The following is a 55,139-nucleotide window of genomic DNA, read 5'->3' as shown; positions in this document are numbered from 1 at the left end:
TGTAACGTAGACAGAGAGAGAGGGGGGAATGTAACGTAGACAGAGAGAGAGGGGGAATGTAACGCAGCTGACAGAGAGAGAGAGAGGGGGGAATGTAACGCAGCTGACAGAGAGAGAGGGGAATGTAACGCAGTAAAGAGCCGCAGGTTGGAGTCAAACGCCCGGCCGCTGCGTCAACAAGTGAACCTCTATATATGGGCGCGCGCTCTACCAACTGAGCTAACCTGGCGCCCCGATACATTTCGTAAACGTGGACACAAACCAGTGAGAGCCATTAAAAACAATTAAATTATAAATCATAATTGTGTTAATAAATGGTGCTGCAGCCTCAGAATGGGATCAGTAGTAGTTTACTTCTTCGCCCACAGGATTACACCTATATGAAGTTATAGGTGTAGCCTACTACCATTCACCAGTAATACTATAGGTTACCTGTGAATATTAAATATTAAATTAATACAGTATATTAGAGCTTATATTGTTATTAATATTACCATTGCACTGAACTGCCTTGCACTATATTTATATGTAAATATTAAATCTCAGACTATACTGATTTTACACGATTCCCTATCTTAAGTTGTGTATTTTCTTTTAAATTCTATTGTATCGTTATACTGCATACTTAACATTATTTATATTTCTTACTGTCCTTTCTGTTTTTATTCTTCATATGTTAAGGGAGTGTTGTACTCTGAGAGCAAAGATTAACCAGAGTCAAATTCCTTGTTTGTTTACGCTAACCATGAAAGCCAGTAGAGCTGATTGGGATTCTTACACACTGACTCGATGGCCAATCCTCTTCTGCTGCAGCAGCCTTTGACCTTTGACCCGAGGACAACAGGTTAAATCTGGATGATCCCATACAAAGTGCATTGCAAGTACAACAAAAGATAGGCTCTCTACTAGCATTTGAAAAAAATATACATTTCAAAACCAGACTAAATGTTGACATTTACCCTTCTGTAATTATCCTTCCTTTAATAATTTCTGCTTTTTTAACTCAAGAATTAGGTATAATTTCCTATAAATGAGTCACTGGACATGACCATGGATTCCAAAAATAAATGTAAAACTGGATATAAGTTGGTGTTAATAAATGGTAGTGAAAACAAGCGTTAAATGTAAAAAAAAGCCAAAAACATTGAAAAAAAGAGACTAAAGTGTCGATAAAAAGAGACAAAGACGTCAGAAAAAGGGTTGATTTTCAGGAAGACAACACAAGGGTTAAATTAAACTTCTTGTAGTGGCTATTCTGTTTCTAAATGATAGCTGCTGCCCCAGCAATAGAATGTGCAACCTTTGTTCCTTTGTTGGTGATCCAGGCGCCATGCAGTCATTTAAAAATAATAATTAAACACAAATATCTGACGTATCTCTCTGTCTCTTTGTGTGTGTGTGTGTGTGTCTCTGTCTCTCTATCTGTGTGTCTCTGTGTGTCTCTGTGTGTGTGTCTCTATCTGTGTGTCTCTGTGTCTCTCTGTGTGTGTCTCTGTGTGTGTGTCTCTGTCTCTGTGTGTGTCTCTCTATCTGTGTGTCTCAGTCTCTGTGTGTGTGTCTCTATCTGTGTGTCTCTGTCTCTCTGTCTGTGTGTCTCTGTGTGTGTCTCTGTCTGTCTCTTTGTCTGTGTGTCTCTGTCTCTGTGTGTCTCTGTCTCTGTGTGTGTGTCTCTATCTGTGTCTCTGTCTCTCTGTCTGTCTGTCTCTGTGTGTCTCTGTCTCTTTGTGTGTGTCTCTATCTGTGTCTCTGTCTCTATCTCTGTGTCTCTGTCTCTCTGTCTGTCTGTCTCTGTGTGTGTGTCTCTATCTGTGTCTCTGTCTCTATCTGTGTGTCTCTGTCTCTCTGTGTGTGTCTCTATCTGTGTGTCTCTGTCTGTCTCTGTGTGTCTCGGTCTCTGTGTGTGTGTGTGTGTGTGTGTGTGTGTGTGTGTGTGGGTCTGTCTGTGTCTGTGTGTGTGTGTGTGTGTATGTGTGTGTAATGTGTGTCTGTATCTCTGTGTGTGTCTGTAATGATTGTGTGTGTGTGTGTGTGTGTGTGTCTCTGTCTCTGTCTGTCTCTGTGTGTGTGTGTGTGTGTGTGTGTGTGTGTGTGTGTGTGTGTGTGTGTCTCTGTGTCTGTCTGTCTGTGTGTGTGTGTGTGTGTGTGTGTGTGTGTGTGTGTGTGTGTGTGCGTGTGTGTCTGTTTGTTTGTCTGTCTGTCTGTCTGTCTGTGTGTGTGTGTGCGTGTGTGTGTGTGTGTGTGTGTTACCTGTTAACGGAGAACACGTCCCGCAGCAGCTGCGGGTTCACCTCCTCGTACCGGGTCTTGGTCCCGAAGAAAGCGGCGATGTGCGGGATGTCCGGGGCCGACAGAGAGGAGCAGGACAGCCGGGTAACCACCAGGCTGAGAGCCGCTACCAGCACGCTGGTTCTGCTCGGTAAACCGGGGAACATGTCGGCAGCTCTCGGAGCCCAACAGAACCGAGTCAACTTCTCTTCCGCCTTCTGTGTTTGCTTTGTTGATGTTCCGGGTTCATCTGCCGGTTACAGCTTTCTGTCGGTCCACAAAAAACATTCCCGGAGTTTGTTTTTTCTTAAAGATGTTTAAGCTGTTTAAAAGACGTTAAAGCTTTTTTAAAGACGTTAAAGCTTTTTTAAAGACGTTAAAGCTTTCTGTCGGTCCACAAAAAAACATTCCCGGAGTTATCATAAAAGCACAACTTATATCCCAAAATTCGAATATTAACACACAAAGATAGTTGTTGTGGTATTTTAAGTGTATATGAGATTGTTATAACGCATCAGTTTGACTTTATTTAGCTTCAAAGGCCAGAAACACTCATGTCAAGTTAACGTTAAATAAATAAAAGCTTCCGGTTATTTGATCCAAAATAAAAGCCTAAAGAAAAAACATTTCCGGTCATTATTTTCACAATAGAAGTTTCAGCACCAAACGCTTCAATTCACCATCTCAAAACATGTATTGTTAGTATTTTTTCAACAGTTTAAGCGGTATAATTTTAACAATATTTTACTTAAACTATCAGTTATATTTAAGGATTTGTATAGGATATGTATAAACTAATATGTTTCAGATTATTCATAAATAGGCCTATATGTATAAACCAACAGCTTATCCGTGTCTTTTCCCGTTGGTTGTCCTGCAGATAAAACAAACACACATATATATTGCTCCTATAACAAACCAGCAGCAGATCTTTAGATATTGTGGCCTCCATGTTTTCACCAGCTGATGCTCTCGGTTATGGCCAACCGTTGGTGCCTGTCAAGCAGTAAGTTGTTCAGCCAAACGCCAATATAACAGAAGAAGAAGAACACGTATCCCGACCATGTGAACGACCCGGGTTCGATTCCCACTGCACATCAACCAATTTGTCCCTGAGCAAGGCACTTAACCCCTAATGGCTCCGGAGGTGTGTGACCTCTGACATATATAGCAGTTGTAAGTCACTTTGGATAAAAGGGTCATCTAAATGACATGTAATGAACACTGCCAGTCGGATAAACAACGTAACCACAGGGGGGTGGTCCCTGATATTCCCAGGTGGCATGAACGCACCATTAGTGTGTGTTAGAGAGAGAGAGAGAGCATCTGAAAAGAATTTGAAAGAGCAAAGTTAAAATAATTTGAAAGATTACATTTAAAAAAAAAAAAAAAAAAAAAAAAAAACACTAAATTTAGTTTAAAGGTTTATTTAAAATTTTACTTTTTCAAATTATTTTAACTTTGCTTTTTGACTTAATTATGAATAAAAAGTATCCTCCATAGAAGACAAAGTGCAGACATCAGATCATCTTAATGCTCAGCTTCTTATTTATTGTCACCATACAGCAGATAAAGATTCACATTAGAGTTTAAACCTCCACCAAACATCAACTGGCTGTCCTGAACTGCAAGATCTTTTTATACTTAATTTTCTTTACTTCTTTCTCTCCTGCTATGGCCATGTGGTCGAAATTAAATGATTGATTAATAATGTATTAACAATGACTTATTTCAGCAGTAAAACAACTAAAACAAGCACCAGATGGGAAAAGGGTAATTTACAATAACATTGAATGCAGCATGAGGCTGGCAAGGAGAGTTTCAGAGTCAGGCACCGAAATTTTCGTTCTATTTGGTCTCATTACTACCGTTTACGTCGGAACCGGTGCCCTATTGGCACAGCGTTTCAGTACCCAACCCTAGTAACAAGATTTACAGACAGTTAGTTTTCTTGTGCTGGTGCCCAGTTTCAGGAAAATAAGACCTGTTGTGAGATTAAATGCTTAATGAGAGAAAGAGAAAGAAATCAGAAGAGATGAGCTGATATTCTGCTGTACGTTGGTCCTGGAGAACTACTGCACAGGACGGATCTTCATGCTGATGGTCTTCAGGGAGTAGTTATCACCTTTCCAAGTGTCCCACTCCACTCCAACAGCAAAGAGAGTGCTGTCAAACCCCCAACGATAAACACCGTTTGGATTTGCTAAGAAACATCTGTTGTACCAGAACGCCCCCAAGAATGTTCTGGCACAGTGCCTTGCTACATCAGAGTCCTGTTCTTTGTCGAAGGTGGAGAACTTCTGTCCGTTGTGAGGACTCAGGGAGTCTCCTACAGGAACACAACAAGTGTATAATCAGAACATTATGATACATCTAACAAGGATATATGTTTTTGGAGTGCATTACTCCAGTAAATACCACAGTCTTCTTCTCTACCTACAGTAAGTATTACTAAATAATACAACTATTGAACTAACACTGGACTGGTGATGTTTATTCAGTGTTGGGGAGTAACGGAATATTACCTATTCAGAATACAAATGATTAATTGTATTCTGTTACAATTGAAATAGTTGGTATTTAGAATACAGTTAAAATCAATGGATTACATGAAGATACTTCTGTTTCACGAGTTTATGTATGACTGAGAGCCCATGGCCAAGTGGGTGTGAGAGAGCTGCGAGGTCTTAGCAAACTATACACCTATATCTAACCTTCCCTTTCTCTCCAAGATCCTGCGAAGGTAGTGCTAATCAGTTATGCAATTTTCTACATAGCAATAGTTTGAGGACTTTCAATCAGGATTTAGAAAGCATCATAGCACAGAGATGGCTCTGGTGAAAATTACTAACAACCTTCTAACTGCTGAAGACAGAGGACTGGTCTCCATACTTGTTTTACTAGATCAAGTATGTAGCATGAACCAATGTCACTCCACAACATTAATGGCTGAAATTCTCATCCTTAATGTGGAAACCTCACCTGCTCCTCCATCAGTGAATCCAGAAACATTCAGTGCATATCCGTCACACTCAGTTTTAATGGAGAATGAGGAGTAACGAGCGAACGCTGCGTTTCCTTCAAAGTCCTCCATGTCGACCAGCAGCTCGTACCTTTTCCTCTGAGTCAGGTGGTAGAGAGACTCGAGACCTGGAAACAAACAAACATTTAGAAACAGTTTCATGAAGTCATGACGGTTAGTTTGGTTTCATTTCTCACCGAGCCAGTACTCTCCAGCAGCGATACCAAAGCCAGTCTTGTATTGATCCCAGCCCCTGTAGAAGTTCACCGTGCCGTCCAGCCTCCTCTGGAACACCTGGGGGAGAAATGGAGGGTTAACTAGCTAAACACACAAGATATCCGACAGCTCATGTTTCCAGACAAGGTTTTTACTGGAATGTAATTTATTGTGAAGGAACTACAGGAAGTGTTGACTTTAGTTAAAATACTCACCATCCACAGTCCTCCTTGTGAATCCATGTCACAGTACACCTACACACAAACACAGGTATTAGTTAATGGGATCCTAAAACTGTATCCAAATGTACTTAAATCAGTTCTACTACTTCACCAGCCCAACCACAGTTACCACATAGGAGAAAATATAGCCTATATTTATGTATTTAGCAGTAACTATTGCCCTGTTCAGCACCAACGCTGTCGCTCTGTGCCGTCTTTGGTACTAAAACATTTTAACTTGACTGGAAAGAGTTTTTTCTTTGTTCTTTAATACAACTTTATCTGAAAATGTGGCTATTCTTTGTATTTTATTTGATATAGGCTAACTTGGTTCAACAAGTGATACATTACAACATGGATTTACAGCTATTTCTTTTAACGGTTTTAATTTTAAAATCACTTTGTAGCAGATTAAGCTCTGCCCCACTTTGCTGAGAGCCTATTTCCGCCCCTGTTAGTCCTGTTCGGTTCAGTATAAGTACTTTAAACAAACTTTTTTTCGGGGTAATTTCTTAATGTAAACATTAACCTGCTACATTATTTAAAAAGTAGCTGAAGGTTGCTTCTTGCTTTCACAATTTACAGCAGGAGTTCTCCGAGAATCCCTTTTATATTAAAGAAACTGGTATTGTGACTGAAATTCCCCTAACTTGACTGATATCACATCAGAAACGTCATTGAATCAAAACCTTGTCAATCACAATTGAATCAAATTGTGAAAGAAGTGATACCAAGCCCTGATCTGAAGGTCAACCTGCGTCCCAGAGAGGATGAAGTGTACCTGGACAGCAGACGTGGCTCCGATGGGATAGATGGTGTACACTCCACTGGGTCGGCTGTTGTCATTTTGGTAAATGTCGCTGCAGTCTACCGGCAGAACGAGCTGCTGGCAGCTGATCAATAGAGGAGCCAGCAGGAGGAGGACGACTGATACCAGCTGGAACAGAAGAGAGGTTTTCATTTAGTTTATTCAGTTGGTATCGCTCTCATTTACAGATAGAATACTCTGTTAAGCAAGCTGAATACTTTTGCTATCCCCGTCCAAAATTTGGGGCCACAAATGATTAAAATGTGTTTGCCAAACCATCAGCTATATAAAGATATAAACTTGCCTTCATGGTCAAATTTCAGCAGAAGTGATCTGATGAAGATCCTGATTTCAGGTTGTCTCGGCGCTCTGATGTCTCTGGTGTCTCTCTCACACTTATTTATACCAAATGCTCAGTTGCCTGAACCCAATGATTGAATCAATCACTCTTTTGGCAAAACCATAAACACATTTCACCTGTTTAGACACAACTTGCCAACACATTTTCATTGTGATGCACCTGTGCTGCATAATGGTGAGCACAGGTGACAAAAGTCAAACACAATTAAAGCACAGGTGTCACCACTTGAACACAACAACTCAAAATTGATCACACTTGTGGCTAATGATGTGAGGGAACATATAAGCCAGTTCAGAGAGCACTGGTTTGTGATGCCCTACAACCCAGAGGAAAAATTGTATTGCTCAATGGTTGCTATTCTACAGCTCAGGAGACAAAACTGTGATTCTCAATTGAGCATTATGTGAGTCATACATTTATATATCTAGAAATACATTTAAAAAAATTAAATAAATCAAGGAAACTTTCAACAAATGGGGCCTTTATTAAATATTAAGAAGGATCTATCTCTGTAGTGATCCTTTCCATAATGTAAGACACTTTCAAAAACAGCACTTTCAGTTTACACTAACTGACGCTGAACATTTGCAGCAAGAACTTCTGAAAATCTGAACTCAACATCTGGTCACCTCTCTGGTGTGCCACTTTCAAGAATGTATATTGTCCATGTCTTTGTGGTCCTCATAAAGCATTTGGTAATCAAGGCTTTTTTGACCTTGGCCTTTTTTGACAAATTAAATTCCCCTTGCATACTATAACCATGGTGTGGAAAATCCTGACTAAGTTGTTACCAGGGAACTAGTCGATGTCCAGTTTTTGACATTTTAACGTATCCTTAATTATTTATTATTGCAAATGCCATTAATCGTTCAGCCTCAGAAAGTACCCATGACTGAAACATTGACAAACTATTTAGAGGTAAAAGGTGTGTGTGGGAATTTTCTCTTTTTGAATGGATCTTTGGGGGATTTAATTCCCTGCACCACAAAGGACACCAAGCAAATGGTTTGTGTTGCTGGCTATTCAATTATTAAATTAATCGGCAACTAGTGCGTGTGGATGTTCTAAAACAAAACATGAAAAAGTCCAACGATGTCAAAATAATAACTAGGTTCAAAGGATTTACTATTCTGCAAATCAAGTAGCTTTTTAACTTGTATTTATAATTAATTTAGGCTTTCAGTGTTGTGGTTTTGGTGTTTTGTCTTATTTTGGTAGTCTGTTTTCTGTGTTGTCTTTTGCTCTGTTTCCTGTTTTATTTTGAAGTCTCTGGTTTTCTGTCTTGTCTTGTCTATTTTACTTCCTGTCTTGTGTTTTCCCTCCTTTTTTGATTGCTCGGCCCAGCCTAATGTGATTCACCTGTTTCCCAGCCCTTGTGTCACCTGTCTTGTGTTATCTCATTACCCACTCTATTTAGTCTCAGTGTTCCCCTAATCCAGTGTCAGATTATTCTGTGTGTCTTGTCGCCAGTTTGGGGGTCTTGTGTGTCTCCTTGTACCTGTCGTGTCTCCTTGTACCTGTCGTGTCTCCCAGAGTCAGTTTGTGTCTGGTTCTTTGCTCCCCGGATTTTCTTTGTTCTCTACCTTCTGGTTTGTTTTCTGCTCTTGTTTTTTGGATTCCCTGTTTTTGTTTTCTACTCTCTGGATTAGTTTTTTGCCTGCCGCTTTCAGGACTCCCTTTTGTTTATTTGTACTTTGTTTTATGGACTAATAAATCTTCCACCTCAAACGTTGCCTGCAGAACTTTGGAACACAATTTATCCCCACTCCAACCTGCATAGTCTAGTTAGGTTTAACTAGGAGCTGTCTTCAAATCTGATTGTGTTATCTAGCCAATTCGGACAAGGTTGCGGGCTTCCCCGCGGCTTTTAATAGGTTCTCTATTGTGGCAGCTACCAAATGGTTAGCTAGCGTTAACATTTACAAGTGCATAGGCATGTGGTCTAATGCTAACGTTAGCTAACCTTTGTAACGTTATGTGTCTTTGGCTGAGGTCGCGGGTTTCCCCGTGTTTTTTTAAGAGGTTCATAGCTACTTATTAGTTAGCTAATGTTAACATTCTCATGTTCATAGCCACGTAGTCTAGCTAGGTTTAAGGCTAACGTTAGCTAACCTTAGTACCGGTATGTGTAGGGTGACAAGACGTCCCGGTTTGACCTTTTATGTGACATTTTTGAGAGCTCTTTTCTAGTTTTCTTTTCCTCTGGGTGAGTGCAACATGAGATGCACGAATAAGACTAGGATGTGAATAGATTGAGTTTATAAAAAGAGCTCTCTGATACTGTATCTCTGCCTGAGATCAAAAAGAGCCAAACAACTTGAGAAAATCTGAGACTTATTTCAGAGTTAAAAAAATTTGAGATTTTGTGATGCTTTTTCTCAGGAGAAATAAGCCATAATCTCGTTCATTGTTGTCTAGGAGAAATGTATGAGACATTTTTGAGAGCTCTTTTCTAGTTTTCTTTTCCTCTGGGAATGGATAGAAATCTGAGAGGAAGAGTTTGTGTGAGAGGAGGTCGAGGTGGTCAGCGAAGACAAAGAACAGTAATATCTGATGAAATCAGAGCTACTGTGATTGATCATGTTCTTGTCCATGGTATGAGCATGAGGGAGGCTGGACAAAGGGTACAACCAAACATCAGTAGATTCACTGTGTCCACCATAATCCGAAGATTTAGAGAAGAGAACAGGTAATTACCTTTTTTTGACATTCTAGTACAGTATGTAAATGTTGACAGCAATTACTGTATGACATACTATATACTGTACCACAGCATACTGTAAGTAAATATGTTTCAGTAAATCACTGTACCAATGCACTGTAGTATTGTAATGGAGGGTTTGTCTAACTGTTTGTAGGCCTAGTATTCCACGTATATTTTTTTGTAACTCCATGTTCTCTTTTTGTAGAATTGAAAAACTGCCACATGGGGGTGGGAGGACAGGTATGTTCTCCCCACACCAAGAGACCCTTATTGTTGATATGGTCCGTGAGAACAATGCCATTAAACTGAGTGAAATTCAGCAGAAGATCATTGAGGACCATGTAAATTTTGAGGGTATCAACAGTGTCAGCCTCTCTACTGTTGATCGTGTCCTCAAGCGCAACAGACTGCGCATGAAACAGCTATACAGAGAGCCCTTTGATCGCAACTCAGACAGTTTAGAGAAAAGGAGAGCAGCTTTCAAGAAATGTGTCTTAGCAATCGAGAAACTGTAATAAGTTACTAAACAGAAATGGAGCAGGGACCCCCTACTTCAAATATTGTATACAAGGAAGATGCATATTAAAGTGGTTCTACAATAACGTGTAGGGCGGCCTAAGGCCTTTATAAATACCTTTTTTATGTTTGTGGGTCTCTGTGGTAAATATACGCATTGTTTTCTTGAGAGAGAGAGAGAGAGAGAGAGAGAGAGAGAGAGGAGAGGAGAGAGAGAGAGATGGAGGGAAAGAGAGACAAATGGAGGCAGGGGGAGAGAGAGAGACAGAGAGAGAGAGAGATGAAGGGAGAGAGAGAGATTGAGGGAGAAATAGAGAGACAAAGAGAGAAAGATTGAGGGAGAGAGAGAAAGAGATGAAAACACCCTAGATACAGAAATAACACTAATAGAAATACAGAGCCAACTACAGGCTCTGAAGGCTGGACAGACTTGTGGAGTGGACAGCATCTGCCCTGAGATACTAAAGCACAGTAGTCCTACACTGCAGGCAACCCTCCACAAGCTGTTCAACCTTGTTTTGGAGTCTGGTTATTTCCCTGAGATCTGGAACCATGGACTCATCACCCCTATATTCAAAAAGGGCGACAGATTGGACCCTAACAAATGCCCTAACGAGGCATTTGTGTGAACAGTAGTCTGGGGAAGGTTTTCTGCAGTATTATTAATGCCAGAATACTGTCCTTCCTTACCAAGCACAATGCCTTGAGTAAAATTCAAATTGGCTTTTTACCGAAATATCGTAAGTCAGACCACATTTACACTCTGCACACCCTTATTAAAAACTACACCAAAATTAAAAATGGGAAAATATTTGCATGTTTTATAGACTTTAAAAAAGCATTTGACTCGATATGGCATGACGGACTTTTTTATAAACTTATTGAAAGCGGTATAGGGGGTAAAGTCTGTGACACTATTAAATCACTGTACACGGAAAATAAATGTGCAGTAAAAATTGGCTCCAAAAGAACAGAATTCTTTAAACAAGGACGTGGAGTGAGACAGGGAGGAAGTTTGAGTCCAACACTGTTTCTGAACATTTACATCAATGAACTAGCAGCGATGTTGGAACAATCTGGAGCCCCAGGTCTCACACTTCACGATTCCAACATGAAGTTCCTGCTCTATGCCGATGATCTGGTTCTGTTGTCCCCAACAGAAGAGTGTTTACAACAGGGCCTGTCTATCCTAGAGCAGTACTGTCAGAAATGGGCACTGACAGTCAATCTGAAAAAGACCAGTGTTATGGTATTTCAGAGGAGAGCCAGATCTCGGGGAAATAGACAGAGTTACAACTTCACTCTGGGCAACACCAGACTAGAAACAAAAGGGTTCAAATAATTACTTAGGGGTTGAAATTAGTGCATCAGGGAGTTTCAACCTGGCCATAAATTCACTATGTAATAAAGCTCTGAGAGCTTTGTATGCAAGGTAATGCAAATTTGGAAAAACACATATTCCTGCAAGAATTTGGCTAAAAATCTACAATTTTCTGATAACACCAATAATGCTTTACGGATGTGAAGTTTGGGGCCCGATTTCAAAACCAGAATTTAAAAACTGGGCTAAAAGTCCCACTGAAAGATTACAACTGGAATCCTGTAAAATGATTCTAAAAGTTCACCCAAACACACCAAACAATGCATGCAGAGCAGAACTCAGTATATTCCCTCTAAAAATTAAAATCCCAAAAGGTCAAAAAAGGTCCAAAAACATTATACACATATGTATTTTTTGTCATGAAAATAAAGCAACATGAAATTGAAAATTTAAATTGAAGGGAGAAATGGAAAGAGTGCAAAACAATTAATTTTCTTATTTTTCTTGAAATAAATTGAAATGTTAGTTATTCACAGTTACAGGTTTTTCATGTTCTTTGACGTAGATTTACAGTCTAGTCTCTATTTTTACAGAAAGCAAGCAGAGAGTTCAGACCTGGCGAGAGGCTCAGAGAACTGGATACTGACCCAGAAGCGTCTGCCTGCTGTGATTGGTCGGCTGGCTGGATGGTTGCTGGATGTAATGGTGGTCTCTGACAACAGTCTGCAGGTTGTAGAGTCTCGGAGGAAGCCCCTGATCTCTGAGCCCGACACGACAGAAGCAGTCCTTTTTAAAGGAAGCTGATTGGCCACACCTTCTGACAGGTGCAGCTGCAGACGCACACATTTGTCATGGAGGGACAACTCTGACACACCGCTGAAAAACAACTCAGCTCTTCTTAGGAAACACTTGTGCAAGACAGATCATATAGATGATATGTGGGTTGAGACATCAGGTCGATGTAAGGACAGGGCAGTTCCCCTTCTCTATTCTTCCCCTTGGGCCAGTACTCTTTGCAGAAATCTCCTAAACTTATATTTTTCCAGTTTATGAACAGCTGTCAATCAACTGCACACCTGCAGGGCCGGATTGGGACTCATTGTCAGCCCTGGATTTTCCTGCCTTAGACCGGCCCACTTTACTTCACGAATGACTATATTAAAAAACCTTAGTATATAAGTCTGCAATTTATTATTATCTAGATTTATTAGAAAAGTTGACATCTTAACAACAACTGAATGATGTTGAACAATATCAGAATATGTTTCTGTGCAAATAAGTAATCACAGATTAAATAAACAACAAGATACATTGTATTGCACTTTCTAATGACATCTATTTTTTCCTTTGAATATTTCATACAACTTTCATAATGGGTCACAAGTAATATTTGGGCATAAAAAGTGATTATATTGTAGCTAATCTGATCATGTTTGCTTGTTTGCACACACTGTGATACAACAGCTTACAGTAGTAGTACTAAATCACATTTTATAAATTGTCATAATTCTCAGCACAAATCTCTCCATTTTACAAAGCTTTCTGATCAAGTCACTGTCATTATGATAGTGCCAAATCATCTGGCATCATTAATTATTCCAGGGCATTTTTCATATACAGCAGGTCAACACCACACTTTTATTAATTCTTATAATATTCAGTCAATGAGCAACCCTAGCTGCCCAAACTGGAGTTCTGGGCTCATATAGCTGCTGCTGCTTGGTAACCTTACTGGCTCTTCATCGTCACTGTTAGCAGCAAACTGGACTAGTAGTAGCTGCTGCTGCGGAGCTACAAGAACAAGTTTGATTCATAAACATAAACGCTGGTTTGCAGTCACTTCTCCTAACTAACTTAGCTTACCCGTCTCAACGTCTTCATTTGGCGTTTTGCTAAAAAAGAAAAAGTTAATCTGTCCGCGTCACTTTCTAGAGCTCTCCTTTTTTAAATTGACGCCTTTTCAGTGCCGTTTTGCGCTTTCTACTACCCGTTTAAAACAGCTTCTTTTTGCTCGCGGTGGCATCCTCCAACAAGCACCAGTGACTTGTGTACGATGAAGTATTTTTTATTTATTTTTTAGCAAGGTGCTGCCGTCGGAAAACTCGGAACATAAATAGGTCATCATTAACCAGGCTGCACTCTGCGAGTGGGCTGTATGAATGTAGAGAACAGTGGGCTGCAAGAAAAAATAAATACTGTAAGTACAAAAAGTGGGCTGTGAGTGCAGGCAGCATAGGGACAGCATCCATAATATTCAACTATGATTTCAACCTGAACACCGGCCCTCACAACCAAAGAACCAGACCGGCCCACCGGGAATTCTCCCGGTGCTCCCGATTAGCCAATCCGGGCCTGCACACCTGTGACTGTTTTCAAATGACTTCCTTTTTGGGGTTTTGGCCTTTCGTTTAAACAGAATAAGCACTACATACTACTCTCTACTGCTGTCTCACTACATACTACTCTCTTCTGCTTGTCTCTCTACATATTACTCTCTACTACTGTCTCTCTACATACTACTCTCTACTGCTGTCTCTCTACATACTACTCTCTCCTGCTTGTCCCTCTACAAACTACTCTCTACTGTTGTCTCTCTACATACTACTCTCTACTGTTGTCTCTCTACATACTACTCTCTACTGCTGTCTCTCTACATACTACTCTCTCCTGCTTGTCTCTCTACAAACTACTCTCTACTGTTGTCTCTCTACATACTACTATCTACTGCTGTCTCACTACATACTACTCTCTTCTGCTTGTCTCTCTACATACTACTCTCTACTACTGTCTCTCTACATACTACTCTCTACTGCTGTCTCTCTACATACTACTCTCTACTGCTGTCTCTCTACATACTACTCTCTCTTGCTTGTCTCTCTACAAACTACTCTCTACTGCTGTCTCTCTACATACTACTCTCTCCTGCTTGTCTCTCTACAAACTACTCTCTACTGCTGTCTCTCTACATACTACTCTCTACTGTTGTCTGTCTACATACTACTCTCTACTGTTGTCTCTCTACATACTACTCTCTACTGTTGTCTCTCTACATACTACTCTCTACTGCTGTCTATCTACATACTACTCTCTCCTGCTTGTCTCTCTAGATACTACTCTCTACTGCTGTCTCTCTACATACTACTCTCTCCTGCTTGTCTCTCTACATACTACTCTCTACTGCTGTCTCTCTACATACTACTCTCTACTGCTGTCTCTCTACATACTACTCTCTCCTGCTTGTCCCTCTACAAACTACTCTCTACTGTTGTCTCTCTACATACTACTCTCTACTGCTGTCTCTCTACATACTACTCTCTCCTGCTGTCTCTCTACATACTACTCTCTACTGCTGTCTCTCTACATACTACTCTCTACTGCTGTCTCTCTACATACTACTCTCTACTGCTGTCTCTCTACATACTACTCTCTCCTGCTTGTCTCTCTAAATACTACTCTCTACTGCTGTTTCTCTACATACTACTCTCTACTGCTGTTTCTCTACATACTACTCTACTGTTTCTCTACATACTACTCTCTACTGCTGTCTCTCTACATACTACTCTCTACTGCTGTTTCTCTACATACTACGCTCTCCTGCTGTCTCTCTACATACAACTCTCTACTGTTGACAGTCTACATATTACTCTCTAGTGTTGTCTCTCTACATACTACTCTCTACCGTTGTCTCTCTTCATACTTCTCTCCACAGTGGTGAAGCTGATGCTCTGCCCAGTGAGTTCCATACAGACGCTAAAGGGGGGATTTTTGCGTCGTATCTGTCTTTTAGACTGACCAAGCTTCTGGATTTTACAAGTTGGAAGTGAGAACGGGTTGGTTTTTCTGCTCATGTTTTTCATAAGTTGCACAAACTGCTGAAAATACTGAGCTCACCCGCATTTTGCATGTGGCCCGGCTTAATCAGCAGTCTTTTTTGAGAGTTCTCCCTACATGGCAAACCTCTGTGTCTCTAGCTGCTTATTGTCGGTGCCCCATTGACAATTCTCTTTATAGACATTTAAAGACGCAAACAATAACATTACCACAGCTGGATGGGGGAAAAGGAATCTCCGTCACTGTTATGTTTATTCCTTATGTACGACAAACTGGGCGCAGCAGCATGCTTACTCATGAAAACTTATCTTAACAGCCTTGTCAACACATGTAGGCTACATGCTCATTGCGCCAAACGCACTCCCCACTTCCTGGGCTTCCGCCATTCTAAGGCTTCTGGGTAACATAGTACAATAAACCTTTAACACAGTCGCGACATTCAGAAACGCGTCTTTCTTCTTGAACTCCAACTCCTGTCTCGTCTCTCGCCAGCTGCTCTCAATCTTCTCTTGATCACTCCAGTGCTTTTTGCACAGAGAATCCATACCCTCCTACCTAGCCTGTTGCCACACACAACAGCCAATAGGAAGGTCACACTGGAACACTAGGTCAAATTGTCATAATATATATTTTCAATGTCCTGTACACAAGGTAATTTTGTCATTTTATGGTATTTTGCATATTTTTTCATACTGGTGTAAAAAGGTATTCTGTATGTATAAAGGGTGGTGGAGGGGATGGATATGTTTCACCTACAGGGGTATAGAGCATTGTGCTTGCCAACTCCGTCAAATACACGCCGCTCAGACTCTGTGGGGTGTCAGTGATGGGTTTATGGGCCAATCACACGGCACAATCAATCAAAGAACACTTGCAGTGAGTGGTTGCAAACAAAACAAAACAATTTTTTTTGTAGATCTAGATACAGTGATAATCAAATGCATGTACCGTTTGACTGGAGGAGTTTTGATTGAGTTATTTCAGTTGATCAGGTAAAGGTATTGCTAAACGATACCAAGCCCTAACGATCAGTATACTGCCTGTGTTGGATTCAAAGAGCTGCTAACACTGGTTGATTGACTGTTACTAACTAGTTCACCTAGCAAAAACATCAGATGACTGTTAACGTTATAACAACTTAGTGAAAGTGCAACACTAATCTATATCGATGACGTTCCCCTTCCGGGATTGCTCCGGTGTCACAAGAAATTCTGCCGGATGTCCCTCATTTCGTCCGGATGTCCGTCCTCTTCCACTTTCTTTGTGTTAACTATGGTTAACTGCTCCTCAGATCTCTGCAGGGTAAATCCAGACAGCTAGCTAGACTATCTGTCCAATCTGAGGTTTCTGTTGCACGACTAAAACTACTTTTGAACGTCCACGTTCCACCAAAACAAGTTCCTTCCCGAAGCTATTTAGCAGAGGCACCATGGCTACATCTGCCGCTTAGCACCGTGATTGGTTAGCACTGGGTTTGGTTTAACGAAATGCCAATAAACCAGAGCACGTTTTTCTCCGATCCACAGCATTTCCTCTGCAGTGCTGTGGAAGAAGGGCTGGACATGAAACTAGTGCAACTGTAATTCAATACTGCAACAAAGACTACTGTACATGATGCTTTTAAAAGCAACAGGCGAAAAAATTATCAACATTCACTTAAATCCCAGCTTGTTAAGTGACAGTATGCGAGTTCACAGCCTGAGCAGCACATATGCCAAGATGCTTTGTTTACCTTGCTGTGTCGCGGGAGAGCAGCAGCCGGCATGAGTAGTGAATATACAGAATGGAGTTTAATTTATATGGACTCTGAGCCAAGTGGAGTGTACCAAGTGATCATACAATGGTTCTGACACCCATGACTATGTGGAGAAGTACTACATTACCTACAATCCAAAGAGTAAAAGCAGTGACTCTGATTGGTGGAGCTTGCCGTTACCATGGAAATGTTTACCGAACCTGCAAACAGCTACAGCTAGCTGCTACCACTTTAGTCTCACAGTCACCTTTTGTCGGCTAAACTCAACTAGCACTGGCCACTGATGCGACCCGACGGCTGACAGAGCTCTGCAGCTGGCGTGTTGCCTGATTTCATTGGATATCATACGAATTGGTGTATTTCGTGCAATATTGTATGAACCAGTTTGTGAGTATGCGTTTAGTTTCAAAGTTGTACTTCTGTAATCTGCCCAGGTAACATACATTTATCACGGTTAGATTGCAATGCATGAAGTATAAGGATTATCTGGTCATTTTAAAGGAAAAACAACTCCATGTATCCTTGGAAACACTTGTGCAAGACGGATCAAATCTGGGTTGAACCAGGACATAAGTTCAGTCTTAGGACAGGTTCCTTTTTTCGGTACCTCCCTATTCAACTGTAATTTATTCTTGGTATGTTTCCATTACACTTTCACCCTTTGACCACTTAAATGCTCGGGTCAGGTCCCTGGCTTCTGTACACTTTGTGTGCAACAATGCATTCTCACGAATTGGTTTGTTTGATTTCTTACGAAATAAGGCGACCACCGGTCACATGATAGTTACATTTACATAATCAAGCACTTTTGTTGCTTAAACCAAAATTAATCAATGTGTCTAAAGGTTGAGACAAACGATTGATGTGGTCGTTTGAAGAAATATGTGTGTGTGTGTGTGTGTGTGTGTGTGTCTGTGTGTGTGTGTCTGAAAAGGATTTTTAAAGAGCAAAGAAAAAGATGAAAAAGTTAAATTTCAAATAAAAAACTAACACTAAATTTAGTTTAAAGGGTTTTTATTTTAAATTTCTCCCTTTTTTATTGTAATTTACTATAGCCGCCCAGCTAGAGACACATCTGACTTTTGTTCCACGTTACAGCGAGCTGCGACTGCTTTAAACCATCACAGATGGTAACAAGATTTACAGACATCAGTTGGTTTTCTTGTGCTTTTCTTGTGGAGAGCTACTGCACAGGACGGATCTTCATGCTGATGGCCTTCAGGGAGTAGTCATAACCTTTAAAACCATACCACTCCACTCCAACACGAGAGAGAGTGCTGTCAGCCCCCCAACGATAAACGCCATTCGGATTGGCATTGTAACATCTGTTGTACCAGAACGCCCCCAGGTGTGATCTGGCACAGTTCCTAGCATCATCAGAGTCCTGGTCTTTGTCAAAGGTGGAGAACTTCTGTCCGTTGTAACCTTTCAGGGAGTCTCCTTCAGAAACACAAGTGTATAATCAGAACATTATGATACAACTAATAATAATATATATTTTTTTTACTCTAAATACACTCAGTCAGCTATAACACATTTTTTGGTACTTCCCCCTTACCATCAATCCATAATAGAATAAACATTTCAGATGTAAAAATAATTCCAAACCTATTCATCCTCTTTACTCTGAACATTTTTTTTATTTATTAAAAACATTTTACAATCCACACAAAATAAACCCCTCTCTCTCCCATCCCTACAACCTATTAAATCAAATATGTATTCATTTCTTAACTACACTGTAAATATATTCTTTGTATCTTATTCTATTTTAGACTTTTTAATATTTATTTTTCATAAAAAAATTTTTTTGTAAAGCTTTTTGAATTGCCTTTTTACTGAAATGTGCTACCCGTATAGAAGCTAGAGCTGTCAGTCTTCCTCTATAATTCCATTCGAATTTCATTTTTTTAATATTCAAATAATATTTGAATATGTAAGATGGACATTTGCTAAGGTTAGCCAACCTATTTACAAAAAAAAATCACATTTGAATAGTATTTATTTTTTTTATATTCAAATTATATTGGACTTTCCAAATTCATTCTAACCCTAATAGAAACTTAAAGTTGCCTTACAACCTCAAGCCTGTCTGTCAGACACTAGGGCATAGAGAACCCTGTTCTGCCTGTCTGTCTCAACTCGTTTAACTCTTTGTTTATTTGTTTAGTGACAAGTGTGTAGCATAAACCAATGTCACACTCCACAACATTAATGGCTGAAATTCTCGTCCTTAATGTGGAAACCTCACCTGCTCCTCCATCAGTGAATCCAGAAACATGCAGTGTGTATCCGGAGGACTCAGCGTCGATGGAGAATGAGGAGTAACGAGCGAAGGCTTTGTTTCCTTCAAAGTCCTCCATGTCGACCAGCAGCTCGTACCTTTTCCTCTGAGTCAGGTGGTAGAGAGACTCGAGACCTGAAAACAAACATTAACATTTAGAAACAGTTTCATGAAGTCATGACTGTCGGTTTGGTTTTATTTCTCACCGAGCCAGTACTCTCCAGCAGCGATACCAAAGCCGGTCTTGTATTGATCCCAGCCCCTGTAGAAGTTCACCATGCCATCCATCCTCCTCTGAAAAACCTGGGGGGGACAGGAAGGGGGCTTAACTAGATAAACACACAATATATCTGCAGTTAGACACCCCTCTTGGCCCTGATTGGTGCATCTGGACAGGGAGTGGTGGATTTTTGCAAATTGCACTACAGGCTGTAGGTGGAGCCAGAGGAGCCGGATTTTGTTTATATTACCTGCTTCATGTAGTTCTACTCGAACATAGGGTCAGTTTCAGCAAATATCACAGAAAGTTAGTTTTATAAGGCTTACCTACTGCATCTTTAAAATACTCACCGTCCACCGTCCTCCTTCTGAATCCATGTCACAGTACACCTACACACAAACACAGGTATTAGTTAATGTGATCTTTTTAAACTGTATTGAAATGTACTTAAATCTCAGAATAAGTTCTAATACTTCACACACCCAACCAGAATGAACACATAGGAGACAACATAGCCTATATTTTTTTATTTAACAGTATTTGTTGGCCTGTTTAGCACCAACACTGTTGCTCCCCGAGCTGTCTTTGGTGCTGAAACATTTTAACTTGACTGGAAAGCTGTTTTCTTTGTTCCTTAATACAAATTGTCTGACAATGTGGCTTTTCTTTGTGTTTTATTGGACTAACTTGGCTCAACAAGTGACACATTAAAAACATAAATTTATTTTAGAAGTTTTTTTAACAAATCACTTGGTGGCAGGGGGCCCCGTGATGAAGCTCTGCCCTCACTGTGCTGAGAGTCTAGCTCCGCCCCTGTTATTAGTCCTGTTCAGTTCAATTACATTAAACAAACTTTTTGAGGGTCATTTCTTAATGTAAAAATTAACCTGGTGCATTAAAAAAAACTGGGTGAGCATTGCTTCTTGCTTTCACAATTTACAGCAGAGGTTCTCTGAGAATCTCTTTTATATAAAAGATAAACTGGTAATTTCCCTAAACTGACTGATATCAAATCAGAATTAAAGCTGCAAGCAGCGATGGATGGGCCCTCGCGCCTTTGCAATCATCGGGGTTCCAGCTGGACGCCGCTCCTTGCGACCGTGCATTTGCGCGGCACTCAGACACCGCAAATCATCACCAATGAACAGGGAACTCCCTGCCGAGTTCAACGATACCTCACACAAGACTCTACGTCATATAGTTCATTAGCTGTGGAAGGGGGCGTGGCCAAAGTATAGGGGGCGGGCCAAACCGCCAGTCAATAAATAAGGAACCGTCAGCTGAGTTCAATGATACCTCACACAAAGGTATACCTTAAATGGTTGAAATGCTATGAAAGGGGGCGTGGCTTAAGCATAGGGGGCGGGCCAAACCATCACCAATGAAGAAGGAACTATCTGCTGAGTTCAATGACACCTCACACAAGACTCTACCTTAAACGGTTGAAATGTTATGAAAGGGGGCGTGGCCTGAGTAAGTGGGCGTGGTTATATTATAGCTGGTTCAGTATCACGTGTAAACCACACATTATAAGTTTCATGTAAATCGGATGATGTTTGTCATATAAGGTAGATTTCTTGTTGCCAGCGGGGAGCGCTGTGACCAAAAGTCAATATTGGCCTATATATGTCCTCAGGCCCTTGTTGAGTCTGTGAAATTTCAAGCAGATACGAAAATGTTTACTGTAGTTACAGCCACTTTCTCGTTCATTGCTAAACACTCAAAATGGCCGCCATGCCACGCCCACACCGTCTGACGAAAAGTTTTTCTTTTAATAACTTTTCATCGTTAAGGTGTTGGGATGGTACAGACCAAGTTTGAAGTCCATCAGATGAAATCTCTAGGAGGAGTTCGTATAGCACCTTGACTTTTAGGCCTACTTCCTGTTGCCACTAGAGGGCGCTATAACTTTAAGTAAATATCGGCCTTTATTTGTCCTCAGCGTTGGACTCTTATGAATCCTGAAAAGTTTCGAGCCAATTGGACAATGTACACTCAAGTTACACCCACTTCCTGTTTTGATAGCGAAATGCACAAAATGGCTGCCCCGCCACGGCCACGCCCTATGACAAAAAGTTTTTCTTTTAACAACTTTTCATCTTTAACATCTTATGATGGCACAGACTGAATTTGACGTTGATCAGATGAAATTTCTAGGAGGAGTTTGTTAAAGTACAACATGTGGAAATGGCCAAAATCGCACAAATTTCGAACTTTGAAATCAAAATGGCGGACTTCCTGTTGGGTTTAGGGTATGGCTCCAATGACGTCTTTTGTACCAAGTTTCGTGAGTCTACGTTAAACGCACTGCAGGGGCTCATTTGTTTTACTTTGTAGGGGGCGCTATTCCCGAAACCCTTAAAATACGTACATTTTCACCAGACTTGATGCGAACGCCAATTTTGGTGAGTTTTTGAATATGTTAAGCCCCTCAAAAAGGTGATTTATTTGCAGAAAATAATAATAATTCCTTCAGTTTTAATAGAGCCTTTGCTGCTGTTGGCCCCCAGGCCCTAAATATAATTGAATCAGGACATTGTAAATCATAATAAAAAATAAAAAAAATGTAATTGTGAAATCATAAGCGATACCAAGCCCTGATTTGAAGTTCAACCTGCGTCCCAGAGAGGATGAAGTGTACCTGGACAGCAGACGTTACTCCGATGGGATAGATGGTGTACACTCCACTGGGTCGGCTGTTGTCATTGTGGTAAATGTCACCGCAGTCTAACGGCAGAACGAGAGGGAAGCAGCTGGTCAACAGTGGAGCCAGCAGGACCAGGACGACTGAAACCAGCTGGAACAGAACAGATGTTTTCATTTAGTTTATTCAGTTGGTATCGCTCTCATGCACAGCTAGAATACTCTGTAAAGCAAGCTGGGGCCATTAATAGGGTTGGGCATTGAGAACCGATTCTTACTTGGAATCATTTCAAAAATTATGATTCCATCGGAATTGTTTTTTTATTGGAATCGTTTGGAATCGTTTTGGTTTCGGATTTGGTTTCAAATCTGATCATGGGTTCCAAATTTAACACGTGCAAGTTTTGGTTTCCGCAGTGGCCAGGCGCTTGTTGTGTTGCAGCCTTGGAGCACAGTAAGTGGCGCTCTAGTGTGGCTTTATTTTACATTGTAAAAGCTGTAAAACTGCAAACCACCATTGAATAAAAATAAAACTTTCCTCTTATTTGTGAAATAAGCATGTTACCTGTTTCAACTCCACCTCTCAAATAATCGGAATCGAGAATTGATGAGAACCGGAATCGAAAGGAAGAATCAGAATTGGAATCAGAATCGTTAATATACAAACGATGCCAGCAGCTGCCCCCCTAACTTTGGTGTTCAAAAAACTTTGCTTGTAAAAACAAACTGCCACTATGTGCACAGGCTTCTTAAAACATTGAAACAAACAATTAATTTATATTAATTCATAATGAATAATAATTGTAGATGTAATCTTAGTCCCCTGCCCCTCAAATACTTAGCTACGTCCCTGCATCAAACGTGCACAGCGGCGTTCGGACATTCTGGCTCGCACACAGCGAGTCTGCTGCGGGGCGGTGGCCCTGCATCCCGGCAAAGACTGGAGCGACCGAGCCGAGCCTCTGAAAGTGAAGTCAGTTTCCCCAGGTGAAGTTAAAACACACGTTTCATGTAAAGTTAAATTTGTAATAAATGTAATGTCTGCTAAAGGCGAGTCAGCATCAACAACAGCGCGTCTGTTAGCCAAAAGTCAAATCGCTCCCTCGTGGTTTGTAAGCGCATTCTGCTGTTTGATTAGTTTGATTTCAGTAAAGACAAGAGCATAATACAAAATATTACAAACTGGCATGTTTGAATTCATAACGTTTACAGAGGGTCGCCGTTTCAGTGGCGTTACGTTACAACACACTACACAGTGGTTGCTGAGACCGATCATATGTATATGATTAGTTATGGAGTATTATAAAATCCACTTCCTCTCACATATCACGGCAATACGGCTGCACAAATTAAACCAGGCGACATCCTTTACTGTCAAACTGGGAAAACAACAAATACAACGGGGTTAAGAAGCCTAGTCTAAACATAACTGATGTGTGCATGTAATAAATCTTGTCTGATGTTATGTTCTTTAGGCTACTTATATTAGCTACAGGGCCATACAGTGTAATGGAATAGAAGAATAACAAGAGCTTTTCACATCTTGACTTTTGCAGGCCAGAGTAGCTGGAGATATTAGCTGAAGACTAAAAGTGGGGATATTGCCAGCCAAGAAAATCCTGAGACGTGCACAGGAGGAAGAGGAGGAGGGAAATGAAGAAGGAGAAGACAGGAAACTGGAGAGAGCAGGCAGGTCAGAGCAGGAGAAGACCAGAGGAGGCTGCAGGTTCAGAGAGAGGGACAGAGGCAGAGAGTGATCAGGAGGAGGCAGATGAAGATGACAGAGAGGAAGGGAGGCTGCAGTTACCCCTGGACCATATGGTTGGTTTATATTCTCCTTACATATCAATTGCAGTACAGTAATATAACATGTCGTGACATGACGTGTTTTCAGTTTTTGGCTATTTCCATTCTGTTGTATATGTTATAGGGTTAGATATGTAAATATTTACATATACAACAACAGTTCACTCTTCTCAAGACACTTTACAGATAGAGTAGGTCTAGACCACACCCTTTAAGTTACAAAGACCCAACAATTCTCCAAAGAGCAAGCATTTGGTGCAACAGTGGCGAGGAAAAACTTCCTTTCGGCTCGGTCGCTCCAGTCTTTGCCGGGATGCAGGGCCACCGCCCCGCAGCAGACTCGCTGTGTGTGTGTGTGTGTGTGTGGTGTATGGAGTTAGAATCATGCCAAAACCTCACACACACACACACACACACACACACACACACACACACACACACACACACACACACACAAAACGTGTTTTACTCACGCCCAACGATTCACAAACAAACTCGGTGTGGTTTGCAAATACAAAACATAATTAACAAACTAATGCATTTTGTTCTGCAAATAAGAAACCTACCTATCAAACAAATAATGTATGTTTTACACATACAAACAAATTTCTTTAATGACAAAAAATATCCTGCAAGTACAAACTAAAATCTTTCAAGTACAAAAAAAAATCTTTCAAGTACAAAAAAAAATCCTTCAAGTACAAAAAAAAATCCTTCAAGTACAAAACAAATTCTAATAGTACGGAAAAAAAAATCCTTCAAGTACAAAAAAAAATCCTTCAAGAACAAAACAAATCCTACAAGTACGGAAAAAAAAATCCTTCAAGTACAAAAAAAATCCTTCAAGTACAAAACAAATTCTACAAGTACAAAACTGTCACGTGACTTTTGGCACTAACTTTCCCCCTTGCTGATCCACACACAAATGCCCTCAGATCCACACACAAATGCAGGTACATTTTCTAACAAATGTCCTGAAAGTCGCACTCCACAACAGCAGGTGGCGCTGTTAAGTAAATTTAAGCCTACCAGGACCATAGATATATACACCCGGATTTCTTTAAAGACCCGCTGATCGTTGTCTGATTCTCTGAAATGAATGCCGGCATTGCATTGTGGGAAATCGGCTTTGCATGCGCCCAACTCTGGTCATATTGTGTTCTGTCTTACAGCCTACTGTAATATTTCACCAGTAATAAGACCAAAATAATATTATTAAAGTAAAGAAATGCATACTATGATAATATCTACATATATGTTGCTAGTTGTAGTATTATAGTTTAAAAAATATCAAAACAACAAAGCAGCTTCCCTGGCCAAAATAGACCTAAATAATAACATTAAAAGAAATACAATTAAACCATGATAAGATCTGGTGAATAAATGTTGATTAAAACAGCGGTTATTGGTCTAAAAATACCAATAACAGCAAAGCTGTATCCAGCTTCTCTGTACAGAAATAAACGTGCTGTGATCAGGGAATCTGTGCGTAGACCACGGATGATGATGTCATTGACCTACATTGAAAAGGAGGTGTAGAGGGCTGTGGGTGGCTGGCGTGAGACCAGTGGAGGTGTCGGTAAGAACAGTTCTTGTCCAATCACTTTCAATTCCACAATTCTTTTATTCCAAGCATTATCAAGAAGACAGGTTACATGTTTGTATGGTTACGTGTTTGGGTGTGTGGTTTATAGAGCCATAACGCACACAAGGCAGGAAACACAGCATGTCCAGCATCAAAGATCCTCCATGTGGTTTTGAACAAACATACATGCATTGCATCCGTGGGCCCGTCACAGAATTTTCGGCGAATCTGTGAAAGTGCCACAGTTTTAGAGTTAAGGGGCCGTGTTCATTTCACAGAACTCTGTGAGACCGGCAGCCTGTAGGCTACTACGAAGCAAGATCACCATGCTGGATGTCTTCAGTTACCCGGCTTCACCTAACCTAACAACCACAATACACTCGCTGCTTCCTAAAACAGGAAGGAAAGCTGGCAAAAAAAGAATAGCGGACGCTGTAGCCTAGATGCGTAGGCCTAAATCACATGGCTTATCAATATCACTTCCCCATCAGTCAGGCACAATATCTGACCATAATTATACTTGTGCTTTTCATAAACTGTCGTTGCTTTCGCCTATTATATGATCAGTTGCAACCCTGGCAGTGGAAGCGATCATGAGAGCAAATAAAATATATAATAACATAATTCAAAACGATGTGCGCATTGGCGACACACGGCTCAACAAGCGGATATGCAATTCCCTCCCATTAAAATCTAGCCTATATATTTAATAAAAATACCCATCAGGGAATGTTAACAGGGTTTTTTGTCTCTAAAGGTTTTAACTTTTATGAGCGCATCTCTCTCTCTCTCTCTCTCTCTCTCTCTCTCTCTCTCTCCCCCCGGGCTCCACCTGATCTTCTAAGAACAGTGACGGCGTTATCAATCGAGTAGTCTATTGACTGGTCAGTAGGCCTATGCGGTGCTTTTACATCGGTTGATCTCTGATCTCCAACTTAACCTGCTCCCGACCAGGTTAGGTGTTCAGAATAAGTTACCACGGTGATTGTACCCGGTAACAACTGATCCACCGTTACCATCACTGTGTCACTATAACCAGCGTCGTGACACAGGTTATGCAGGACCCCGGTTGTTAGGTTAGGTGAAGCCGGGTAACTGAAGACATCCAGCATGGTGATCTTGCTTCGTAGTAGCCTACAGGCTGCCGATCTCACAGAGTTCTGTGAAATGAACACGGCCCCTTAACTCAAAAACTGTGGCACTTTCACAGATTCGCCAAAAATTCTGTGCCGGGCCCACGGATGCGATGCATGTATGTTTGTTCAAAACCACATGGAGGATCTTTGATGCTGGACATGCTGTGTTTCCTGCCTTGTGTGCGTTATGGCTCTATAAACCACACACCCAAACACGTAACCATACAAACATGTAACCTGTCTTCTTGATAATGCTTGGAATAAAAGAATTGTGGAATTGAAAGTGATTGGACAAGAACTGTTCTTACCGACACCTCCACTGGTCTCACGCCAGCCACCCACAGCCCTCTACACCTCCTTTTCAATGTAGGTCAATGACATCATCATCCGTGGTCTACGCACAGATTCCCTGATCACAGCACGTTTATTTCTGTACAGAGAAGCTGTATACAGCTTTGCTGTTATTGGTATTTTTAGCCCAATAAACGCTGTTTTAATCAACATTTATTCACCAGATCTTATCATGGTTTAATTGTATTTCTTTTAATGTTATTATTTCGGTCTATTTTGGCCAGGGAAGCTGCTTTGTTGTTTTGATATTTTTTTAACTATAATACTACAACTAGCAACATATATGTAGATATTATCATAGTATGCATTTCTTTACTTTAATAATATTATTTTGGTTTTGGAGTGCGAATTTCAGGACATTTGTTAGAAAATGTACCTGCATTTGTGTGTGGATCTGAGGGCATTTGTGTGTGGATCAGCAAGGGGGAAAGTTTGTGCCAAAAGTCACGTGACAGTTTTGTACTTGTAGAATTTGTTTTGTACTTGAAGGATTTTTTTTTCCGTACTTGTAGAATTTGTTTTGTACTTGAAGGATTTTTTTTTGTACTTGAAGGATTTCTTTTTCCATACTTGTAGAATTTGTTTTGTACTTGTAGGATTTTTTTTTTGTACTTGAAGGATTTTTTTTTCCGTACTTGTAGAATTTGTTTTGTACTTGAAGGATTTTTTTTTGTACTTGAAGGATTTTTTTTTGTACTTGAAAGATTTTTTTTTGTACTTGAAAGATTTTAGTTTGTACTTGCAGGATAATTTTTGTCATTGAAGAAATACGTTTTTGTATGTGTAAAACATACTGTATTTGTTTGATAGGTAGGTTTCTTATTTGCAGAACAAAATGCATTAGTTTGTGAATGATGTTTTGTATTTGCAAACCACACTGAGTTTGTTTGTGAATCGTTGGGCGTGAGTAAAACACGTTTTGTGTGTGTGTGTGAGGTTTTGGCATGATTCTAACTCCATATTGTGTGTGTGTGTGTGTGTGTGTGTGTGTGTGTGTGTGTGTGTGTGTGTGCGAGCGAGCCAGAATGTGCGAACGCCGCTGTGCACGTTTGATGCAGGGACGTAGCTAAGTATTTGAGGGGCAGGGGACTAAGATTACATCTACAATTATTATTTATTATGAATTAATATAAATTAATTGTTTGTTTCAATGTTTTAAGAAGCCTGTGCACACAGTGGCAGTTTGTTTTTACAAGCAAAGTTTTTTGAACACCAAAGTTAGGGGGGCAGCTGGGGGGGCAAGGCCCTACAGTGGGGGGTCAGCTGCCCCCCCTTGCCCCCCTGTAGATCCGCCACTGCCCACCTATCTACAGCTAGGGGAGACCGGGATAAGCCCTATTTCAACAAACGGTGGCGTATCCCTTCAAAATTTGTTTACCAAACTATCAGATATAAAAAGTTGTAAACTTACCTTCATGATCAGATTTCAGCAGAAGTGATCTGATAAAGAGCCTGATGTCAGTGTGTCTGGACACTCTGGTGTCTCTCTCGCACTTATTTGTACTGTTAAGATTAATAAGTTACTGAGCAGCTGCTGTTTCACACTGATAGAATATGTCCTTGAGAGTGTGTGTCTGCCATTGGCTTACACAATGTTGACACCCAAATTTGACACGCCCAATGGCGATTCTGGGTGGCCTGGGGTGGCCGGGGCCACCCATGAATGCTCATTGGCCACCCCTGTGGCCACCCCAGATCTGATAGGTAGTTGGTCAAGTTTGTCAACACAAGAAACAAGAGAAATGATGTCAATCAATGATGACAGCTGATCAACTGATTTAGGGACAGTTTTACATTATTAACTAACACAGTAATGGTCGTACTGAGGCTCTGAACGTTAGCATTTTCATCCATCCATCCATCTTCGTCCGCTTATCCGTTATCGGGTCGCGGGGGGAGCAGCTCCAGCAGGGGACCCCAAACTTCCCTTTCCCGAGCCACATTAACCAGCTCCGACTGGGGGATCCCGAGGCGTTCCCAGGCCAGGTTGGAGATATAATCCCTCCACCTAGTCCTGGGTCTTCCCCAAGGCCTCCTCCTAGCTGGACGTGCCTGGAACACCTCCCTAGGGAGGCGCCCAGGGGGCATCCTTACCAGATGCCCGAACCACCTCAACTGGCTCCTTTCGACGCGAAGGAGCAGCGGCTCTACTCCGAGCTCCTCACGGATGACTGAGCTTCTCACCCTATCTCTAAGGGAGATGCCAGCCACCCTCCTGAGGAAACCCATTTCTGCCGCTTGTACCCTGGATCTCGTTCTTTCGGTCATGACCCAGCCTTCATGATCATAAGTGAGGGTAGGAACGAAAACTGACCGGTAGATCGAGAGCTTTGCCTTCTGGATCAGCTCTCTTTTCGTCACAACGGTGCGATAGATTGAATGTAATACCGCACCTGCTGCGCCGATTCTCCGACCAATCTCCCGCTCCATTGTCCCCTCACTCGCGAACACAACCCGAAGGTTCTTGAACTCCTTCACTTGGGGTAAGGACTCATTCCCTACCTGGAGAAGGCATTCCATCGGTTTCCTGCTGAGAACCATGGCCTCCGATTTAGAGGTACTGATCCTCATCCCAACTGCTTCACACTCGGCTGCAAACCGATCTAGTGAGTGCTGAAGGTCACAGGCCGATGATGCCATCAGGACCACATCATCTGCAAAGAGCAGCGATGAGATCCCCAGCCCACCGAACTGCAACCCACGCAATGTTGAAGAGTCGTGTCAACCAGGACAGCCTCTCCACACCCAGAGCCTTGAACATTTCTGGACGGATCTCATCAATCCCCGGGGCTTTGCCACTGTGGAGTTGTTTGACTACATCAGTGACTTCCACCTGGGAAATCGACGACAATCCCCCGTTATCCTCCAGCTCTGCCTCTAACATAGAGGGCGTATTAGTCGGATTCAGGAGTTCCTCAAAGTGCTCCTTCCACCGCCCTATTACCTCCTCAGTTGAGGTCAACAGTGTCCCATCCTTACTGTACACAGCTTGGATGGTTCCCCGCTTCCCCCTCCTGAGGTGGCGAACAGTTTTCCAGAATCACTTTGGTGCTGACCAAAAGTCCTTCTCCATGTCTTCTCCAAACTTCTCCCACACCCGCTGCTTTGCCTCTTTCACGGCAGAGGCTGCAGCCCTTCGGGCCCTTCGGTACCCTGCAACTGCCTCCGGAGTCCTTCGGGATAACATATCCCGGAAAGACTCCTTCTTCAGTCGGATGGCTTCCCTGACCACCGGTGTCCACCACGGTGTTCGTGGGTTACCGCCCCTTGAGGCACCTAAGACCCTAAGACCACAGCTCCTCGCTGCAGCTTCAGCAATGGAAACTTTGAACATTGTCCACTCGGGTTCAATGCCCCCAGCCTCCACAGGGATGCACGAAAAGCTCCGCCGGAGGTGTGAGTTGAAAGTCTGTCGGACAGGGGCCTCCTCCAGACGTTCCCAATTTACCCGCACTACACGTTTGGGCTTACCAGGTATGTCCAGAGTCTTCCCCCACCCCCTGACCCAAAACATACGGCCTCAGATCAGATGAAACGATTACAAAATCGATCATTGACCTTCGGCCTAGGGTGCTCTGGTACCAAGTACACTTATGAGCATCCCTATGTTCGAACATGGTGTTCGTTATAGACAATCCATGACTAGCACAGTCCAACAACAAACAACCACCCTGGTTTAGATCAGGGAGGCCGTTCCTCCCAATCACGCCTCTCCAGGTGTCTCCATCATTGCCCACGTGTGTGTTGAAGTCCCCCAGCAGAACAATGGAGTCCCCCACTGGCGCCCCATGCAGGACTCCAGTCAAGGTCTCCAAGAAGGCCGAATACTCCGAACTCCTGTTTGGTGCATATGCACAAACAACAGTCAGAGTTTTCCCCCCCACAACCCGCAGGCGTAGGGAGGCGACGTGATGTTGTCATGCCCATCCTTATTCAGCTTGGTTTCCCCATGTGCAGGTAATTGTTATTGAATTTGATGTTGACTTTTGTTATGTGACAAATGTATGTTACTACATTTTATACTATAAGAGCCATATTCCGGTGTTGACGACAATGTACTGTTTCATATACTGTATTTTTATATAGCAGAAATGCCTTAGAAGCTGAGGATTTAATTTATTTAATTTTACTGTGAAATAGACAGTATTGTAAAACATGTCTCACTATACTTTTGAATAAGTAAAAAATAATAAAAAGCAGAACTCCTGATAACTGCTGTGGGCTGTTTATGTCTCTGTCCGTGATGTCGACATGCCCATCCTGATTCAGCTCCCCATGTGCAGATGCAGCTCCACATACACAACACTTTGAGACTGATCCATAGAGGACCGTCACATATATTTATCATAAGTCAATTTAGGAAGAACCATCTTAACCATGTATGATTCTAAGTCTTAACTGTTTGATTTAAATAAACTTCTTAATGTATGCTGAATCAAAGCCAACGTTTCAATTTATCACTTCATCAGGGCCTTGGACATGAATACTGTGTGTTGAAAAACACTTTTTGCACATTTTCATACATCACAAGGAATCTTATAGAATGACATTATTCAGTCATCAGGCCATCCTCTGTGTTACCTGTATTGTTACCTGTTTGCTTTACTAATTTAAGTGCCATCTTGTGGTTCAATAAAAACACACCTGGCAAAGAACAAACCAAAAAATTCAAATTCCAGTATCTCCAACAAATTACTGTATATCTAAGCTCAATAATAACATAAACTAAGCATATAAAGAACAACAAATATTTTTGTTTTTTTACTTACAAGCTTAGTTTATCTTTTGCTTACAGATACACTTTTTAATAAGGTCCTATCTTTAAGCATTTTGGTTTGTTCTGTTGCCGGGATTGCTGTTTTTATGTAACCACAAGATGGTGCCTCAATTAATAAATCAAACACAAGTAACAATACAGGTGACACAGATGATGAGCTGATGACTGATAAATGTTATTCTGTAGGATGAGTTAAGAGCAGTTGGATGTTGCTACTCTAATCTAACTTGTGAAGACACGAGGACGTTAATCCACTACAAGGAAATAGCTCTTAGAAAATGTGTACCCTATCCTGAACATAATTACTGATTAAAATAGACATGTTAAAATAACCAGAAATACTTGAAGACTGTGATAGGTGGAAATGGAATAAAAAATAAGACTTTTTAAAAACTGGGAATCGAATCTCTGTCGGCTGCGTACATATACACATTAAACTTTGCTATGCCATGGCCACCCCACACTAGCTTTGTGTCCCATCTTGGCCACCCCAGTAAAAATTTTCTGGATATGCCACTGGACACGCCAGCACTTTTTGGGGACTCGCCTCCATTAAAGGACCAAAGAGACAACTTTGTACTTTGGAGTAAAGCAGGGGTCTTTAACGTTTTGGAAACCAAGGACCCCTTAACTGAAACAGTAATGGAGCAGGGACCCCCTACTACATATATTTTATACAAGGAAGATGCATATTAAACTAGGCCTGTGTGTGTGTGTGTGTGTGTGTGTGTGTGAGAGAGAGAGAGAGAGAGAGAGAGAGTGTGTGTGTGTGTGAGAGTGTGTGTGTGTGTGTGTGTGTGTGTGTGTGTGTGTGTGTGTGTGTGTGTGTGTGGAAACAGTAAGATGCAAGAAGCAAGGAGAAACTCATTTATAGTGTGTAGAGCTGCAATGATTAATCAATTAATCAGTTTGATTAATTTAAAAACAGTGAAACTTCTTTGATGTCAGCTTGTTAATGTGAATATTTTCTACAACTAGTCCATTCATCTAGAAAATAATCCACACATTATTCACCAAAATCTGGCTGTGATCATTTTATGAGATATGTTGTTAATTCTCTGAGGTCAAACAAACTATTTTAGTAATCTCACACTTCATCAAGAGTCCCTTTGTCATGTAGTCCTGAGACTTATAGTCTTATAGTATTTCTGGTTTAACCAGCTAATCAAACAGTATGATAAATGTGATCATGATATTAAATATATAGTTCCAAGCATATTTCACAAAAAAAATGTAAATTAACTAAGATAAATAAATGCAACTCTCCTGATAACAAAATGATAAAACACAACACCGATGTCTGTGTGTGTGAGTGTAACTTCTTTGATGTCAGCTTGTTAATGTCAATATTTTCTACAACTAATCCATTCATCTAGAAAATAATCCACACATTATTCACTGTGAAGATAATCATAAATTACAGCCTTACTAGTGTGTGAATATTTAAAGGATGTAAAAACAGCATTTAAAGTGTGATCACAAACATAAATGATGGTTAAGATTAGCATTAGATTTATATTAATCATGTAGCTGCTATAGTTCAGGTCGGGGGGAGGGACTGATAATAAATAACATGTCTGTGTGTATGTAGTCTAATGTACACAGCAATGCTTCACACGGGTAAGAACAGTATGTGTGTGTGTGCGTGTGTGTGTGTGTGTGTGTGGAAACATCAAGATGCAAGAAGAAAAATATCTACATTGTCAGCCTGTTAAATGTGAATATTTTCTACTACTAATCCATCTAGAAAATAATCCACGTGTGTGAATATTTAAAGGAGGTAAAAACAGCATTTAAAGTGTGATCACAAACATAAATGATGGTTAAGGTTAGCATTAGATTAATATTAATCATGTAGCTGCTATAGTTCAGGTCAGTCGGGGGGGAGTGACTGATAAAAAATAACACGTATGTGTGTGTGTAGTCTCATGCACACAGTGCTGAGCAGCTGCTGCTTCACACGGGTAAGAACAGTGTCTGTGTGTGTGCGTGTGTGTGTGTGTGTGTGTGTGTGTCTGTCTCTCTCATAAATGTCACAGTAAATAATCTTTGCTTTATTCTGATTCTTACAAAGAAAAGTTGTGGGTTTTTTTCCATTTACAGTAACTCTGGTTCTCATTCAGAGAAACAGGTGTGGGACTGGGACTTTTAGCCCAGGTGGCCCACCCCCACCGTGATTGGTCAGACACATTCCCTGCAGACAGTCCTCTTAAAATATGCGTGCATTGTATGATTTGAGTTGCCTAGTGTTCAGTGTTCATGTGATAGTTTTGGATCCTTCAAGATGGGTCTCAATAATTATCTGTTGATCTTACACTTAAATAATTTCTTAGAGTTATGATTTGTATATTTATGGTATTTGTATATTCTTTTTATTATTGATATTTCATATTGTATTGCCATTATTGTTATTATTACTGTTTTACTTAATATTGGCTTAGCAACTTTTAAAAACTGTCTGTTAATTTTAACTATTGTAAGATTCATATTTTTTCACTTAGGACACAAGTGTCTGCTAAATACAATAACCATAACTCTTCCCAAAAGCTACAATACAGCTGAGAGTAGTATATGCCCTGGAAAAGAGCACCAATACAAGAGAAGCTAATTAAGCCATTCAAGGAACACTGATGCTTGTATCAACACTGATTTTACAGATCACACAGACTTTTCAGCTAGCCAACAGGCTAACCACTAGCATTTTCAATGTAAGCTTAAACAGATAGATTACCTGACAGCCACTGACATCAATGTTACAGACAAACTGCTTGTTGTCGTTATGACGTGAGGTGCAGAACGTGAGGTTGGCTGTCGTGTATGACATCGTCGGCCCCAGGGGGGTTGATAACTGTTATTTCACCTTCTGTCTCCATTTACTTTGGTATACTTTTCTATCTTTGTATTCTATTTCAATTTAGTTGTATATAACTCTTATTATTCATACTTACACATCTCAGCACTTTGTTATGTTGGACAACAGTTAGTTTTGTCACAGTTGGACAGATGCTACACTCATTTACCTTCAGTTAGGAGGAAATCTGGCAACTACTGTGATCTTTTTATGAGATATGTTGTTAATTCTCTGAGGTCAAACAAACCGATCTTATCTTAGTAATCTCCACTTCATCAAGAGTCCCTTTGTCACACAGTCCTGAGACTTTAGTATTTCTGGTTTAACCAGCTAATCAAACAGTATGACAAATGTGATCATGATATTCAAATATATAGTTCCAAGCATAGTTCACAAAGTTTAAACTTAAATTAACTAAGATAAATAAATGCAACTCTCGTTAATAAAGTACAAAATGATAAAACACAACACGGATGTCTGTGTGTGTGTGTGTGTGTGTGTGTGTGTGTGTGAGAGAGAGAGAGAGACACACACACACACACAAACAATCTGTTTGATTAATTTTAAAACAGTGTAACTTCTTTGATGTCAGCTTGTTAAATGTGAATATTTTCTACAACTAATCCATTCATCTAGAAAATAATCCACACATTATTCACTGTGAAGATAATCGTAAGTCGCAGCCTTACTAGTGTGTGAATGTTTAAAGGATGTAAAAACAGCATTACATAAATGTGAATGAGTAAATGAGTGACTGATAAAAAAGAACATGAGCAGCTGCTGCATCACACGGGTAAGAACAGTATGTGTGTGTGTGTGTGTGTGTGTGTGTGTGTGTGTGTGTGTGTGTGTGTGTGTGTGTGTGTAACTGATAAAACTTTAAATGCGTGGAAACATGTCCTTGAGTGTGTGTGTGTGTGTCTGCCATTGGCTAACACAATGTTGGCATCCAAATCTGACACACCAGCACTTTTTAGGGACTCGCCTCCATTAAAGGACCAAAGAGACAACTTTGTACTTACCAAAGTCATTTTGGGGAACCATGGTTCTGGAGACAGCTACACCCAGCAACACCACAGGCCAAGCAATCGGCCCGCTCCAAACAGGCACATCTTCAACCGCCACTGTACTAGTTTTCATAATGAAGGGTATTTTCAGCAATATTTTAATGATTTAATACAATTAATTTAATTTTTTCTCACTGTTTTTGTTATTTCTACCCCAAACTCCATTATAAATCTCACTGTTTCTCTGGGCTTGTTTCTGTGGTGAAGCAATACAAACTGTTAAGAGTTAAGAGTTTGATTTAAATCAATAAGAAAACCTTCTTCTATTGGGAAATAAATATAAAATATATAAAAATTTGACTTTTTTGACACTTTTTTATGCTTTTCTTTTCATCATCTTCATCATCTTAGTGTAGGGCTTTGACTCCGAACTTCGTTATTCAAATATCATTTGAATATGTAAAAATAATAATGATATTTCAATGAATATTAGGCAGCCCTTAATATTCGAACCTGTTATGGGCATTCATTTTTGTAAATGTGTTTGCTTGTAAACGTTTGCCATGTGGCCAGATAGGAAATGAACTAACAATGTAAAGATCAACAAGCCACTGACAGTGACATATATGTTCATATTTGATTTATTCAATGAATTATTATTTGTCTTAAATCCACCAGCCATTTTCATATTATACCAACATTTGCAGCATCCTGAGCCTTTTAAGGTTCCTAGGAAATATCAGCCCAGAGTAATTAATTAATAGTACTAATTATTATTCTCCCCAAAACAAGTAAAAACTATACAAAAATAAATTTTTAAATAAAACTTTTTTGCAACTTTCACTGTCTTCTGCAACTTCATTGCAACAAACAAACAAAAGACTTTTATTGCAATCTTTTAGAAAAGCTCCTGCTCCTCAGAGACTGTTTTGGCGGCTACAGCAGAGAAATACCTCGCGTACTCGCTGGACAATTCTGGTGACTTTCTTTTCTACAGAAAGTCGCAAGATTTGTCCCTAGTCGCTTTTGTGAAAAAAGTTGCTAAGGGGGTCTGAAAAGTTTTGATGTCATCAGTAATTTTATTTCTTACTCTTCTTACCCTTCCTCTTCCCCCTCCTCGTCCTCTTCTTGCTCCTTGTCCTCTTCCTCTGACTTCACCTCCTTGTCCATGTCGTCCTCTCGCTTCTTCACCTTCGCGTCCTCTTCCTCCTCCTCCTCCTCTTCCTCCTACTTCTTCACCTCCGCGTCCTCTTCCTCCTCCTCTTCCTCCTACTTCTTCACCTCCGCGTCCTCTTCCTCCTCCTCCTCCTCTTCCTCCTACTTCTTCACCTCCGCGTCCTCTTCCTCTTCCTCTTCCTCCTACTTCTTCACCTCCACGTCCTCTTCCTCGGCCTCCTCTAATTTTCACTCTTCCTGCTCCCTCCATTGTACTCCACACGGACAGCTCACTTGTGGCTTATTTATAGTGCTTAGGCTGATTGCAAAGTGAACTAATTATCTAAAAAGAGTGCTGTGCGGTGGATTGTACCTACAGTTTTGCAAAGTGTGTGTTACAAAATTGCAAACTCAGTGTAAAGCAGTGTTTGTGCTTTTAGTTTTGCTATAAGTATTAATAGTTTTAGAAATTGTGCTATGACAATCACAGTTAGGGTTTAAGCATTCAGAAAAAACTGTAACATGGGAGCTGAAATATAAACGGACACGCCACACGGCTGACACGCTCGCGCGACGCGTGCAGTGTGTAAGCGGCCTTATAGTAAAACAGAAAATATTGATTGGGCAAAACATCACGTTAGTAAGAGTAGCACCGTGTTGTTTACAGTAGCATGACACAAGAACACAATAGTACAAACATATGTAAACCAAAGGTATCATTTTTAGAATAAAGAATATGTGTGTGTGTGTGTGTGTGTGTGTGTGTGTGTGTGTGTGTGTGTGTGTGTGTGTGTGTGTGTGTGTGTGTGTGTGTGTGTGTGTGTGTGTGTGTGTGTGTGTGTGTGTGTGTGCTTGTGTGTCGGGGCGGGAGGGGGGAATTGTATGCACTTTGTGTAAAACAAAAGACAAAGTCTGATAGATTAGTAATGCTGAAATAGTCATTAGATAGTTGCATGCAGTATGGACACCACTGTAAAGCTACTCAAGATGGGCTTCTCTCATTGGTGAATCCGTGGTTGATCACATGATGAATAAGTGTGGCCCTGACCTCATCAGAGATGGCTCTCCTTCTTCCTCTTCTTCTCTCCTCCTCCTCCTCCTCCTCCTGTCTCTCCCTCCTCCTCCCCTGTCTCTCTGTCTATTGTTGGCATCCATTGTTCTAAACAGGTAATCTGATCTTTGACCTCTAAATTGGCCTATACTAAAGCAGTGATTGGTTAGTGTTCAGTTATGACATAATGCATTTGCAAATGGGAGGAGTGTGTGTGTGTGTGTGTGTGTGTGTGTGTACCCTGATAAATAAATGCAGCATTTTGATTGGTTGTGTTTAGAAAAGGAAAACAAGTCACTTCCTGTAAGATTTTGTGTCTTAGGTAGAGAATTGTGTAATGTTTTGAAAAAAGTGTTTAATGTAATAGAAAACTGAGTAAAAGGCTGAGAAATAGCTTCTGGTTCTGGAGATCTGGTGTGTAGTTTTGCACTTTGAGTGAGAGGTTTCAAGATGATTTTGGGCAAAAGTCAAAGCCCTATCTGTAAGGCCTCTAAAATGATCAGAGACTGACTCTTTTATACAGACAGACAGAGAGAGAGAGAGAGAGAGAGAGAGAGAGAGAGAGAGAGAGAGAGAGAGAGAGAGAGAGAGAGAGAGAGAGAGAAACAGACAGACAGACAGACAGAGAGACACAGACAGAGAGATTGACAGACAGACTCACTTTAACTGGACTGAAGGCAGAGGTTGTTATCTTTAACAGAAAGTGAGAAATCAATAAATCAAATGTTTAAAATTAAAGAATTCTCCTCTTCAGGTATCTCTCAGGCACAGTACAGGCCAAAAGTTTGGACCCACCTTCTCATTCAATGCGTTTACTTTTTATTTTCATGACTATTTACATTGTAGATTCTCACTGAAGGCATCAAAACTATGAATGAACACATATGGAATTATGTACTTAACAAAAAAGTGTGAAATAACTGAAAACATGTCTTATATTTTAGATTCTTCAAAGTAGCCACCCTTTGCTTTTTTGATAACTCTGCAAACCCTTGGTGTTCTCTCAATGAGCTTCATGAGGTAGTCACCTGAAATGGTTTTACCTTCACAGGTGTGCCTTGTAAAGGTTAATTACTGGAATTATTTCCCTTATTAATGGGGTTGGGACCATCAGTTGTGTTGTGCAGAAGTCAGGTTGATACACAGCCGACAGCCCTATTGGACAACTGTTAGAATTCATATTATGGCAAGAACCAATCAGCTAAGTAAAGAGAAACGAGTGGCCATCATTACTTTAACAAATGAAGGTCAGTCAGTCCAGAAAATTGCGAAAACTGTGAATGTGTCCCCAAGTACAGTCGCAAAAACCATCAAGTGCTACAACAAAACTGGCTCACATGAGGACCGCCCCAGGAAAGGAAGACCAAGAGTCACCTCTGCTGCTGAGGATAAGTTCATCCGAGTCACCAGCCTCAGAAATCACAAGTTAACAGCAGCTCAGATTAGAGACCAGATGAATGCCACACAGAGTTCTAGCAGCAGACACATCTCTAGAACAACTGTTAAGAGGAGACTGAATCAGGCCTTCATGGTCAAGTAGCTGCTAGGAAACCACTGCTAAGGAGAGGCAACAAACAGAAGAGATTTGTTTGGGCCAAGAAACACAAGGAATGGACATTAGACCAGTGGAAATCTGTGCTTTGGTCTGATGAGTCTAAATTTGAGATCTTTGGTTCCAACCGCCGTGTCTTTGTGCGACGCAGAAAAGGTGAACGGATGGATTCTAGTTCCAGTTGAGGTGGTTCGGGCATCTGGTAAGCTGGCAGGAGGCCTCGGGGAAGACCCAGGACTAGGTGGAGGGATTATATCTCCAACCTGGCCTGGGAACGCCTCGGGATCCCCCAGTCGGAGCTGGTTAATGTGGCTCGGGAAAGGGAAGTTTGGGGTCCCCTGCTGGAGCTGCTCCCCCCCCCCGACCCAACACCGGATAAGCGGACGAAGATGGATGGATGGATGGATGGATTCTACATGCCTGGTTCCCACCGTGAAGCATGGAGGAGGAGGTGTGATGGTGTGGGGGTGCTTTGCTGGTGACACTTTTGGGGATTTATTCCAAATTGAAGGCATACTGAACCAGCATGGCTACCACAGCATCCTGCAGCAACATGCCATCCCATCCGGTTTGCGTTTAGTTGGACCATCATTTATTTTCCAACAGGACAATGACCCCAAACACACCTCCAGGCTGTGTAAGGGCTATTTGACCAAGAAGGAGAGTGATGGAGTGCTGGGCCAGATGACCTGGCCTCCACAGTCACCGGACCTGAACCCAATCGAGATGGTTTGGGGTGAGCTGGACCGCAGAGTGAAGGCAAAAGGGCCAACAAGTGCTAAGCATCTCTGGGAACTCCTTCAAGACTGTTGGAAAACCATTTCAGGTGACTACCTCTAGAAGCTCATCAGGAGAATGCCAAGAGTGTGCAAAGCAGTAATCAGAGCAAAGGGGGATACTTTGAAGAAACTAAAATATAAGACATGTTTTCAGTTATTTCACATCTTTTTGTTAAGTTCATAATTCCATATGTGTTCATTCATAGTTTTGATGCCTTCAGTGAGAATCTACAATGTAAATAGTCATGAAAATAAAAAGGAAACGCATTGAATGAGAAGGTGTGTCCAAACTTTTGGCCTGTACTGTAAATGTTCATGTTGTCAGACAGACTGGATCTTAAATGGTCTTAAAGCAGCAGAAAACTATCTTTAAAATGCACACAAGGGGGCGCCACCGTCTCACAGTTCCCACTAGTTTCTACCTCTGAGACTCGGTGGTTGGTGCAGACATGAACACACAAACACGTTGAACATTATTATGAAATACACAATAAATACAGAAACAAACATAACATAATAAAAAAGAGGCTTTCTGTCTGATCCTGTCTGACTGTTTCTAGTTAAACCGGCACTTTATTTTTCTATTTTTAATCTTAGAAACAAAAAAATAAAGGTGTTTCTCCATGGTTTATTTAGAAAATAATCTGTAATTATAATATGTATGTAATAGTATAGATTCATGCTATTTATATTTACAATAGTCTATTAAAAAATAAAAATACATATCAGTAAAGAGACAATTATAAACCAGACCCACATCCTCCCCTCCCAACCATCCACCCACCCAGCTTAGGCTGTGCTAATCAATAAAGGAAGTTAAGCTAAACTATAACTATAAAGGAGAGAAAAAACAAACAAAACAGATGAAAACAAAACAACAACAACAACAACAACAACCCAAAAAAATAAATAATAATAATTAAAAAAATATGGTTATGGTCTTATGACAAAAACAAGTGTGTAAAGGATAAGGTCGAGGATCAGTATCAGCAGGCTATAGGCTACATCATGACAGTTTCTGGATTATGAAGCCTCTGGAGGCTGGAGGTCAACGGAGTCAACATAAGAAAGAAAAGGCTGACAGATTCTATCAAATTTTGACACAGCACCTCTCTTCAAGTGTCTAATATTTTCAAGTTTTAAGAACAATAGCACATCTCTTATCCATAAGGAATGTGAGGGAGGACGGTTAGCTTTCCAGTGAATCAAGATTAACCTCCTAGCTATGAGAAAAAGAAATTGATTTAGACCTGGATAATTTGATAGTCTCAGGGAGGGCTCCAAACAAGGCTGCAACAGGGCATGGCTCTAATTGTGTCTGCAACACATCTGAGACAGAAGAGACTTTTTACTTTAATTACTAAATTCACTTCTGAGACTTTTTTATGCGAGAAATCAACTATGTAGAGGTCAAATATGTGACGTTTTACGAAAATAGATGGCAAATTTTGTCTATGTGTCGGAGTTCAGGAGCTCAGCAGGCTAATGTGACAGCGGCCACTGCTGCCTCGGCCGTGTCCTCCTTCACAGACCCCGGCCCGCTGTGAGCTAGATGGAGCTCTGTCACGGCCGGCAGCCTGCGGTGCTCCATACCTGCGCAAAGTCACCGTTTCTGGGTTACTGGACTAACAAATGCCGAGGCCCTGACGGAGCTCCAGGGCCTGCAGCTCGCTGCTCTCCCTCCCCTCTTCCTGCTAAAAGGCCGGTGTGTGTGAGGGAGAGCGTTGTCAACGAGCTTGTTACACCTGCATCCTCTTACCACAGGTTCCACTTAATCTTACAATGGATATGTGCGTTGAGTTATTTAAACAAACAATCTGGGAAATAAACGCCTGTTGTCCGCGAATCTCATTGATAGAGCCCGCAGTGAGCTGGATGGAGCTCTATCAATGAGAGCTAGCTAGCCTCCTGCTAACGAGACCCCTCAAATTCACATAAATGCATTAAATTGAAATCAGACAAAAGTGTTAGCTTTGTAAGACCTTAGGGTAGCTGTGATATAAGTGCCGTGATGAAATTCAAAGTGTAAATATACTATAGTTATGCCGAAAGTGTAGCTAGCTAGCCACAATCTTTTCCCATTGGTTTAAATGGACACATAGTTAGATAGCTGCTCTTCCTAATGAGACCCCTCAAATTCACAAAAATGCATTAAATTGAAACCAGACAAAAGTGTTAACTTTGTAAGACCTTTAGGGTAGCTGTGATATAAGTGCCTTGACGAAATTCAGACTGTAAATATACTATAGTTATGCCGGTAGTCGGCAGCTGGCCGCGGAGCTCCACGAACCCCGGTAGTCCAGTGACCCAGAAACGGTGACTTTGCCCTGGGTATGGAGCGCAGCTCCTGAAGTCCGACATGTCTGTCTCGTCTCCCGTGTATGTGTATGTGGTTTGCTCAACAAATCAGCGCGCAGCTTATCTAAATATTCATGAGAAGACCATATAAGGCAGAAAAGCTCTTGTTTCACTCAGGCCTATTTAACAGGGTAGCATTAGGGAGCATTAAACAGCACTCAGGCCATTGTTAGCCCAACCAATGTTACATACCCTGTTAGGAGACCTTAAGGAACAGTGTGAAATACCCTGTACAAGCATTCTATCACCCCTTTAAAGAACCTTTAGCTACCACCATAGGATGCCCAATCTAAGTAAATAAGAGGGGGCAGATGGGTAAGGGTATGATACAAGACCATGTAATGAGAGTGGGGGCAAAACAGGACACAAGAAGAAAAAAAAGAAAAAAAGGAACAAGAAATGCACAGAAATAATTAAAAAACAGAGAGAGCATTGAGAAAATGCAAGCACAATTGCAAGCCAGGTAATTAATTAATTTAATTTAATTTATTGTGTATTTCATAATAATGTTCAATGTGTTTGTGTGCTCATGTCTGCACCAACCACCGAGTCTCAGAGGTAGAAACTAGTGGGAACTGTGAGACGGTGGCGCCCCCTTGTGTGCATTTTAAAGATAGTTTTCTGCTGCTTTAAGACCATTTAAGATCCACTCTGTCTGACAACATGAACATTTACCTGAGAGATACCTGAAGAGGAGAATTCTTTCATTTTAAACATTTGATTTATTGATTTCTCACTTTCTGTAAAATTTAACTAACTCTGCCTTCAGTCCAGTTGAAGTGAGTCTGTGTGTCTGTCTGTCTGTCTGTCTGTCTGTCTGTCTGTCTAAGAAATTCGACTGTTATGTGACACCCACGTAGACCAATAGAAAAGAGTCGGCCTCTGATTATTTTAGAGGCCTCACACTAAGACGTTGAAGATGACAAAAAGAAAAGCATAAAAAAAGTTCATATTCAATTTTTCATATTCATTTCCCAATAGAAGAGGGTTTTCTTATTTATTTGAATCAACCTCTTAACTCTTAACAGTTTATATTGCTTCAGCAAAGACCATTTGTCCAGCTTGTCTTCCATGGTTTTTAGAGAAAGCTCAGAACATGGGCTTTGGTTAGGTTGTAGAACTGAAGAGGAGCTTATTGGTGTATGTGTGTTTTGCATTCTTTCCCTGAATCACTACCTCTTTTATCTATATGTTAAAAGATTCTTTGTTTTTCCTGTACTCGGTAGCTTTAAATCCTGTCTTAATTTTGTCTTTTTTCATTAGTTTTACCTCTTGTTCTTCTAATTCCTGTTTCAACATTTACTCAATTTGCCCGAACTTAAAGGAAACCCAAAATATTTTGACATTCTGAACCATATTTCTACACAATCTCATCCACCACGGCTCCCGTGTGATTGGGATCTTGCTCGATCCATTACCCATTTTATTGGGAGAAGCACTTCTTTATCTTATGAGTAGCTGTCGCTACAAGGCCAGATTCTATCTTATTTCGGAAAATCCACGCACAAAAACCGAACAGTTTCTGAAAAACTGTTTATTAGATTTACTTCAAAATCTAATTAGATTTATTCCCAAAATCTATAAAAAAAATCACACACGTGTGGAGAGATATCTGGTTTAGAATTACTGCTAGAATGATAGTTCTACAAATACTGCTAGAATGAGCCCAAATGTAATTACCCAAGTTTATATACAAAAAAAAAAAAAAAAATTTTTTTTATATACAAAAACCCCAAAATGGTTATTAATCTATTTCAGTTTCCAACATCAGTATTTGTTTCTGGAATTTTCAACAGCCAATTCAAATCACTCTTAATTTCAATTAGAGTTTGCTTACTCTGCTGCTTGGAATTGCTTCCGTCTTAAGATCATGGCGGAGTCAGTAGAGCCCTCCGTGGTTTCTGATCCTCTCTCTCTGAATGATTTTTTGGGCGAGGTAGAGGCGAAGATCGTTGGATCTCAGATTGCGAGTCCTCAGTCACCCACGGAGTTTCTCTTATCTGACTCTCGCACATGATCCCACTTCTGACACCAGGTTTGTAGTGGAAGTTTCCTTTGCAGCAGTGGTAGAGTTTTCAAAGATTAGTAAAGTGTAACAAATAAGAGAGTAGGAAACTAAACCATGTTAGGTTTTTTGTATTTTATTAAAAATATATATTTGCAAATATAGGAGCAACATGATTTCACAAAAGGCCACAGACCAGTGTGGAGTCAGTTTCTCCAATGAGTGAACAGAACACCAGGCTTATATACATCTTCAGAGTGACAGCACACACACACTTATGCTTATTATGACGCTACAGTTCTTACAGGCAATCTGATACACATGAAGATAATCAGAGAAATACAAGAGACATCTTGGAGTCATCTCACCTCCTCCTCCCTGTATGAATTTCACCCCCCAGTTACATCTCAACTGGCATGGGAGAACTAGAGATAGTTTTAGGGTGACTTTGTAGCCCCTATCTGTTCAGACAAACACTGCTCACATTATGTTCCAGACTGGATGTCTCACAAAGTTAAAATCAAAATCTACATGTAGGAAATGAGATAAACTCTTTCAGCATTTGTGAGAGAATTAAAGTACAAATAAAACATAAAAAACATAAGGAATTATGCTTAAATGTAATTTTCCCATTACAAAAGCCCACAGAAACACTGAGATTTATAATGGAGTTTGGGGTAGAAATAACAAAAACAGTGAGAAAAAATGAATTTAACTGTATTAAATCATTAAAATATTGCTGAAAATACCCTTCATTATGAAAACTAGTACAGTGGCGGTTGAAGATGTGCCTGTTTGGAGCGGGCCGATTGCTTGGCCTGTGGTGTTGCTGCGTGTAGCTGTCTCCAGAACCATGGTACCCCAAAATGACTTTGGTAAGTACAAAGTTGTCTCTTTGGTCCTTTAATGGAGTCGAGTCCCTAAAAAGTGCTGGTGTGTCAGATTTGGATGCCAACATTATGTTAGCCAATGGCAGACATGCACACACTCAAGGACATGTTTCCACCCATGTATAGTGTTATCGGTTACACACACACAGACTCACACACACACAAATACACACACACACACATATACACACACACACAAACTCACACACACATATACACACAGACACACACCCAGACAGACACACACACACACACACACACTGTTCTTACCCGTGTGAAGCAGCAGCTGCTCAGCGCTGTGTGCATCAGATGACACACACAGACGTGTTATTTATTATTGGTCCCTCACCCCGACCTGAACTATAGCAGCTACATGATTCATATTAATCTAATGCTAACCTTAACCATCATTTATGTTTGTGATCACACTTTAAATGCTGTTTTTATATCATTTAAACATTCACACACTAGTAAGGCTGCGACTTACGATTATCTTCACGGTGAATAATGTGTGGATTATTTTCTAGATGAATGGGTTAGTTGTAGAAAATATTCACATTAACAAGCTGACATCAAAGAAGTTTAACTATTTTTAAATTAATCAAACGGATTAATTGTTTAATCATTGCAGCTCTACACACTATAAGTGTGTTTCTCCTCATTCTGTATTCACATTTCATTTGGTTCTTTAATAGATCTCCTACCTGGGCCTCATTCACCCACCGTTCAGGAGAAATCAACACAAGTTTCCAAAGTGTGCCTATGACCCTTCAGAAAATGACGAGGGGGGGGACGACAGACAGAAGGGAAAGACTTAAGATAGCAAGTACTGGTTCAAAGCATGATAACCCACTATCAAAATGACGGAAAAGTTTTTAAGGCTATGGTCCATTCTTCCTCCATATGTGCTCATCATGGCCTAATCCAATGCAAGGTCCTTCATAAACTTCACCATACAAATGCAAAATTGTCTAAAATATACTCCGCTGTCCCGGACGCTTGTAACAGGTGTAACCACTCCCCTGCCAACCATACTCATATGTTCTGGTCTTGCCCCAAATTAACAACTTTTTGGTTGAACATTTTTGATACCATTAGTAGAGCCTACGGGCCCATTATTCCCCCTAACCCTTTTCCCCTGACGCTGACCTCCCTGTTGCACTGAGGCGGGCCCTCGCGTTTACAACTCTGCTAGCTCAGAGATTGATGCTGCTCAACTGGAAGCTTCCCCAACCCCCTACACACGGTTGTATTAAGGAGTTGCTTGATTATCTGAAGCTGTAGAAGCTTAGATCTTCGTTGAAAGCCTCTATCTCGACATTCCTAGTGACATGGAACCCTTTCCTAAAGCTTGCTGACGCCCTCAGCTTACTTCCTGACTTGGAGGACTGACCTCCTTTTGGACTGCTGCACTTGACGCCAGCTGCTTTTACTGTGCTGACTGCATTGAAAGAATACAGTGAGGCTACGTTAGGCTAAACATGGTAATAACTAACTACTGTATACACACACACACACACACACACACACACACACACACACACACACACACACACACACACACACACACACACACACACAGACTCACACACACACACAGACAGACACACACACACACACACACACACACACACACACACACACACACACACACACACACACACCTGTGTGAACCAGCAGCTGCTCAGCGCTGTGGCCATGAGACTACACACACGCAGACTTATTTTTTTATCAGTCACTCCCTCCCCTGACCTGACCTGTAGCAGCTACTGTACATGATTAATATAAATCTAATGCTAACCTTAACCAGGTCTACAGATGTATGCAGATGACACAGTGATGTATGCATCTGGTAATACCTCTACTTCTGTTGCTGACATACTAAATGCCAACTTAGACAAAATATCATCTTGGCTGGCCTCATCTTGTTTAACTTTATATACTAAAAAAACAAACTTTGTCTGTTTTTCCATTTAAAAAATATCTCTAACACAACACTTGAATGTACAAATGAATGGGGAGTTTATTGAACATGTACCTGAAATGAAGTATCTGGGAATAATTATAATTATATATCAGTTGAATTTCAAAAGTTATATCAAGAAAATCTGTGAAACCATTATAGATAGAGATACTTTAATTAATCCCAAAGGAAATTAATTAAGGCTAACTTGGGCTGTTTTATGATGATAAGAAACTGCCTGACTCTTGGCTGTGCTTTTATTTATTTTTTTATTCTATGATTCTTTTACACATATCGTATGGCTTAACCACATGGTCCCAAGCTACACCAGACATAACTTAAGGCCATAGAGTGTCTTTATAATCCTGGACCAGAAGAGAATAAGGTATAATCACTGCCAAATTCTAGGCAAACATAAGATTTTAAATTTTGCTAATTTCATCTCTCTGCATTTTGTCAAATTGGTCTTCAAATGGCTAAATAATGCTGCCCCCCCACCCCCCACCCCTTTGCAAAACAATAACAAGACAGCAAAGTGGTACCAGATCCACCACCCGACCAGCGTTAAAAGGCAATTGCAGCATCCCTTCCCATCCATCCATCCATCCATCTTCGTCCGCTTATCCGGTGTCGGGTCGCGGGGGGAGCAGCTCCAGCAGGGGACCCCAAACTTCCCTTTCCCGAGCAACATTAACCAGCTCCGACTGGGGGATCCCGAGGCGTTCCCAGGCCAGGTTGGAGATATAATCCCTCCACCTAGTCCTGGGTCTTCCCGAGGCCTCCTTCCCAGCTGGACGTGCCTGGAACACCTCCCTAGGGAGGCGCCCAGGGGCATCCTTACCAGATGCCCGAACCACCTCAACTGGCTCCTTTCGACGCAAAGGAGCAGCGGCTCTCCGAGCTCCTCACGGATGACTGAGCTTCTCACCCTATCTCTAAGGGAGACGCCAGCCACCCTCCTGAGGAAACCCATTTCGCCGCTTGTACCCTGGATCTCGTTCTTTCGGTCATGACCCAGCCTTCATGACCATAGGTGAGGGTAGGAACGAAAACTGACCCGGTAGATCGAGAGCTTTGCCTTCTGGCTCAGCTCTCTTTTTCGTCACAACGGTGCGATAGATTGAATGCAATACCGCACCCGCTGCGCCGATTCTCCGACCAATCTCCCGCTCCATTGTCCCCTCACTCGCGAACAAAACCCCAAGGTACTTGAACTCCTTCACTTGGGGTAAGGACTCATTCCCTACCTGGAGAAGGCATTCCATCGGTTTCCTGCTGAGAACCATGGCCTCCGATTTAGAGGTGCTGATCCTCATCCCAACCGCTTCACACTCGGTTGCGAACCGATCCAGTGAGTGCTGAAGGTCGCAGGCCGATGATGCCATCAGGACCACATCATCTGCAAAGAGCAGCGATGAGATCCCCAGCCCACCAAACTGCAACCCCTCCCCACCCCGACTCCCTTCCCGTAAAACATAATTTTCCCAAAATGCCTTTTCAGTAAAAGGGGCAACATTATGGAACTCTCTGCCAGACCACTTGAAATGTATCCCAACATTAGCCATTTTCAAAAAAACAAAAACAAATTGTGGTTAATTTGGGAACAATCTTGCTCTCATATTTAGTTTTTATACTGTGCTTTCTCTGTATACTTCCTTTCTTTTTCATTTCATTCCATTTTATTTCATCTTTGTCTCATTTTTAATAATGTAAATCTGTATTTTTATTTTTAACCAAAAGTGTCGTGAATTAGCTTCGGCTAAAAACACTATGATACATATATCAGATGACTGTTGAAGCTTATCTATGTTTTTTGTATCTGTCTCTATCTAAATAAACCTTTTAATAATAATAATAATAATAATAATAATAATAATAATAATAATAATAATAATAATAATAATAATTATGTTTGTGATTACACTTTAAATGCTGTTTTAACATATTTTTAACACTCAGGATCATGCAATTTTGTTGTTTTTCTAACAAGGGAGACAGTACCCGCCCTCATATCGCCTGCTGCATAAAACCAAGTCTTTAATCCAGAGATCTTTAACAGTCTGGGACCCCTAGGGGGTCCTCAGAGTCATTGCAACGGGACCTCCAAATTATTTGAACATACTGTATAATTAGCAAATATAAATCCCCACTGATGATAGGCTTACTGGCCTATAGGTAAGGTAGTCACTAAGGCAGCCATCCTCAGATACAGTTCATCCTGAGGATTCATTGTGCCACATGTATGTTTTAACATAACAGATTATTTATAAACTCATGCCAACAATTATTATTATTTTTTTTTAATTAGATTTATTTCATTAGGACAATGCACATTAATCAACATTTCTGTAAATGCGCCAGTGTTAGAGAGTCGGCCAATTTACAACTGTAGTCCTAGTTGCATGCATGTCTTTATGGTGGGAAGAAACCGGAACACCCAGAGGAAACCCATGCAAGCACGGGGGAAACATGCAAACTCCACACAGAAAGGCCTGAAAAGACCTGGGTTCGAACCCATAACCTTGTTGTGAGGCAGAAGTGCTAACCACGTTATTGTAGGCCCAGTTTAATATGCATCTTCCTTGTATACAATATATGTAGTAGGGGGTCCCTGCTCCGTCTCTGTTTCAGTTAAGGGGTCCTTGGTTTAAAAATCATTGAAGACACCTGCTTTACTCAAAAGTACAAAGTTGTCTCTTTGGTCCTTTAACGTCTTAAATTAAGGTCCTAAAAAGTGCTGGCGTGTCAGATTTGGGTGTCGACATTGTGTAAGCCATGTCAGACACACACACACTCAAGGACATGTTTTATCGGTGTGAAACAGCAGCTGCTCAGTAACTTATTAATCTTAACAGTATAAATAAGTGTGAGACACCAGAGACATCAGAGCGTCGAGACACACTGACATCAGGATCTTCATCAGATCACTTCTGCTGAAATCTGACCATGAAGGTAAATTTACAACTTTATATATCTGATAGTTTGGCAAACTAATTTTAATCATTTGTGGCCGCAAATTTTGGACAGGGATGCAATACCAACACCAAATAAGAGTGATAACATCTGAATAAACTAAATGAAAACATCTCTTCTGTTCCAGCTGGTATCAGTCGTCCTCCTCCTGCTGGCCCCCCTGTTGGTCAGCTGCCAGCAGCTCGATCTGCCATTAGACTGCAGTGACATTTATAATAATGATAACAGCCGACCCAGTGGAGTGTACACCATCTATCCCTTCGGACCCACGCCTTCTGTCCAGGTACACTTCATCCTCTCTGGGACGCAGGTTGAACTTCAGATCAGGGCTTGGTATCACTTATGATTTCACAATTTTGATTCACAATGTCCTCATTCAATTATATTTCTGATTTGATATAAGTCAAATTAGGGAAATTTCGGTCACAATACCAGTTTCTCTTTGATATAAAAGAGATTCTCAGAGAACTTCTGCTGTAAATTGTGAAACCAAGAAGCAACCCTCACCAATTTTTTTTTAATAATGCACCAGGTTAATGTTTACATTAAGAAATGACCTCAAAAAAGTTTGTTGTTGAAGTACTTGAACTGAACAGGACTAACAACAGGGGCGGAGCTAGACTCAGCACAGTGGGGGCAGAGCTTCATCACGGGGCCCCCCTGCTATCAACTGATTTGTTTAAAATAAATTCTAAAACATCTATAAATCCATGTTGTAATGTGTCACTTGTTGAGCCAAGTTAGCCTATGTCCAATAAAAATCTAATTTGTCTGACATTGTCTTTGTTGTATTAAAGAACAAAGAAAACAGCTTTCCAGTCTAGTTAAAATGTTTCAGCACCAAAGACAGAGTGGAGAGCGACAGCGTTGGTGCTAAATAAATAAATATAGGCTATGTTGTCTCCTACAAATTAATAACCCAAGTTTAATAAGGCTAGACCAACTTAACCGAACATTTTCAAATCCAGTATGCAGTGCATTGCAGAGGTGTCAAAAGTATTCACATTCATTACTCAAGTAGAAGTATATATACTAGGGTTTGAAAAGACTTTTGTAGAAGTTGAAGTATCAACTCAAGCTTTTTACTTAAGTAAAAGTGTAAAAGTACTGGTTTCAAAACTACTTAAAGTATAAAGTAAAAGTAATGTAAGGCAGAGATCTTCAACAGGGGGTCCTCAGAGTCATTGCAAGGGGGCTTCCAAATTATTGTAAATTTTTTAGTCTTTAAAAATATTATGTATAATTATTATTATTAAATGCCTTAACATAATTCCAACATATTATTAGCAAATATAAATCCCCACTGATGATAGGCTTACTGGCCTATAGGTAAGGGAGTCCCTAAGATATCAGCCCACAGATACAGTTAATCCTAGATTTACTGTGCCACATATGTAACATTAAAATATGATTTATAAAATCATGCCAACAATTAATATTTCAATAGCTTATGAAAAAAGGGTATGTAAAAAGGCTTTAGGTTGCCCTAACAGTTATTGTAGGGCCAGTTTAATATGCAACTTAATTTCATACAATATGTAGTAGGGGGTCCCTGCTACATCTCACTTTAAGTTAAGGGGTCCTTGGCTTAAAAAACGTTGAAGACCCCTGATGTAAGGGAGAAAAAATGCAATTAAGGACAAAAGCTTAACCCCACTTCCACAAAAAACGTTTTTCTAAAAGCCATAATGACTATAATAATGTTATATTAAAATCATACAGAAGTGCTGAAAAAGGTGACACATCTCTTCTGTGTTTTTCAGACAACGGCAGCTACAGGCTGGTGTTACAATCCTCTCCAGTGAAATACAGACACACTTTTACACCGTTTAGCTCTCAGAATTTTAACCGTGTTTACTCCAGCTGCTAGCTAACCATAGGCTAACGTTAGCTGCTGCCAACTGTAGTGTTAACTAGCGTCCCGTGTTTCAGTTCCCTCTAACGTCCATTTTCGGAGCATCAGAGATGCGCAGTCATATAAGTGACACCTAAATAAGGCACCGAAATCCGAGTTGCTATTCGGTCTGGTAGATAACGGTCGTTAAAGCACCGGTGGCGTATTAACACCAGGTCTGTGCAGGTGTGATGGATCGCGTACAAACCAATAGGGTGTCGGAATGGTATATGTTTTTACTTCTCATCCAACCACAATCAAATTCGCTCTATCCGGAGGGAGCGATTTGGATAGGTTTTTTTTTGTGTGTGTTTTTGAACGATGACGAGCCAGAATGAAAACAAGCCGAACTGAAAAAGCAGCAGCTATTTTTAAAATGTAAGGAGTAGAAAGTACAGATAATTGCATGAAAATGTAAGGAGTAGAAGTAAAAAGTCTGCTGTAAAATAATTACTTCAGTAAAGTATAGATAACCAAAATTTCTACTTAAGTAAGGGAACAAAGTATTTGTACTTCGTTACTTGATGCACCTCTGGTGCATTGTAATCAGTACAGTAGAAAAACAACTTTCTTTCAGGTTGGTACCTAATGGGTTTTCAGAGGGATATTGATCACTTACCTGTTCAGGCTCCAGGAAGACTCTCCAACTTAATGACTGAATGTGACAACATCATTCAGCAATGTTACTGTTATGTGACTAAGTTAGTTTGGGTAATGGACGGCAACAGAGCAGGTGTTTGGATACTAATGCCAAATCAGCTAGTTTGGTGAAGGGGTGGGACTCTGGTCCAGTATTCGGCGGGTGAAGTAGTAGAACTGATTTAAGTACATTTTCATACAGTTGTAGTTAAAGTATCCCATTACCTAATACCTGTGTGTGTGTTTATGTGTGTGTGTGTGTGTGTGTGTGTGTGTGTGTGTGTGTGTGTAGGTGTACTGTGACATGGTCTCAGAAGGAGGACGGTGGACGGTGAGTATTTTAACTAAAGTCAACACTTCCTGTAGTTCCTTCACAATAAATCACATTCCAGTAAAAGCCTTGTTGTCTGGAAACATGAGAGCTGTCAGATATCTTGTGTGTTTAGCTAGTTAACACCCCCGCCCTCCCCCAGGTGTTCCAGAGGAGGATGGACGGCACGGTGAACTTCTACAGGGGCTGGGATCAATACAAGACCGGCTTTGGTAACCCTGCTGGAGAGTACTGGCTCGGTGAGAAATGAAACCAAACTAACAGTCATGTCTTCATGAAACTGTTTCTAAATGTTTATGTTTGTTTTCAGGTCTCCAGTCTCTCTTCTACCTGACTAACACGAAAAGGTACGAGCTGCTGGTCGACATGGAGGACTTTGAAGGAAACAAAGCGTTTGCTCGTTACTCCTCGTTCTCCATCGACCCAGAGTCCTACGGATACCCACTGTATGTTTCTGGATTCACTGATGGAGGAGCAGGTGAGGTTTCCACATTAAGGACGAGAATTTCAGCCATTGGTTTATGCTACATACTTGTCCCTAAACAAATACACAAAGAGTTATACGAGTTGCTGAAAAATCAAATCAGTTCTCTGTTTATATTTCATATGTTTATCTGATTCTGTTTTAATGAAGGAATTTAAGAACAAAAAAACAATATCAATGATTGTTAATCAGGTTTAGTGTTGGGTACGGTATCCTGAACTTTTTATGGTACTGACCAAATTACGGCAGTAATACAGAAGACCGATTTGCGTATCAAACGGTGCCAAATTTCTGTACCTGAGAGCGTGTAAGCTCAGTCTTGTCCATCCTTTCTGTGTGTTGACAGAAAGTGGGGCTTAGAGCCAATACAGGTTTGCAGAGTTGAGGTTCAAACGGACGAAAATAAGTTACAGGGAATCATGTCAATGCTGATAGAGCAGTCGCGAGTGCAGTTACTCCACGCAGCAATATAATATCATGGCGAGGGGAAACGGGTCGCGGTGCGGTTAAACTTCCTTTGACACAGACAGGCAGAACAGGGTTCTCTATACTGGAGTAAATACACTCCAAAAACATAGATCATTGTTAGTTGTATCATAATGTTGTGATTATACACTTGTTGTGTTTCTGTAGGAGACTCCCTGAGTTATCACAACAGACAGAGGTTCTCCACCTTCGACAAAGACTTGGACTCCTGGGAGGGGAACTGTGCCAAATTATTCGTGGGGGCATTCTGGTACAACAACTGTCACGCTACAAATCCAAACGGTGTTTATCGTTGGGGGGAGGACAACACTCTCTATTATATTGGAGTGGAGTGGTTCACTTGGAAAGGTCGTAACTACTCCCTGAAGACCATCAGCATGAAGATCCGTCCTGTGCAATAGTCTTCGTAAAAAATCTTCGTAGTTCAGGACAGCCAGTTGATGTTTGGACGAGGTTTGAAACTAATATGAATCTTTATCTGCTGTACGGTGACAATAAATAAGAAGCTGATTATTAAGATGATCTGATGACTTCACTCTTCTATGGAGGATATTTTTATTCATAATTAAAATTAGCAGCCAAAGGAGAATATGCAAAGATTTCAAATTATATATATATATATATATATATATATATATATATATATATATATATATATATATATATATATATATATATATATATATATATATATATATATATATATATATATATATATATAATTAATATATAAAAATCAAAAAGCAAAGTTAAAATGATGATTTGAAAAAGTGAAATTACAATAAAATAGGGAGAAATTTGAAATAAAAAACCTTTAAACTAAATTCAGTGTTAGTTTTTTATTTAAAATGTAATCTTTTTTTGTGTTACAGCCACAGAAAAACAAACACAACTTAGG

General features: G+C 40.7%; 3 protein-coding genes across 3 annotated transcripts; 1 reads left to right on the top strand and 2 right to left on the bottom strand.

Annotated features, from left to right (window-relative positions):
• Window positions 1–3,790: 3,790 nt before the first annotated feature.
• On the bottom strand, window positions 3,791–6,938 carry LOC114548623 (microfibril-associated glycoprotein 4-like). The gene is made up of 6 exons (XM_028568611.1): window positions 6,837–6,938; window positions 6,506–6,661; window positions 5,719–5,757; window positions 5,485–5,581; window positions 5,248–5,415; window positions 3,791–4,594 (listed from the first exon to the last, which is right to left on the bottom strand). Exons 1-6 carry the CDS (start codon window positions 6,840–6,842, stop codon window positions 4,338–4,340), a joined length of 723 nt encoding a protein of 240 aa, XP_028424412.1. The 5' UTR covers window positions 6,843–6,938; the 3' UTR covers window positions 3,791–4,337.
• An 11,251-nt stretch (window positions 6,939–18,189) lies between these two features.
• Window positions 18,190–36,851, bottom strand: LOC114548503 (microfibril-associated glycoprotein 4-like). Its single transcript, XM_028568481.1, has 7 exons — window positions 36,781–36,851; window positions 35,919–35,937; window positions 22,167–22,322; window positions 19,876–19,914; window positions 19,512–19,608; window positions 19,273–19,440; window positions 18,190–18,461 (listed from the first exon to the last, which is right to left on the bottom strand). The coding sequence occupies exons 1-7, from the start codon at window positions 36,849–36,851 to the stop codon at window positions 18,205–18,207; spliced, it is 807 nt and encodes a 268-aa protein (XP_028424282.1). The 3' UTR covers window positions 18,190–18,204.
• Window positions 36,852–53,225: 16,374 nt separating this feature from the next.
• On the top strand, window positions 53,226–54,688 carry LOC114548409 (microfibril-associated glycoprotein 4-like). Its single transcript, XM_028568359.1, has 4 exons — window positions 53,226–53,271; window positions 53,414–53,510; window positions 53,582–53,749; window positions 54,389–54,688. Exons 1-4 carry the CDS (start codon window positions 53,245–53,247, stop codon window positions 54,640–54,642), a joined length of 546 nt encoding a protein of 181 aa, XP_028424160.1. The 5' UTR covers window positions 53,226–53,244; the 3' UTR covers window positions 54,643–54,688.
• Window positions 54,689–55,139: the final 451 nt, after the last annotated feature.

The sequence above is a fragment of the Perca flavescens genome, chromosome 21 (genome assembly GCF_004354835.1).
Source record: "Perca flavescens isolate YP-PL-M2 chromosome 21, PFLA_1.0, whole genome shotgun sequence".
Classification (NCBI taxonomy): domain Eukaryota; kingdom Metazoa; phylum Chordata; class Actinopteri; order Perciformes; family Percidae; genus Perca; species Perca flavescens.
Note: the sequence above shows the minus strand (reverse complement) of the source record. Positions and strands in the feature narration are given on the sequence as shown.

What these genes read in the sequence shown, in the direction of transcription:
- LOC114548623 (XM_028568611.1), bottom strand. An exon ending in TGCTGGAGAGTACTGGCTCG is followed by an intron (nt 5,416 to 5,484) that starts GTGAGAAATGAA and finishes GTTTGTTTCCAG; the next exon opens with GTCTCGAGTCTCTCTACCAC. An exon ending in ATTCACTGATGGAGGAGCAG is followed by an intron (nt 4,595 to 5,247) that starts GTGAGGTTTCCA and finishes GTGTTCCTGTAG; the next exon opens with GAGACTCCCTGAGTCCTCAC.
- LOC114548503 (XM_028568481.1), bottom strand. Translation starts at nt 36,851, where the DNA reads ATGGACAAGGAGGTGAAGTCAGAGGAAGAGGACAAGGAGCAAGAAGAG. An exon ending in CAGAAGGAGGACGGTGGACG is followed by an intron (nt 19,609 to 19,875) that starts GTGAGTATTTTA and finishes TGTCCCCCCCAG; the next exon opens with GTTTTTCAGAGGAGGATGGA. An exon ending in TGCTGGAGAGTACTGGCTCG is followed by an intron (nt 19,441 to 19,511) that starts GTGAGAAATAAA and finishes GTTTGTTTTCAG; the next exon opens with GTCTCGAGTCTCTCTACCAC.
- LOC114548409 (XM_028568359.1), top strand. Translation starts at nt 53,245, where the DNA reads ATGGTCTCAGAAGGAGGACGGTGGACG. An exon ending in CAGAAGGAGGACGGTGGACG is followed by an intron (nt 53,272 to 53,413) that starts GTGAGTATTTTA and finishes GCCCTCCCCCAG; the next exon opens with GTGTTCCAGAGGAGGATGGA. An exon ending in ATTCACTGATGGAGGAGCAG is followed by an intron (nt 53,750 to 54,388) that starts GTGAGGTTTCCA and finishes GTGTTTCTGTAG; the next exon opens with GAGACTCCCTGAGTTATCAC.